At 40.3% G+C, this 69,670-nt stretch overlaps 7 protein-coding genes and 1 long non-coding RNA gene across 12 annotated transcripts; 3 read left to right on the top strand and 5 right to left on the bottom strand.

Annotated features, from left to right (window-relative positions):
• Positions 1-14,554: 14,554 nt before the first annotated feature.
• Positions 14,555-21,510, bottom strand: LOC141604778 (coatomer subunit alpha-1-like). Of its 2 annotated transcripts, XM_074423271.1 has the most exons (6): positions 21,404-21,510; positions 20,965-21,195; positions 20,633-20,872; positions 18,358-18,852; positions 17,385-18,071; positions 14,555-17,271 (listed from the first exon to the last, which is right to left on the bottom strand). In XM_074423271.1, exons 3-6 carry the CDS (start codon positions 20,838-20,840, stop codon positions 15,017-15,019), a joined length of 3,645 nt encoding a protein of 1,214 aa, XP_074279372.1. In that variant the 5' UTR covers positions 20,841-20,872; positions 20,965-21,195; positions 21,404-21,510; the 3' UTR covers positions 14,555-15,016. The 2 variants fall into 2 exon arrangements, with proteins under 2 accessions (XP_074279372.1, XP_074279371.1); XM_074423270.1 differs by lacking the exon at positions 21,404-21,510 and having other exon boundaries at positions 20,965-21,224.
• Positions 21,511-22,095: 585 nt separating this feature from the next.
• LOC141604777 (uncharacterized) lies at positions 22,096-26,256 on the bottom strand. Of its 2 annotated transcripts, XM_074423269.1 has the most exons (4): positions 26,000-26,196; positions 24,188-24,406; positions 23,109-23,201; positions 22,096-22,999 (listed from the first exon to the last, which is right to left on the bottom strand). In XM_074423269.1, exons 2-4 carry the CDS (start codon positions 24,322-24,324, stop codon positions 22,324-22,326), a joined length of 906 nt encoding a protein of 301 aa, XP_074279370.1. In that variant the 5' UTR covers positions 24,325-24,406; positions 26,000-26,196; the 3' UTR covers positions 22,096-22,323. The 2 variants fall into 2 exon arrangements, with proteins under 2 accessions (XP_074279370.1, XP_074279369.1); XM_074423268.1 differs by lacking the exon at positions 24,188-24,406 and having other exon boundaries at positions 26,000-26,256.
• Positions 26,257-27,754: 1,498 nt separating this feature from the next.
• On the top strand, positions 27,755-32,251 carry LOC141604775 (uncharacterized). 2 transcript variants are annotated; one of them, XM_074423266.1, is made up of 6 exons: positions 27,755-27,902; positions 29,127-29,537; positions 29,888-30,274; positions 30,846-31,388; positions 31,525-31,652; positions 31,908-32,251. In XM_074423266.1, exons 2-6 carry the CDS (start codon positions 29,136-29,138, stop codon positions 31,909-31,911), a joined length of 1,464 nt encoding a protein of 487 aa, XP_074279367.1. In that variant the 5' UTR covers positions 27,755-27,902; positions 29,127-29,135; the 3' UTR covers positions 31,912-32,251. The 2 variants fall into 2 exon arrangements, with proteins under 2 accessions (XP_074279367.1, XP_074279366.1); XM_074423265.1 differs by lacking the exon at positions 27,755-27,902 and adding an exon at positions 28,955-29,041.
• A 2,750-nt stretch (positions 32,252-35,001) lies between these two features.
• On the top strand, positions 35,002-38,887 carry LOC141604774 (uncharacterized). Its single transcript, XM_074423264.1, has one exon. The coding sequence runs from the start codon at positions 35,331-35,333 to the stop codon at positions 38,718-38,720; it is 3,390 nt and encodes a 1,129-aa protein (XP_074279365.1). The 5' UTR covers positions 35,002-35,330; the 3' UTR covers positions 38,721-38,887.
• Positions 38,888-40,572: 1,685 nt separating this feature from the next.
• On the bottom strand, positions 40,573-46,849 carry LOC141604772 (putative 1-acylglycerol-3-phosphate O-acyltransferase). 2 transcript variants are annotated; one of them, XM_074423263.1, is made up of 10 exons: positions 46,419-46,766; positions 45,257-45,493; positions 44,908-44,954; positions 44,619-44,737; positions 44,367-44,524; positions 44,059-44,168; positions 43,702-43,801; positions 42,863-42,986; positions 42,434-42,567; positions 40,573-41,517 (listed from the first exon to the last, which is right to left on the bottom strand). In XM_074423263.1, exons 1-9 carry the CDS (start codon positions 46,637-46,639, stop codon positions 42,442-42,444), a joined length of 1,242 nt encoding a protein of 413 aa, XP_074279364.1. In that variant the 5' UTR covers positions 46,640-46,766; the 3' UTR covers positions 40,573-41,517; positions 42,434-42,441. The 2 variants fall into 2 exon arrangements, with proteins under 2 accessions (XP_074279364.1, XP_074279363.1); XM_074423262.1 differs by lacking the exon at positions 40,573-41,517 and having other exon boundaries at positions 42,189-42,567; positions 46,419-46,849.
• Positions 46,850-47,932: 1,083 nt separating this feature from the next.
• On the top strand, positions 47,933-51,367 carry LOC141604770 (DEAD-box ATP-dependent RNA helicase 47A). Its single transcript, XM_074423261.1, has 2 exons — positions 47,933-48,065; positions 49,393-51,367. The coding sequence occupies exon 2, from the start codon at positions 49,420-49,422 to the stop codon at positions 51,100-51,102; it is 1,683 nt and encodes a 560-aa protein (XP_074279362.1). The 5' UTR covers positions 47,933-48,065; positions 49,393-49,419; the 3' UTR covers positions 51,103-51,367.
• On the bottom strand, positions 51,289-52,187 carry LOC141604771 (uncharacterized). Its single transcript, XR_012526213.1, has 2 exons — positions 51,665-52,187; positions 51,289-51,547 (listed from the first exon to the last, which is right to left on the bottom strand). It is a non-coding gene; the product is annotated as an uncharacterized LOC141604771 (long non-coding RNA).
• Positions 52,188-52,634: 447 nt separating this feature from the next.
• On the bottom strand, positions 52,635-62,795 carry LOC141604769 (lysine-specific histone demethylase 1 homolog 3). The gene is made up of 10 exons (XM_074423260.1): positions 62,523-62,795; positions 62,371-62,427; positions 60,228-62,247; positions 59,224-59,365; positions 56,463-59,117; positions 55,983-56,076; positions 55,275-55,702; positions 53,597-54,304; positions 53,382-53,456; positions 52,635-53,154 (listed from the first exon to the last, which is right to left on the bottom strand). Exons 3-10 carry the CDS (start codon positions 61,931-61,933, stop codon positions 53,089-53,091), a joined length of 5,874 nt encoding a protein of 1,957 aa, XP_074279361.1. The 5' UTR covers positions 61,934-62,247; positions 62,371-62,427; positions 62,523-62,795; the 3' UTR covers positions 52,635-53,088.
• Between the last annotated feature and the right edge of the window lie 6,875 nt (positions 62,796-69,670).

Genomic DNA, 69,670 nt, shown 5'->3' with positions numbered 1-69,670 from the left:
GTGCTCAAACTTTGCGTGGCCGCTTTATCTGAACCGAGGAACTTTCGATGTGATTTCCGGGGAATTTTGTTCCGGGACCCCGGAATCCCGAAAAACCGTGTATTATACACTTCAATTTAAGCCGTTAGGAAGGTCGTACCGGACCTTGTTTTTTTTTCTCCCTGTTTTACAATCACGCGTCCGAGCTCATTTCAGGAATCAACCTGTTCGATTTCAGCCTCAAATAACGAGCTTTAACACATTTTTCACGATAATCCGAGTTTTGGCGAATGCTGGTTTGTGGCACACCGGCACCCCCAAATGTCTTCCGTTGGTGCTCAAACTTTGTATGGCCGCTTTATCTGACCCAAGGAACTTTCTATGTGATTTCCGGAGAATTTTGTTCCGGGACCCCGGAATCCCGAAAAACCGTGTATTATACACTTCAATTTTAGCCGTTCGGGAGGTCGTACCGGACCCTATTTCTTTTTCTCCCTGTTTTTCAATCACGCGTTCGAGCTCATTTCAGGAATCAACCTATTCGATTTCAGGAATCAACCTGTTCGATTTCAGCCTCAAATAACGAGTTTTAACACATTTTTCATGATAAGCCGAGTTTCGGCGAATGTTTGTTTGTGGCACACCGGCACCCCCAAATGTCTTCCGTTGGTGCTCAAACTTTGCGTGGCCGCTTTATCTGACCCGAGGAACTTTCTATGTGATTTCTGGAAAATTTTGTTCGGACCTGATTCAGAAAAACCGTGTATTACACACTTCAATTTCAGCCGTTCGGAAGGTCGTACCGGACCCTGTTTCTTTTTCTCCCTGTTTTTCAATCACGCGTCCGAACTCATTTCAGGAATCAACATGTTCGATTTCAGCCTCAAATAACAAGTTTTAACACATTTTTCACGATAATCCGAGTTTCGGCGAATGCTGGTTTGTGGCACACCGGCACCCCCAAATTTCTTCCGTTGGTGCTCAAACTTTGCGTGACCGCTTTATCTGACCCGAGGAACTTTCGATGTGATTTCCGGGGAATTTTGTTCCGGGACCCCGGAATCCCGAAAAACCGTGTATTATACACTTCAATTTAAGCCGTTAGGAAGGTCGTACCGGACCCTGTTTTTTTTTTTCTCCCTGTTTTTCAATCACGCGTCCGAGCTCATTTCAGGAATCAACCTGTTCGATTTTAGGAATCAACCTGTTCGTTTTCAGCCTCAAATAAAAAGTTTTAACACATTTTTCACGATAATCCGAGTTTCGGCGAATGCCGGTTTGTGGCACACCGACACCCCCAAATGTCTTCCGTTGGTGCCAAACTTTGCGTGGCCGCTTTATCTGACCCGAGGAACTTTCTATGTGATTTCTGGAGAATTTTGTTCCGGGACCCCGGAATCCCGAAAAACCGTGTATTATACACTTCAATTTCAGCCGTTCGAAAGGTCGTACCGGACCCAGTTTCTTTTTCTTTCTGTTTTTAAATCACGCGTCCGAGCTCATTTCAGGAATCAACCTGTTCGATTTCAGGAATCAACCTGTTCGATTTCATCCTCAAATAACGAGCTTTAACACATTTTTCACGATAATCAGAGTTTTTCGGCGAATGCTGGTTTGTGGCACACCGACACCCCCAAATGTCTTCCGTTGGTGCTCAAACTTTGTCTGGCCGCTTTATCTGACCCGAGGAGCTTTCTATGTGATTTCCGGAGAATTTTTTTCCGGGACCCCGAAATCCCGAAAAACCGTGTATAACACTTCAATTTTAGCCGTTCGGGAGGTCGTACCGGACCCTGTTTTTTTTTCTCCCTGTTTTTCAATCACGCGTCCGAGCTCATTTCAGGAATCAACATGTTCGATTTCAGGAATCAATCTGTTCGATTTCAGCCTCAAATAACGAGTTTTAACACATTTTTCACGATAATCCGAGTTTCGGCGAATGCCGGTTTGTGGCACACCGACACCCCCAAATGTCTTCCGTTGGTGCTCAAACTTTGCATGGCCGCTTTATCTGACCCGAGGAACTTTCTATATGATTTCTGGAGAATTTTGTTCCGGGACCCCGGAATCCCGAAAAACCGTGTATTATACACTTCAATTTCAGCCGTTCGGAAGGTCGTACCGGACCCAGTTTCTTTTTCTTTCTGTTTTTAAATCACGCGTCCGAGCTCATTTCAGGAATCAACCTGTTCGATTTCAGGAATCAACCTGTTCGATTTCATCCTCAAATAACGAGCTTTAACACATTTTTCACGATAATCAGAGTTTTTCGGCGAATGCTGGTTTGTGGCACACCGGCACCCCCAAATGTCTTCCGTTGGTGCTCAAACTTTGCGTGGCCGCTTTATCTGACCCGAGGAATTTTCTATGTGCTTTCTGGAGAATATTTTTCCGGGACCCGGAATCCCGAAAAACCGTGTATTATACTCTTCAATTTCAGCCGTTCGGAAGGTCGTACCGGACCCTGTTTCTTTTTCTCCCTGTTTTTCAATCACGCGTCTGAGCTCATTTCAGGAATCAACCTGTTCGATTTCAGGAATCAACATGTTCGATTTCAGCCTCAAGTAACAAGCTTTAACACATTTTTCACGATAATTCGAGTTTCGGCGAATGCTGGTTTGTGGCACACCGACACCCCCAAATGTCTTCCGTTGGTGCTCAAACTTTGTCTGGCCGCTTTATCTGACCCGAGGAACTTTCTATGTGATTTCCGGAGAATTTTGTTCCGGGACCCCGAAATCCCGAAAAACCGTGTATTATACACTTCAATTTGCCGTTCAAGAAGATCGACGGACCAGTTTCTTTTTCTTTCTGTTTTTAAATCACGCGTCCGAGCTCATTTCAGGAATCAACCTGTTCGATTTCAGAAATCAACCTGTTCGATTTCATCCTCAAATAACGAGCTTTAACACATTTTTCACGATAATCAGAGTTTTTCGGCGAATGCTGGTTTGTGGCACACCGGCACCCCCAAATGTCTTCCGTTGGTGCTCAAACTTTGTCTGGCCGCTTTATCTGACCCGAGGAACTTTCTATGTGATTTCCGGAGAATTTTGTTCCGGGACCCCGAAATCCCAAAACCGTGTATTACACTTCAATTTCAGCCGTTCGGAAGGTCGTACCGGACCCTGTTTTTTTTTCTCCCTGTTTTTCAATCACGCGTCCGAGCTCATTTCAGGAATCAACATGTTTGATTTCAGGAATCAACCTGTTCGATTTCAGCCTTAAATAACGAGCTTTAACACATTTTTCACGACAATCCGAATTTCGGCGAATGCTGGCTTGTGGCACACCGGCACCCCCAAATGTCTTCCGTTGGTGCTCAATATTTGCGTGGCCGCTTTATCTGACCCGAGGAACTTTCTATGTGATTTCTGGAGAATTTTGTTCCGGGACCCCGGAATCACGAAAAACCGTGTATTATACACTTCAATTTCAGCCGTTCGGAAGGTCGTACCGGACCCTGTTTCTTTTTCTCCCTGTTTTTAAATCACGCGTCCAAGCTCATTTCAGGAATCAACCTGTTCGATTTCGGGAATCAACCTGTTCGATTTCATCCTCAAATAACGAGCTTTAACACATTTTTCACGATAATCAGAGTTTTTCGGCGAATGCTGGTTTGTGGCACACCGGCACCCCCAAATGTCTTCCGTTGGTGGTCAAACTTTGCGTGGCCGCTTTATCTGCCCCGATGAACTTTCTATGTGATTTCCGGATAATTTTGTTCCGGGACTCCGGAATCCCGAAAAACCGTGTATTATAAACACTTCAATTTCAGCCGTTCGGAAGGTCATACCGGACCCTGTTTCTTTTTCTCCCTGTTTTTCAATCACGCGTCCGAGCTCATTTCAGTAATAAACATGTTCGATTTCAGGAATCAACCTGTTCGATTTCAGCCTCAAATAACGAGCTTTAACACATTTTTCACGATAATCCGAGTTTTTCGGCGAATGCTGGTTTGTGGCACACCGGCACCCCCAAATTTCTTCCGTTGGTGCTCAAACTTTGAGTGGCCGCTTTATCTGACCCGAGGAACTTTCGATGTGATTTCCGGGAATTTTGTTCCGGGACCCCGGAATCCCGAAAAACCGTGTATTATACACTTCAATTTCAGCCTTTCGGAAGGTCGTACCGGACCCTGTTTTTTTTTCTCCCTGTTTTTCAATCACGCGTCCGATCTCATTTCAGGAATCAACCTGTTCGATTTCAGGAATCAACCTGTTCGATTTCATCCTCAAATAACGAGCTTTAACACATTTTTCACGATAATCAGAGTTTTTCGGCGAATGCTGGTTTGTGGCACACCGGCACCCCCAAATGTCTTCCGTTGGTGGTCAAACTTTGCGTGGCCGCTTTATCTGCCCCGAGGAACTTTCTATGTGATTTCCGGATAATTTTGTTCCGGGACCCCGGAATCCCGAAAAACCGTGTATTATATACACTTCAATTTCAGCCGTTCGGAAGGTCGTACCGGACCCTGTTTCTTTTTCTTCCTGTTTTTCAATCACGCGTCCGAGCTCATTTCAGGAATAAACATGTTCGATTTCAGGAATCAACCTGTTCGATTTCAGCCTCAAATAACGAGCTTTAACACATTTTTCACGACAATCCGAATTTCGGCGAATCGTCAAGCCAGGCACACCGGCACCCCCAAATGTCTTCCGTTGGTGCTCAATATTTGCGTGGCCGCTTTATATGACCCGAGGAACTTTCTATGTGATTTACGGAGAATTTTGTTCCGGAATCCCGAAAAACCGTGTATTATACACTTCAATTTCGTAGTTCGGAAGGTAAACTGGGACCCTGTTTCTTTTTCTCCCTGTTTTTAAATCACGCGTCCAAGCTCATTTCAGGAATCAACCTGTTCGATTTCAGGAATCAACCTGTTCGATTTCAACCTTAAATAACAAGCTTTAACACATTTTTCACGATAATCCGAGTTTTTCGGCGAATGCTGGTTTGTGGCACACCGGCGCCCCCAAATGTCCTCCGTTGGTGCTCAAACTTTGCGTGGCCGCTTTATCTGACCCGAGGAACTTTCGATGTGATTTCCGAGGAATTTTGTTCCGGGACCCCGGAATCCCGAAAAACCGTGTAATATACACTTCAATATTAGCCGTTCGGAAGGTCGTACCGGACCCTGTTTCTTTTTCTCCCTGTTTTTCAATCACGCGTCCGAGCTCATTTCATGAATCAACCTGTTCGATTTCAGCCTCAAATAACGAGCTTTAACACATTTTTCACGATAATCCGAGTTTAATGAATCTTTGGTTTCAGGCACACCAAGCACCCCCAAATGTCTTCCGTTGGTGCTCAAACTTTGCGTAGCCGCTTTATCTGACCCGAGGAACTTTCTATGTGATTTCCAGAGAATTTTGTTCCGGGACCCCGGAATCCCGAAAAACCGTGTATTATACACTTCAATTTCAGCCGTTCGGAAGGTCGTACCGGACCCTGTTTCTTTTTCTCCCTATTTTTCAATCATGCGTCCGAGCTTATTTCAGGAATCAACCTGTTCGATTTCAGCCTCAAATAACGAGCTTTAACACATTTTTCACGATAATCCGAGTTTCGGCGAATGCTGGTTGGTGGCACACCGGCACCCCCAAATGTCTTCCGTTGGTGCTCAAACTTTGCGTATCCGCTTTATCTGACCCGAGGAACTTTCTATATGATTTCCGGAGAATTTTGTTCCGGGACCCCGGAATCCCGAAAAACCGTGTATTATACACTTCAATTTCAGCCGTTCGGAAGGTCGTGCCGGACCATGTTTCTTTTTCTCCCTGTTTTTCAATCACGCGTCCGAGCTCATTTCAGGAATCAACCTGTTCGATTTCAGCCTCAAATAACGAGCTTTAACACATTTTTCACGATAATCCGAGTTTTTCGGCGAATGCTGGTTTGTGGCACACCTGCACCCCCAAATGTCTTCCGTTGGTGCTCAAACTTTGCGTGGCCGCCTTATCTGACCCGAGGAACTTTCTATGTGATTTCCGGAGAATTTTGTTCCGGGACCCCGGAATCCCGAAAAACCGTGTATAACACTTCAATTTTAGCCGTTCGGGAGGTCGTACTAGACCCTGTTTCTTTTTCTCCCTGTTTTTCAATCACGCGTCCGAGCTCATTTCAGGAATCAACCTGTTCGATTTCAGGAATCAATCTGTTCGATTTCAGCCTCAAATAACGAGTTTTAACACATTTTTCACGATAATCCGAGTTTCGGCGAATGCTGGTTTGTGGCACACCGACACCCTCAAATGTCTTCCGTTGGTGCTCAAACTTTGCGTGCCCGCTTTATCTGACCCGAGGAAATTTCTATGTGATTTCTGGAGAATTTTGTTCAGGGACCCCGGAATCCCAAAAACCGTGTTTTATACTCTTCAATTTGATCGTTCGGAAGGTCGTACCGGACCCTGTTTTTTTTCTTCCTGTTTTTCAATCACGCGTCCGAGCTCATTTCAGGAATTAACCTGTTCGATTTCAGGAATCAACCTGTTCGATTTCAGCCTCAAATAACGAGCTTTAACACATTTTTCACGATAATCCGAGTTTCGGCGAATGCTGGTTTGTGGCACACCGGCATCCCCAAATGTCTTCCGTTGGTGCTCAAACTTTGCATGACCGCTTTATCTGACCCGAGGAACTTTCTATGTGATTTCTGGAGAATTTTGTTCTGGGACCCCGGAATCCCGAAAAACCGTGTATAACACTTCAATTTTAGCCGTTCGGGAGGTCGTACCGGACCCTATTTTTTTTTCTCCCTGTTTTTCAATCACGCGTCCGAGCTCATTTCAGGAATCAACCTGTTCGATTTCAGGAATCAATCTTTTCGATTTCAGCCTCAAATAACGAGTTTTAACACATTTTTCACGATAATCCGAGTTTGGCGAATCTTTGGTTTCAGGCACACCGGCACCCCCAAATGTCTTCCGTTGGTGCTCAAACTTTGCGTGGCCGCCTTATCTGACCCGAGGAACTTTCTATGTGATTTCCGGAGAATTTTGTTCCGGGACCCCGGAATCCCGAAAAACCGTGTATAACACTTCAATTTTAGCCGTTCGGGAGGTCGTACTAGACCCTGTTTCTTTTTCTCCCTGTTTTTCAATCACGCGTCCGAGCTCATATCAGGAATCAAACTGTTCGATTTCAGGAATCAATCTGTTTGATTTCAGCCTCAAATAACGAGTTTTAACACATTTTTCACGATAATCCGAGTTTCGGCGAATGCTGGTTTGTGGCACACCGACACCCCCAAATGTCTTCCGTTGGTGCTCAAACTTTGCATGACCGCTTTATCTTACCCGAAGAACTTTCTATGTGATTTCCGGAGAATTTTATTCCGGGACCCCGGAATCCCGAAAAACCGTGTATAACACTTCAATTTTAGCCGTTCGGGAGGTCGTACCGGACCCTGTTTTTTTTTTCCTCCTTGTTTTTCAATCACGCGTCCGAGCTCATTTCAGGAATCAACCTGTTCGATTTCAGGAATCAATCTGTTCGATTTCAGCCTCAAATAACGAGTTTTAACACATTTTTCACGATAATCCGAGTTTCGGCGAATGCTGGTTTGTGGCACACCGACACCCCCAAATGTCTTCCGTTGGTGCTCAAACTTTGCGTGGCCGCTTTATCTGACGCGAGGAACTTTCTATGTGATTTCTGGAGAATTTTGTTCCGGAATCCCGAAAAACCGTGTATTATACACTTCAATTTCAGCCGTTCGGAAGGTCGTACCAGACCCTGTTTCTTTTTCTCCCTGTTTTTAAATCATGCGTCCGAGCTCATTTCAGGAATCAACCTGTTCGATTTCAGGAATCAACCTTTTCGATTTCAGCCTGAAATAACGAGTTTTAACACATTTTTCACAATAATCCGAGTTTCGGCGAATGCTGGTTTGTGGTACACCGACACCCCCATATGTCTTCCGTTGGTGCTCAAACTTTGCGTGGCTTCTTTATCTGACCCGAGGAACTTTCTATGTAATTTCCGGAGAATTTTGTTCCAGGACCCCGAAATCCCGAAAAACCGTGTATCACTTCAATATTAGCCGTTCGGAAGGTCGTACCGGACCCTGTTTCTTTTTCTCCCTTTTTTTCAATCACGCGTCCGAGCTCATTTCAGGAATCAACCTGTTCGATTTCAGCCTCAAATAACGAGCTTTAAGACATTTTTCACGATAATCCGAGTTTCGGCGAATGCTAGTTTGTGGCACACCGGCACCCCCAAATGTCTTCCTTTGGTGCTCAATATTTGCGTGGCCACTTTATCTGACCCGAGGAACTTTCTATGTAATTTCCGGAGAATTTTGTTCCGGGACCCCGAAATCCCGAAAAACCGTGTATTATACACTTCAATTGTACTGTTCGGAAGGTCGACTGAGGACCTGTTTCTTTTTCTCCCTATTTTACAATCATGCGTCCGAGCTTATTTCAGGAATCAACCTGTTCGAATTCAGCCTCAAATAACGAGCTTTAACACATTTTTCACGATAATCCGAGTTTTTCGGCGAATCTTTGGTTTTCAGGCACACCGGCACCCCCAAATTTCTTCCGTTGGTGCTCAAACTTTGAGTGGCCGCTTTATCTGACCCGAGGAACTTTCGATGTGATTTCCGGGAAATTTTGTTCCGGGACCCCGGAATCCCGAAAAACCGTGTATTATACACTTCAATTTCAGCCTTTCGGAAGGTCGTACCGGACCCTGTTTTTTTTTCTCCCTGTTTTTCAATCACGCGTCCGATCTCATTTCAGGAATCAACCTGTTCGATTTCAGGAATCAACCTGTTCGATTTCATCCTCAAATAACGAGCTTTAACACATTTTTCACGATAATCAGAGTTTTTCGGCGAATGCTGGTTTGTGGCACACCGGCACCCCCAAATGTCTTCCGTTGGTGGTCAAACTTTGCGTCTCCGCTTTATCTGCCCCGAGGAACTTTCTATGTGATTTCCGGATAATTTTGTTCGGGACGGAATCCGAAAAACCGTGTATTATATACACTTCAATTTCGGCCGTTCGGAAGGTAAATCGGACCCTGTTTCTTTTTCTTCTGTTTTTCAATCACGCGTCCGAGCTCATTTCAGGAATAAACATGTTCGATTTCAGGAATCAACTGTGCGATTTGACCTCAAATAACGAGCTTTAACACATTTTTCACGACAATCCAATTTTGCGAACGAATCAGGTGGCACACCGGCACCCCCAAATGTCTTCCGTTGGTGCTCAATATTTGCGTGGCCGCTTTATCTGACCCGAGGAACTTTCTATGTGATTTCTGGAGAATTTTGTTCCGGGACCCCGGAATCCCGAAAAACCGTGTATTATACACTTCAATTTCACTAGTTCGGAAGGTCGTAAATCGGACCTGTTTCTTTTTCTCCCTGTTTTTAAATCACGCGTCCAAGCTCATTTCAGGAATCAACCTGTTCGATTTCAGGAATCAACCTGTTCGATTTCAACCTTAAATAACAAGCTTTAACACATTTTTCACGATAATCCGAGTTTTTCGGCGAATGCTGGTTTGTGGCACACCGGCGCCCCCAAATGTCCTTCGTTCGTGCTCAAACTTTGCGTGGCCGCTTTATCTGACCCGAGGAACTTTCGATGTGATTTCCGAGGAATTTTGTTCCGGGACCCCGGAATCCCGAAAAACCGTGTATTATACACTTCAATATTAGCCGTTCGGAAGGTCGTACCGGACCCTGTTTCTTTTTCTTCCTTTTTTTCAATCACGCGTCCGAGCTCATTTCATGAATCAACCTGTTCGATTTCAGCCTCAAATAACGAGCTTTAACACATTTTTCACGATAATCCGAGTTTCGGCGAATGCTGGTTTGTGGCACACCGGCACCCCCAAATGTCTTCCGTTGGTGCTCAAACTTTGCGTGGCCGCTTTATCTGACCCGAGGAACTTTCTATGTGATTTCAGGAGAATTTTGTTCGGGAATCCCGAAAAACCGTGTATTATACACTTCAATTTCAGCCGTTCGGAAGGTCGTACCGGACCCTGTTTCTTTTTCTCCCTATTTTTCAATCATGCGTCCGAGCTTATTTCAGGAATCAACCTGTTCGATTTCAGCCTCAAATAACGAGCTTTAACACATTTTTCACGATAATCCGAGTTTCGGCGAATGCTGGTTGGTGGCACACCGGCACCCCCAAATGTCTTCCGTTGGTGCTCAAACTTTGCGTAGCCGCTTTATCTGACCCGAGGAACTTTCTATGTGATTTCCGGAGAATTTTGTTCCGGGATCCCGAAAAACCGTGTATTATACACTTCAATTTCAGCCGTTCGGAAGGTCGTGCCGGACCATGTTTCTTTTTCTCCCTGTTTTTCAATCACGCGTCCGAGCTCATTTCAGGAATCAACCTGTTCGATTTCAGCCTCAAATAACGAGCTTTAACACATTTTTCACGATAATCCGAGTTTTTCGGCGAATGCTGGTTTGTGGCACACCGGCACCCCCAAATGTCTTCCGTTGGTGCTCAAACTTTGCGTGGCCGCCTTATCTGACCCGAGGAACTTTCTATGTGATTTCCGGAGAATTTTGTTCCGGGACCCCGGAATCCCGAAAAACCGTGTATAACACTTCAATTTTAGCCGTTCGGGAGGTCGTACTAGACCCTGTTTCTTTTTCTCCCTGTTTTTCAATCACGCGTCCGAGCTCATTTCAGGAATCAACCTGTTCGATTTCAGGAATCAATCTGTTCGATTTCAGCCTCAAATAACGAGTTTTAACACATTTTTCACGATAATCCGAGTTTCGGCGAATGCTGGTTTGTGGCACACCGACACCCTCAAATGTCTTCCGTTGGTGCTCAAACTTTGCGTGCCCGCTTTATCTGACCCGAGGAAATTTCTATGTGATTTCTGGAGAATTTTGTTCCGGGACCCCGGAATCCCGAAAAACCGTGTTTTATACTCTTCAATTTCAGTCGTTCGGAAGGTCGTACCGGACCCTGTTTTTTTTCTTCCTGTTTTTCAATCACGCGTCCGAGCTCATTTCAGGAATTAACCTGTTCGATTTCAGGAATCAACCTGTTCGATTTCAGCCTCAAATAACGAGCTTTAACACATTTTTCACGATAATCCGAGTTTCGGCGAATGCTGGTTTGTGGCACACCGGCATCCCCAAATGTCTTCCGTTGGTGCTCAAACTTTGCATGACCGCTTTATCTGACCCGAGGAACTTTCTATGTGATTTCTGGAGAATTTTGTTCTGGGACCCCGGAATCCCGAAAAACCGTGTATAACACTTCAATTTTAGCCGTTCGGGAGGTCGTACCGGACCCTATTTTTTTTTCTCCCTGTTTTTCAATCACGCGTCCGAGCTCATTTCAGGAATCAACCTGTTCGATTTCAGGAATCAATCTTTTCGATTTCAGCCTCAAATAACGAGTTTTAACACATTTTTCACGATAATCCGAGTTTCGGCGAATGCTGGTTTGTGGCACACCGGCACCCCCAAATGTCTTCCGTTGGTGCTCAAACTTTGCGTGGCCGCCTTATCTGACCCGAGGAACTTTCTATGTGATTTCCGGAGAATTTTGTTCCGGGACCCCGGAATCCCGAAAAACCGTGTATAACACTTAAATTTTAGCCGTTCGGGAGGTCGTACTAGACCCTGTTTCTTTTTCTCCCTGTTTTTCAATCACGCGTCCGAGCTCATATCAGGAATCAAACTGTTCGATTTCAGGAATCAATCTGTTTGATTTCAGCCTCAAATAACGAGTTTTAACACATTTTTCACGATAATCCGAGTTTCGGCGAATGCTGGTTTGTGGCACACCGACACCCCCAAATGTCTTCCGTTGGTGCTCAAACTTTGCATGACCGCTTTATCTGACCCGAGGAACTTTCTATGTGATTTCCGGAGAATTTTATTCCGGGACCCCGGAATCCCGAAAAACCGTGTATAACACTTCAATTTTAGCCGTTCGGGAGGTCGTACCGGACCCTGTTTTTTTTTTCCTCCTTGTTTTTCAATCACGCGTCCGAGCTCATTTCAGGAATCAACCTGTTCGATTTCAGGAATCAACTGTTCGATTTCGGACCTCAAATAACGAGTTTTAACACATTTTTCACGATAATCCGAGTTTGGCGAATCTTTGGTTTGTGGCACACCGACACCCCCAAATGTCTTCCGTTGGTGCTCAAACTTTGCGTGGCCGCTTTATCTGACGCGAGGAACTTTCTATGTGATTTCTGGAGAATTTTGTTCCGGGACCCCGGAATCCCGAAAAACCGTGTATTATACACTTCAATTTCAGCCGTTCGGAAGGTCGTACCAGACCCTGTTTCTTTTTCTCCCTGTTTTTAAATCATGCGTCCGAGCTCATTTCAGGAATCAACCTGTTCGATTTCAGGAATCAACCTTTTCGATTTCAGCCTCAAATAACGAGTTTTAACACATTTTTCACAATAATCCGAGTTTCGGCGAATGCTGGTTTGTGGTACACCGACACCCCCAAATGTCTTCCGTTGGTGCTCAAACTTTGCGTGGCTGCTTTATCTGACCCGAGGAACTTTCTATGTATTTTCCGGAGAATTTTGTTCCAGGACCCCGGAATCCCGAAAAACCGTGTATCACTTCAATATTAGCCGTTCGGAAGGTCGTACCGGACCCTGTTTCTTTTTCTCCCTTTTTTTCAATCACGCGTCCGAGCTCATTTCAGGAATCAACCTGTTCGATTTCAGCCTCAAATAACGAGCTTTAACACATTTTTCACGATAATCCGAGTTTTGGCGAATCTTTGGTTTCAGGGCACACCGGCACCCCCAAATGTCTTCCGTTGGTGCTCAATCTTTGCGTGGCCGCTTTATCTGACCCGAGGAACTTGCTATGTGATTTCCGGAGAATTTTGTTCCGGGACCCCGGAATCACGAAAAACCGTGTATTACACACTTCAATTTCAGCCGTTCGGAAGGTCGTACCGGACCCTGTTTCTTTTTCTCCCTGTTTTTCAATCACTCGTCTGAGCTCATTTCAGGAATCAACCTGTTCGATTTCAATAATCAACCTGTTCGATTTCAGCCTCAAATAACGAGTTTTAACATTTTTCACGATAATCCGAGTTTCGGCGAATCTTTGGTTTTGGCACACCGGCACCCCCAAATGTCTTCCGTTGGTGCTCAAACTTTGCGTGGCCGCTTTATCGACCCGAGGAACTTTCTATGTGATTTTCGGAGAATTTTGTTAGGGATCCGGAATCCCAAAAACCGTGTATTATACACTTCAATTTGAGCCGTTCGGGAGGTCGTAACGGACCCTGTTTCTTTTTCTCCTTGTTTTTCAATCACGCGTCCGAGCTCATTTCGGGAATCAACTTTGTTCGATTTGACCTCAAATAACGAGTTTTAACACATTTTTCACGATAATCCGAGTTTCGGCGAATGCTGGTTTGTGGCATACCGGCACCCCCAAATGTCTTCCGTTGGTGCACAAACTTTGCGTGGCCGCTTTTTCTGACCCGAAGAACTTTCTATGTGATTTCCGGAGAATTTTGTTCCTGAACCCCGGAATCCCGAAAAACCGTGTATTCACTTCAATTTGTAGTTCGGAAGGTCGTAAATAGGACCTGTTTCTTTTTCTCCCTGTTTTTCAATCACGCGTCCGAGCTCATTTCAGGAATCAACCTGTTCGATTTCAGGAATCAACCTGTTCGATTTCAGCCTCAAATAACGAGCTTTAACACATTTTTCACGATAATCCGAGTTTCGGCGAATGCTGGTTTATGGCACACCGGCACCCCCAAATGTCTTCCGTTGGTGCTCAAACTTGCGTGGCCGCTTTATCTGACCCGAAGAACTTTCTATGTGATTTCCGGAGAATTTTGTTTCGGGACCCCGGAATTCCGAAAAACCGTGTATTATACTCTTCAATTTCAGCCGTTCGGAAGGTCGTACCGGACCCTGTTTCTTTTTTGTCCCTGTTTTTCAATCACGCGCCCGAGCTCATTTCAGGAATCAACCTGTTCGATACACGTTTTTCGGGATTCCAAGTTCCCGGAACAAAAATGTCCTTAAATCACACGGATTATTTTTCGGGTCAGACAAAGCGGCCTTACAAAATTTGAGGAGCAACAAATGACGTTTGAGGCTGCCGGTGTGCGATAAAACAGTCTAGGCATGCGCAAATTCTTGTTTCAAACAGCTACCTTTTGTCTGAAGTTTTAGACGGGCATATGTGACCATTTTATTTTTAAATGTAACTATAATGGTAGAGTCAGTGCTACCGCTTAAGTTACTTGTTTTTCAATAGTAGTCACATTCGGCTTTAAAATGGTTACAAAATCCCTGAAGCAAATAAGCAGAAACTACGTAGTGTTGTTTACTATCTGGTTGTCTTGTTTTCATTTTTATTCTTCTGCAATTAGTATCGTAATCAAACTTTAGAAGCAGTGGAATTGAAGGGAGTAATAGTACTCACTGAACTAAGCTCCCGAATCTCAACAAAGCCGACAAAATCTTTACTCAAGAAGGCCATGAGGTAAGCTCGAAAAACAATACTATGAATCCAAGATTCTCACTCGAAAAAAAGAGGTAAACGCAAAAAAATGAGTTGAGTCGGAGGGAGTAATGATCAAATGGGATCAGAGAAAACGAATTACTTAGGAATACAAAAAGAATTCTTTGGTACACAGCGATAAGCCGATTACAAATATAAAGGTAAAATAAGAGAGACCTACAAGTAACAATGGTATCAGGGATACAAACCCAATTAAACTGGTACGACTAGTACTCGCCTTAGTCGCCTACTCGGTACCTATTTCCCGGCTAGCAAGGAATCACTTCTCAAATCCAAATAACAGCCTATTAGTCTCTGGTAGTTTATTGCACAAAAATACAGTTGTAATGTCGAACTAGGGAACGAGATGAAGAGTGAAGATATACGAGACAATTAACAAGTATATAAAAAAAGAAGACTTAACCCAGGAAAATGACGTAATTATATTTCCTACCTCGGTTGCAGAAGCCGCGTCTAGCAAAGTCGACTCCAGTGGGTCAAGTAAAAGAAGTCCATCGATGATACCTTATTCTACCGTATCTGTGACGGGGAGCAAACCAGGCCGGATGCATCAGCACCAACAACGGCTAGATCACAAACAGCGCATATCTGGCCTTCTTGAGCTGGAACAAATCGTGAAGAACAGTAAGGACAAGAAACGTCTTTTTGGCCCCGGTAAATAGGAACATAGGTCGCTCCACAAACGACAAATGGATTCCTGAAGTCGTAATTCAACTGGGTGGAATCTTTCATGTTTCTCTCAGCAGCCTGGAGTACTTGTCGGGCTGTCTTTGCTTGCTTTTCAAAAGTGGGATTGGTGTCAAGAAGACGACGTGCAAAATTAGCAGCAGTTATGAGATTCCCGGCTTTGTAGCAGTTTGTCATGGCAGTGAGTAATGCAAGTCGCACGTGAGGCAATTGAAGGTTACAGTGAGTGAAGTATGCAGCCAGTTCCTGCTGGCGAACCGGGTCATCTTTCAGCTCTCTCCTCTTGAGCTCCATCTTCAACCCAAGAACGTACTCTTTGACGATGATGATTAATTCCTTGACTTCGTCAACCTCCCTTCGTGACTCAACCACTACCAACGGAATGCTGTGGAGTATATTGATGAATGTTCGGAGTGCGTCACTTAACTTCCCATCATTTGTTAGCTTATAGCCAGCTCTAAGTTTTTCCTCCAACTGAGAGAAGCCAAATACAAGAGCAGGTGGGCCCCTCACATTAGGGCTGGCTGACTCGTTCCAACCCCTCTCAAGCGCCAGGGAAATCACAGGTGCAGAAACGAATGCGAGCACGTAGGAATGACTTCCGGCAAATAGATCGACAAAAAGTTGCTTCATTGGGGTAAAGTTCTTGATGCCCAATTGCCTGTTAAGCAAACGCATAGCAGTATCAAAATTTCCCGCAGCAGCATGTTCAGCAGCAAGAGATGATTTGTTGGCCCATATTTGGCTGACGGGCATTCCTTGGGAAGGTGCGACAAAAACAAAAGTGCGGCCATTACTGGCCACCTTAGGAGTTTCAACCTCAGGAGGAAGGTCAAGATCCTCAAGGTCCCACCCTCCTTCGCCATCTTCAGGCACTCCCTCCTCTCCCTCCTCTTCATACAAGGCGGAAGAAATATCTCCGTTATCCACAATATCAAGGGTTTCACCCCACTCCTCTCCTGGATCTTCCTCGCCATCATCAGCTGCTTCCTGTCTTCCATATTCAAACCCGTCAAATATTCCCTTCATGACAGTCAGTAGAGGCCAGTTTGCAGCACAGCTTATGGGGCTAGGTGGCATCAAGAGGGATGGTGTTTTCCCCTTGGGCAACTCAGGTACATTATCCCCAAGTTCAGCAGCAAGACGATCGGCCACATCATCAAGCCCATGGGTTTTAGCAGTGACATAAGCAAGAGGAAGATGTCCCACGGTTTCTAGAATCTTAACACGCTCCTGGACGTCGCCCAGGTATAGAGCATTGTGGAACTGACCCATTACATTATTTTTAACCTCAGCAATTTTCAACATTTTGAACAATTTCTCTGCATTTCCAGTTATTAGATAAAGGAATGATAGCCTTTCGAAATTCTTTGTCTTTTGATATGCATACTCAACTATGTCTGTATTGCCTTGACGTAGTGCCTCAACACCCAACCTGTACCAATGATTCTTGTCGTCAATCACATTAGCTGAAGCAACAGCAACCTCAATATTACCACTCTCTAAGGCCAAGTTGAAGCGAGTCTTCTCGTCCTTGACAAAATGAAGAGCAACCTCTGGAAAACCTTTCTGCTGAAGATAAGCAATCATGGCTTGCCCACAAAGCTCTGAGCGCTTAATCATGCCCATGACCTGATCATATCTCTTTCTCAATAGGGATAGCTTAAAAAAGTATTCTGTTGCATCAATGGTGATATTACGATTCTTCCCATCTCGATCTAAACAGTAAATGTTGTTCCCCGTCACTTTTGTGATGTACAATGGCACATCAAGTGTTCTAATAATACCATTGTCCCCGTTGGGGAGGCAGTACTTCATATGATTCAGAGTTGTATAGATGAAAACACCATTATCGTCCCAAGCTCCACTCTTCACACGGATAGTTTCATGGAGTGTGCAACGGTGCTCAAGCGTCTTGGTGGCTATAATTATTGAATGCTTGCTTAACAAAGCAACGCTATCCATGTCAGTGGACCAGATGACGTATCTGACCAGAGTAGTTTGGAGTTCTCCAAGAATAAGCCTCTGCTGAAGGTCAAACACAACCACCCTATCCTCAGCTCTGCATAGTAAGCTACCTGTTAAAGGAATAACACATTAATAAGAATCCTATGAACTGCAGAATCTCAATATTGGATAGATCCCATCTTAACTGAAAAGGAGACGGGGGGAATAATACTACAGAATTTACCTGTTCCTGCATAAAATATAGCATCTGTAAGAACAGGAATGGCAACCTTCTTGACCAACTCATTCTTAAGGTTCTTCACTAACACTTGATTGCTGCTCCTCTCTAATACAGCAAACCTGTTCCGAGCAATAAAGACAGCTGAATTACCAAGACCTCTCTTTGCATCTTGCACAATGTCACCCCTACCCAATCCGTCCTTAGGCACCACATAGAGTTCATAAGATCCACCATCTATATCTGAAGCAATCAAAATAGCATTCTCTGTTGGACTATAAGAAAGAGTTCTTGGGCTTTGATTGAGTATGCTGCCACCAGGTCTTCTGATGGGGATGACTTGAGTATCCTTTTGGGTCGAGTACTCATATACACGTAAGAATCGATCTTTCACATAATACACAAGATCACCACTAACTGCAAAGGCAGGCCGTTCTCTTTCCAGCTTAAAGACAAGCATTCCACTATCATGACCAGCAGCGAAAAGATTCATCTCAGGATGAGCTGTAAGAATCCAAAAGCGATCATGCTCTCTCCTGAATGTCTGGAGACTACTTCGCTTAGTAGCGTCCCACACACGAATACTTTTGTCCTCGGAGTTTGATACAATAATATCTTGCCTCGCGTGGAATAGCACACAAGAGACATTGTTCATGTGCCCTCTCAAGGTGTCAACTTCCCAGGCTTTTGTATCTGCACGTAAATTAGGCAATGAATTCCATGTCAATCTCTAAACATCTATATTTTTTTCCTTAAACAAGTTAATAGAGTAGTATCTAAATTTAATCAACATGCAGCCACCAAGCATATCACAAGATATATCAATGTAAACTCATGCGTTTTAAAATAAAGTAGTATCTCTACAACTCAACCTATATTCACTGAGTGTTGCCTTGTATGTGAAACTTCTATTTAAAAGACTGCTACAACAAACTAAAAACAATCAAAAGAAACCAAAATCGAAAAGTTCAAATCATACCATTCATACGCCATATTTTCACCTGACGGTCATCAGCGCCAGACACAATCAAGGGAAGTGTCGGATGGAAAGAAGCCCAGTTGACTCCCCGATCATGACCCTCTAAGACATACTTAACAACAGCATCAACACCACCAAACAGATCTGTATTCATCTGACTCAGACGTAGAATGTCATCTGCTGGGGAAACCGTCTTTTTCCTCAAGGTGCTGATATCCCAAACTCGCACTGTCTGATCCAGTGAAGCAGAAACCACTAGGTCCTCCTTTGGGTGAAAGGAGGCACACATAACATAATGATTGTGACCGGTTAATACAGAGACACAAGTGCGTGACTGCCAGTTCCAAATCCTTATGGTCTGGTCATCACTAGTGCTGACAATCCAAGGATACTCATGGTGAAATTGGACAGTACGGATATAATCAAGATGTCCGAGAAGAGTAAATAGGCATCTATGCAATTTATAATTCCAAACTTTAATCTTGTAATCATCTCCTGCAAACCACCAAGTAAAATGATGTCATCACTTGTCAACTGATGAAAATAGTACAAACGAGATGCCACGAATCTTGACACAAAATGGAAAAATAGTACTTTTTCTTTGGTGGAAATCGTGGAATTAGAGAAACTACTACACAACAGCAGGATCTACTGGACGGAGGCGATTGACAAAGCATATGAAAACCTTCTTCTCCTTCCGATACATTCATACAACATAGGACCAGACGTCTGAAAGACCAAGGACAAATCTTTCGCCGTCTAGTGAAATCTAAAGCTTTAGCAGCTTACCTAACATAAGAGCAATTTGTGAGCAAAAAACAACCACAACATGCTACACTTGATCCACTAGTATATTGATGGCATCAAGCTTTCTATATCATTGGCAGAGCAACGATACACTATCCTAGCAATGGTACACTATCCAAGCTTACCGTCATCACTAAAACTCATCAATTACAACGTGGAAATCTCAAGTAAGACAATAGTTAAATCTATCAATCCAAATATTCATCAAAACTAATGTGCAACACGCCCAAATCAAACTGAAGATCATCTACATTTCTTTTCACACTAAACTAAATACAAGCGTGTGCGACAAAAACTCCTGATTTAGAATCATTGATTAAAGTACGATAAAGTGGATCCGATACAACTACATGCAATTCTAAAAGCATACACTCCTTTTCCACCAAAAAAACTGTTATGGAAAATGAACCATTTGACTCTAATATGTACATATCAGCTAACTACACTTATTGATTTGAACCAATACCGCTAGCATATATGATCAATCATCGTCACATGACCTAAATACTACGGAGTAACAAATTAAACAAAAACTACACGATAATCAATTAAAGCACAGCAATGCAGATTAACTACACGAAGCAATCAAAATACAACCACATATACGTATTCAATCATCATCACATGAACAACAACACCACAATATATTAAACCACAGCAATGCAGATCAACTATACTAATGGAACAAAAAACAACTGACAAATATATGTGTCAAGAATGAAGAAACCATCTCAACCAAAAGCTTAAGCTAATGGTTGGAGTCTTAAGATCGGTTTTATACTCTAACACGCCCCCTCACACGAATTCCTTTCGGGCTTGGAAGTGTGGATGCAATGGCTAATATTCCACTTTAGAATTGAGGGGGTGGGATTCGAACCCGTGACCTTTTGGTCACATTGGCTCTAATACCATGTCAAAAACCATTTCAACCAAAAGCTTAAGTTAATGGTTGGAGTCTCAAGATCGGTTTTATACTCTAACAATATGTTCAATCATTATCACATGAACAAAAAAACAAACAAATCAAACAACAACAACAACAACAACAGGATCACCAATTAAAGCTCAGCAATGCACATCACGACACTGATTAAACTAAATACAACTACACAAATATTCAATCATCATCACAAAATGAACAAATTAAACTACTACACTATAACAGTATAACCGATTAAACCACAGCAATGCAGATCAAATACACTAATCGAAAAAAATACACCTACACATATATATTCAATCGTCTCCACACGTCCGAAAAACGAACAAATCAAACAGCAACAACCGATTAGGCCACAACAATGCAGATCAACTACACTAATCGAACCAAAATACAACTAACACGGCTTTGATCCATCATCTTCACATGACCGAAAAGCGAACAAACTAAACAACAACAATAACGCGATAATCGATCGAATCATAGCAATGCAGATCAAACAAAAAAGCCGAAAACGACGAAAAATACCTCCAGAAACAAAAAGAGGCTGAGAATTATGAAAATGAACAGCGCGAACAGGACCGTCATGTTCATCAAATCGATCAATAAGAGTTCCCATACGATAATCCCATAATTGAATAACACCGCTATGTAAACTCGCCAAGATCCATGGCCTTTTCGGATGAAAACTCAATCCTTTCACTCTATTACTCTTCGTTTCAAATTTCGTCAACATTTTTCCGCTTTTTCTTCAATCAAATCAAATACCTGAAAAATCAACAATCAATCAATTAAGATCATAACGTAGAAATTGTTGATTAGTGTGATTAATTGAGATGATTAAGGAGTGAGATTAGTACCTTAGATCTGAGATTGATAATTGTTAATTGTAAATTACTTGATTAATTTGGGGAACTGGAGTTTAGAAAGAGAGGGGAAGAAGACAGAGATGGAGATGGAGATGGAGATGGAGAAGGAGCGCGGGGTGTTAAGGTAGCATGTTTAGATCTGATTTGCTCATTTATTTTGTTTTGTATGTGTTTTTTTTAATCTCGGATTTTCGGATTCATTTTCGTGTCTCATCTTGTGTTCTAATTCTCCATTTGACACGTACGCACTCAGGATCAAAAGTAATTGGGTATATATAATCAGAGGATTATGTGTAAGCAAACGAAGGTAGTCGGACATAAGATAGTACACGAAAATAGGACAGATGCTCCATATTCGACTTTTTGTTTAGCCATGTATTGATGAATTTATTTATTTATTTCAATTTCCGTGTCTCATCTTGTGTTCTACTAATTCTCCATTTGACATGTAAGCCCTCACGATTAAAAGCAATTGTGTATACATGATCAGAGGATTATATGTAAACAAACGAAGGTCGTCGGACATAAGATGGGACACGAATGATACAGACGATTCAGATTCGATTATTTGTTTAGCCATGTATTGATGAATTTATTTATTTCAAAGGCAGCATGAAGATAGCACAATATAATACGAGCGGTTTTAACAAGTTGTGTTTTAATTTCTAAACGAAAAATAAGGTATTTTCGATGGATAAAATGAACTAAGGTAAGACGGTTTTAAACTAGAGTCCTAATATGTACAATGAAATAAGGTAAGGCGGTTTTAAACTAGAGTCCAAATATGTAAGATGGTTTTTTATACCGTTGCGTTAATACATCTTCAATAGTAAGATTTGCTATATGAGCTGCATTGTACGTATAGTAGTTTTGTGTAGGTTGAAGTACAGTAGTGCAATCAATACTAGTTATCTATTCTGAATTCCAACGTCGTGAGACGATGTACGACTTGATGCTCCAAACCTCTGATTCCTACGAACAAGTTCAGTCAGGCCACGGACGATAATAGTTGTGCCAAAAACAAACGTTGCAATTCCTAAAAAAATAGGAGGGACTGGGAGTGCTGCCTATTTGAGCTAATTTTAGAGGTGCATTAATAAGGAACACATGTTACACATCAAATACTACAAATAAAATCACAATCCGATTCCGAAGTATCCACCCAAATAAAGTAAAACGAATAAAACTAAATCCGAGTATGTTTCTCACCAAACTGCAAATAGAATGTTTCTAGAAAGAGCGACGAAAAATAAAAATAAAAAGCAGAAAAGAGAATAATGAGGTGCAAATCTTATTCAACTCATCAAAGCTTTCACAAATCTCTTGACGGACGGACCGTCTCAATTCATCTTAGTACCTTCTTGGCGGCATACGATCCATCATTCTTCCGGAAGGACATTCATAAGACATGTGTCCACGACCACCACATGTGTGGCAGATGACCATAGCTGCACCACCCATGCACTCTCGGCTCATATGTCCTACCTGGCCACAGCTCCTGCAGACAATATCGCGATAACCACCCCCACCACCCATGGGATAGCCACCACCACCTCCTCCCCCGAAACCTCCATATCGACCTCCACCACCCATGGAATAGCGACCACCACCACCACCTCCACCTCCTCCACCAAAACCTCCATAACGAGGTCCACTGCCACCACCGCCGCCGCCCCTCTCTCCAAGAACGTCAGATTTCGGGCATTGCCTAGCTAGATGTCCAGCCACATTGCACAAGTTACAAACGGGCTCGTCTGTACATTCACGGGCCAGGTGCCCCGTTTTCCTGCAATTCTTGCACGCCTTGTCGTTTGTACACTCAGCAGCAACATGGCCCTGCTTAAAGCAATTGTTGCAGAGTCTCAAGTCGCCAGGTGGAAGCTCTGGATTGGTGCATTCTCTGGCACGATGACCAGATTTGCCACATGAATGGCATATGCCCTCATTTGGGCAACTGTTGGCCATATGGCCAGGCTCCCGACAATTCCAGCACAAGGATTTTGTGCTGCACTCGGCTGCTATGTGCCTGTAGGAAAAAGGGATACAATACTATTAAGAATGCTTTGAACTAAAAGATGACCAAGAGGATAGGTCGATAAAAACACGGTCAAGGATTATTTTAAGAAGATCATTACCCGGGAAGTCCACAATTGTTGCAGACAGCAACATTCGGGCACTCTCTAGCAAAATGACCAGGCTGCTTACAGTTGTTACAGGCATTGTTTTGGCTGCAAAACAGTCGGCAAAAATTGTTAAAGAACAATGAATCAATTATGCAGGCTCAGGTAGAATCAAACAGCAATCACAAAGTTTCTTCAAAGTTTTCGCTTTCTCCAAGCACAATTTCCGGGCAGCTTGGAAGGCCTTCAATCAGATTGGTGACCCAAATTCGAAATTATGCTTTACTTACCGCAATAATGCACGCAGACAGATGAACTTAGCTCTAAAAGTCAAATGAGTAGCCCAAAAAATAAAATAAGAGGTTGAAGCAATATATCTTACAATAGTTAATTAAACTCATAAACATCCTCAATGATCTGCCAAATGGATTTCAATAGGATGCATACTAGCATAAGTGCGGAGAAATGACACGAGTGAGAGACACCAAAAGCAAAGTATGAATCTAAAAAGAGTAACCACTCTCACCAACCATGACCAAGAAATGGTGCGACTCTATCTAGAGATCAACATTTAAAGCCTATAATGAATCCTTCGCTTCAGACTCCTAACACATCCAGGCCAGAACAGTGTAAACGAAAAAGAGTACAACAACAACAACATTACCCCAGTGCCTCAATGGCTCCCGCAAATTGCGGGGTAAGGGGAGGTCGGATGTACACAGCCTTACCCTTGTGTTAGCAACACAAAGAGGCTGTTTTTGAATGACCCAAGATGAAAATTGCATCGAGAACGGCATCGAAGGACCACTACTTCACAAGAGAAAGAAGGGCATCCACTTTAGTAAACGAAAAAGAGTCTAAACATAAAATACCAAGTAGTCATTTTACTGACTAAGGTTCGTTCAGATGTTACAACATCAAGGGTCATGGTTGGGGGTTACATAGAAGCAGCAAGTACAGCAACGCTCCAACCCTCTGTCATACCCTATACTTTCTAACATTCGGTAACTTTTGTCATCGAGTCACTTCTTACATCTTGCCGACTTATAGAAAGAATCAAAATAAATTCCAGAATATTAATAAAATCAAACAACCTGAAACCCCGACGTCCATCCCTCCTAAATGGAGCATCACGATCAGAAAAACGCTGAGATCGCATTCTATGATCTCGAGGACTCCTGCTCCTGCTTCGGCTTCTGCTTCGGCTTGGGCTCCGGCTGCGTGAGCTCATCTTCAAAACTCCCTTCTTATCCTTCTAAACCACCTGATCGTCAAACACCACCACTCAACTCCACACAGCACCCGATGCTCTCCTGCCAAAAACCATCCCCATCAATCCACATACTAACCATAAGTCCACAACCAGTTCCTATCTACATTACGCCCCTATCCAACAAAAACCAACTACAACACGTACACAGTTCAACAATCCACCACAACTTGTTATTAAAAATAAAATCTCCAAAAAAACGACCCAAAAACATTCAAACACCCAACATAAAACCATGAAGCTCAGGAGCCATCAACTCCACGTAACTCCACGTTTTGTACTAGATATCCTTCCAGATATAGATGCAGCAAAGAGCCTAAACTGATCACATCCAAGGAAGGCTAGAAGTTGTGAAGAAGGAATGACAGCACAACCAGTTCCAACTTCCAATCTACATTACGCCCCTCCCCCTATCCAACAAAAACCAACTACAACACGTAACAGTTCAACAATCCACCACAACTTGTTATTAAAGATAAAATCTCCACACAAAAAAACGACCCAAAAACATTCAAACACCTAACATAAAACCATGAAGCTCAGGAGCCATCAACTCCACATAACTCCACGTTTATACTAGATATCCTTCCAGATGTAGATGCAACACAGAGCCTAAACTCATCACATCCAAGGAAGTCTATACGTTGTCAAGAAGGAATGACAGTACAATGAAATACACCGCGATATAGTAAGACTTAGAAAAATAGAACAGACGAGCTGAACACTCCTCGTAAATTCACCAATTTTCCACGGATAGAAGTTCACCTTTCCGTCCTCCTTGTGCGTTCCCCACACAAACCACTGCATCACTACAACTTAATTTTCCACAAACACATCAGTACCAAGGCTAACAGGTTTACAGCAACCCAGACAATACTCACTCCTACGCAACTCTACTTTTCCACAACATCTATATGCAAACACAAATTCTTGTGTAAGGCAAACATATACACGAGTTAATATACAACCAGTCATTACTTAGCTATAACATCCTTCTTTTAAATTAGAAGTTAACATGGTTACTGCCATTTTTTACCACATGAATTTGCTTTACTAGCTAGGTTAGCGATATTTTGCTGTAAAACCGCCTTACAAAAGGCATACATATATTCAACACACAAAAAGGAGTTTCGGCATGACCATAGGTCCATAACAACGACATTAACAACATATGTACCATCTCTGACCACAAACTTCCAACAACAACATAGTTACAAGGTACAAATCTGAACTTCACCGTGTCACAATCAATCGACAAATAAGCTCGAAAAGTGATGGTATCAATTTATATTAAACAAACAATAAAAATTGAAACTCCAACTTTGAATATAATCATGTTTTGCGCAACTGAAGAAGAATTATTAACAACATAAACCGAACATCAAATCCCAAAACTTAAAATCAAAAAAATCAATCCTAAACCCTAGATCTAAAAATCAAATTATCCTACCACGGAATTAACAACAAACAACAATTGAAAACGAAACGTTAATAAAAATAATCAACAATAATAAAATTAATTGAACAAAAACTATAGATCTATGAAATTGAAATCGCAAACAAAGATTCAACAATAATAAATACTTTTTCAAGAAATATACAAGAATGAAGAATGATATGAGAGGAAGAACGGTACCTAATACAAGATGTGAGCTTTGTAACAATGGCGGAAAACGAGATTTGTAGAGATAGATAGCTGTAAAAAGCTTTCAATTTGTCCCCAAAAGAAGGGTAGAGGAAACAGAACAATGAACAATCGAATGTTAACTCTTTGTTCGGATAAATACAAGGGCACTTGGCCCAGATAAGAAAATCAATATTGATTGGATTGTCAATTCTTATCGGATTTGAATGACCAGGCCTAAATAATCCGACCATACCCGATCCGACACCTGAACGTAAACCCGAGATGCTGAGTATCTAGGTAGCATCAAAATAGATACGGACACGGGCAAGTGAGACGGTGTTTCGTGAAATTTAGGATACGGAACGCGTTATTGAAATTTGATAAAAATATATTTTATAGTTGTAAATGTACAATTTTATTTTTATAAAAAAGCAATTGATATAAATATTATTTTAGATTAAGTGAAAGTAAAACGTGACCTTGACTATAACGCATTTTCATTTCCCACTCAAATCGATTTTCTAATTAATTTCTTTCGACATCTCATACCTCGTGTAAAATCATTCGCCCCAATTCAACTAATTTCCCAACCAAGCTCCACCATAAAATAATAGACACTATTCACCTTAAAATCAAGGTCATTTCGTTTGAAAGTCTGTCCAAATACCATCGACACATGTCCGAGACGTGTCAACCACTATGGACACATGCCAAAATAAATGAAAAAAGTTAGACACGATATTATAGGTGTCTGATACTTTAGACACGTCCCGCAAGTGTTAGTGTCGGGCACGCTGGTTTAAAGGAGTGCCCATGCTATCTTGTAGAGTACGTATAGCTTGAAATCCAAATTGGCACGAACGGCTTTAACCCGATTGAGATGTTTATTATTGCAAACACGTTTTTCGGATTCTAAGGTTCCGGAACAAAAATGTTCGTAAATTACACGAATGATTTATCCGGTCATAAAATGTGACCTCACAAACTTTGAGCAGCAACAAAGGACATTTGAGGTTGCCGGTTTGCGATAAACTAATCACGGACTTAAATCGGATACTCGTTAAAATTGGTCAAATACTTGTTATTATTTGGTGCTGAAATTGAATATGGTAACTCTTAAAGCAACCCTAAATACGTGGTAAAAAAAACTAGGAGAACAGAAACACGACCAGGAACGGCCTCTCGAAGACTCAAATTAAAGTACATATAATACACGTTTTTGAGATTATAAGATCCCGAAACAAAAATGTCCGTAAATCACACGAATAAATTCTCGGGAAAGACAAAGCAGCCTCTTAAAATTTGAGGAGCAGCAGTGGACATTTGAGGCTTCCGATGTGCGATAAACCAGTCTTAGGCTTAAATAGGATACTCATAGAAATTGGTTTAATACTAGTTATTTGGCAACGCAGTTGAATAAGGTAACTCCTGTAGCGACTTTAATTAGACACGTGGTAAAATATACGGGGAGAAAAATAAATCGATTAAAATTTGTTCAACGCTAAATTAAACACAATAGAAATTAACAAAAGCGATCTAAAAATTACTAATCGGTCATTTTTCTAGTTGATTATTTCGGCTCATCAAATTGTCCGACAAAATCCCGTTACAAGGTGGTGTTGCTCATAACTTGGTTCAAATCCGTCAGCATCAAAATTACTTTCCACCTTAACTAAAACTTGCTCGACCCGCTGTTTGATGGGGCTAGCTTAGCCCATATAAACAAATTGGGTTTTAAATCATAAGATCTAACATCAAAAATTTGGCCCAAGCCCATCATCAATTTTCTTATCTCTGTTTGCCCTAACAACCTTAATCATTCCCTCCTCTCCCCTTCTTCGTTAGAGCAGTAGCAGACAACCAAGAGGAGATACTTCGTTCATCAATCAAACTGTAGTAGCACGTTTTTAAGGTACACCATCACTCTTCTCCCTTATACTCCTTTAGCTTGTATTCTAGATTTGTCATTCATACTATTCTTCGTTGTAACATTTGGGGTTACCCTAGCTGTTATCTCGTACTCCCTCCGTTTTGATCATTTGTTTACCTTTTACATTTTACGTTATTTGTAGGGGGTAGTTTAATCAAAAGTAAACATTTTACCTTTTACATTTTACATTTTACGTTATTTGTAGGGGGTAGTTTAATCAAAAGTAATCAAAAGTAAACATTGATATGATTATAGATTAAACCATTTGATTACAGCTTGCTATCATGTACTCCCTCAGCCTCGACACTCAACCGTTTGTTTACCTTTGATTAAAATATCTCGTATACAATTAAAAATAAGTAAACAATTGATTGAGACGGATTGAGTATGCTTTAAAAGTAAATTGACGATAATTTGTGTCCCGAAAAGATCTAAACTTGACAAATCTACAGACATGGTTAAAACATTTTGCTACAAGGATGCTGTCATGTACTTCCTTTGTATCTGATCATTTGTTTACTTTTGATGAACATATCCGAAGAATAAAAAGTACTCCGTCCATCCTGGTCATTTGTTGTCCTATTCCATTTTTTGGTTGTCTCAGTCAATTATTATCCTTTTTATTTTAGGATTGCATTTGATGAACAATTTGATCTTTCACACCCAATTTGGTCCACTTGTAATCTTACACTCCCTCTGTCCCGGTCATTTGTTGTCCTTTTCCATATTGGGGTGTCTTAGTCAATTGTTGTCCTTTCTATTTTAAGAATGAACTTGGTGAGCAATTTGATAATTCCCACTCAATTTGTTCCACTTGTCATTTAGTAATTGGTTAATTCCTCTTTCCTTGGTTTTTGTGCCAAAACCAAAGGACAACAATTGACCGGGACGGAGGGAGTAATTGACTCCCTCCTCTTTCCTTGGTTTTTGTGCCAAAACCAAAGGACAACAATTGACCGGGACGGAGGGAGTAATTGACTCCCTCCTCTTTCCTTGGTCTTTGTGCCAAAATCAAAGGACAACAATTGACCGGGACAGAGGGAGTAGTAAAGAATTGATTGAGACGGAGTGGTATGCTCTAAAGTAAATTGATGTTTGATGATAAATTGTGTTCTGAAAAGGTGTAAAGTTGACTAATTTATTGATACGATTGAAATGGTTGGATGCCCCCCACAAATGAGCCTCAAATTTTGTTGATTTTACTAGGTAGAAAAAATGGGGAAGAAGTTTATTGATAAGAAAAAGTCGGCGACATTCTGCCTACTTGCACGGGATTCTTCTGATCCCATATATTCTGAAGGACCAGAGAATGACCGGGTTTTTGTTCGGGTTGATAATAATCCTGTGTCAATTAGAGGTTTGGATGGTGATGAGTATGAGGATGATAATGAAATCGAGTTTGCTGACGCTCCTGATGATGTTGATTGTTCTGACCGGTTTAGTGGTCAATCTGGTGCTTTGCCGGATCGTGTTAGGAGAGAGATATTGGAGCTTGGATTCCCGGATGATGGTTACAATTATTTGACTCATTTGAGAGAGATTCGGAATACTGGTGCAGGGTCCGCGTATTATGAGAACCCTAAGGCAAATCTTCATGATGTTCCTGATGATGTTAAGGTGATTGTTTCTCCTAGCATTCCGTTACGTCTGAATTGGTATTTGTATCGTTATTTTATGTTGCCCACTTATTCTGTATATCTGTTTTTGTTTTCGTTTAGTTTGTTACTCTATACTTCTATTAATGATTGCCAATAAAGTCAATTCACGGTGGTGTTAATAATTTTCCGTGTGTGAATTTTAGGCACATGATCCTTAGTATTAGTCCTAAGATTTTGATGAAGTGATAGTTGAATCCTGCTTTTATGCTGTCTGCTGCGTTTTTTTCCATTGATTATGGTAGGAATTGTCGGTTTGTCACTACAGGACAATATGGTAGAAGTATTAATTTTTGCAATTGACAATTTTAGGCGTATGATGCTTCGAGAGTACGTATTCTTCAAGCAGATGAAGATATCGTTCCAAAAACAGTGTACAAAGTTGCTGAGAAATCCGTGAATGTGAGAGTTCAGAGAGCTGTTGATCCTGACATTGCCAAGTTGCTTGACGAGGCTGAATCAGAGATAGGTTCTGATATTGATGATTTGGAGGAGGACTTTGTTGTTAAAGCTAATATTCATGAAGAAACTGGAGATGTTTTCTCAGAGGAGAGCGAGGATGAGGTTCCGAAAGAAGGTGGTTCGGTTATTTCACATGGTGTTTACAATGGCGTAGCCACTAATTTCATGGAAAATGCTAATAGGGCTGTTCCTGAGAAGCCTAGAGCTCAGCGTTTGTTAGATCAGCAGTTTGACATCGTAAGTTCTCCTATACTGAGCAATTGTAGGTTCTGATATCTGTTTCTTGGAAGTGTATCTTCTCTTGTTGCACATATATGTCTGTGAAATCATCAATATCGATTACTAATTAAATTTTAGAATTGGTGCTTCTGTGTTGGAACTTTCTTACATATTAATACTTGGTTCACTTTTGAGGTATTCCGGACCCTTAAGTTTTACTTCAGTTTTCAAATTCGTTATAATCTTTATTCTCGATTTAAATTCTAAGTTTTTATAAAAGAAATCCGGACTTCGATTTTAAAACCTTTAAGTTTACCTAGCTTTCGGAATATGTTTCACTCCCCTTTTATTTTTCACTTTTGCTTTTTTTTTTTCCCGCATTTTTGAGGTGTGCGTTCACCCATGGACGGTTCTAAAGGATGATTCATGTCAGCCGACCCCAAATCATTTTGGGATTAAGGCTCTGATGTTGTTGTGCTTGAAAAGTGACTTTTTGTTCAAATTATAATCCATCCCTCTTTTGTTATGTTTGATTTATTTTCATTTCTTATTTTCTGATCTTAACTTCATTCTTTTTTTTTTTGGGCAGCTCGAACGTGAAGAATATGGGTCAGACACGGATGACGATTACGACGAATTTATAGCCGATGATATACCACTTGCAGAAAAGCTTAATAATGCCTTGAAGGATCATAAGTTAGATGATTTAGAGATTGATGAGGGCTATCAGGTTCCTACTGTAGACATTGCACGCCGGTGTGCTGAGTACGCTGAGAAATATGAGAATGAAGATGACAACGAAGTCGTAATTGTGGAGGAAAGCAGTGACGAGTCGGAGAACTTTGACTGCGAGACCATTGTCTCTACATACTCAAATCTTGATAATCACCCTGGAAGAATCAATGCGCCAGAATTTGCGAGAAAGAAAAAGCTAGCTGAGACCATTTCCGGAGCCTTGAAAATTGGATCTGGCCATATGATTTCTCTTGGGGGAAAGGATAAGCTTCCAGTGGATTACTTGCCAAATGGAAGGAAACCAACTCAAGAGAAAGTAAAACCCGTCCCCAAAACTGAGCCTCAGACGAGAAAATCTCATGGTCAGGAGTCCAAGGAAGAGAAAAAGGAAAGAAAGGTAATTTAACTTTGTACCAGCATACACGGTCTTGGTAGACAGGGTTTATCAAATCTCATTTGTGCTAACTGACACTAATGTTTGTTCTCGAAAGTTGATTTTTGACTAACCTAATACCTACTGGTGAATATATTAGGCTGCTGTTAAGGAAGAAAGGCGAGAGGCACGTCGTGTAAAGAAAGAATTGAAAGGAGTTTACCGTGGCGAAGCTTCACGTGCACAGAAAGTTGCTGCCTATTCTGGGCCATCGTCAATCCATCTTACGTAAGTTACTATCTCTAATTTTCCAGGAGTATCTCATGACGTCTCTTTTTATCTCTGACAATCTCAATAATTACTGATATACCTGATGGCGATTGTAGTCTACTAATTTGAAGGAACACCGAAACATCTCTTCTTTCAGTATAACTTGAAAAGCCCATTAAAAACTTAGTCCATGATCAAATAAGTCGCATGCTCATGAACATTCGACCATCTTAGAATAGTGTATATCTAACAGCCAGTTATTATGTTTTCCAGGTAAAACATGTCATCCTCGCTGATTGCTTTGAGGCTAGAGTTCAAGCTTCTGCGTTGATATTCGATTGAAGTAGGTGAGATCATATCAGGCAATTTTTTTTGCAATTGAAATGATCATGGTATGCTTTGGGTTGCATACGCTTACCCCCGTCTCAGTGTTGCATGACATAGAGCTATGACTCTTTCTGAGTGTATCCTGTCTGTATTTTTACGCGTGCAAGTTTTGTTAGTTAGGTAAAATAACTCGCGAGATATCTTGGTCACTGATAGTGTTTTCTTGTAGTCTTTATGTATGCTTTCGGAGAACTATATTATGATATATGAACCTGGATCGTTGATAATTATCGTACATTTTTGTTAGCTTGTTTAAGTTCAGATTATTTCTCAACATCGCTTTTTAAGTTGAATATGCATCATATAATTGGGTTCCACGAGAGGGCATTCCGATATAAGCTACGCTAAACTTCCGTCCTCTATAGAACGGATTGAGTATTTAGGGTTTTGGAATGAACTTGTTGATTTTCGAGTACTACCTTGTTATTAAGGCTGTGGATGCCAAATTAACAATACCCATAATAAGCATCTTCCTCTATGTCCTTCCCTTCGCCAATTACCTTGGTTGCAGATGAGTCGTATGGAGGCGGGGGAGTAGACGCAAGGGGTAATTAAGATGACAGAAACTCGTAGACACAAATTCACAAAATTGTTGCTCCTAACCCAGCCAGATTCGAAGAGGGAGATCTTAAAAATATGCATTTGGGTGGAGAGTGGAGACGTATGAAACAATCTCTATCGTCACTTACCAGTAGACCTAACAACATTGACCGGATCTGAATAATTCTACCCGATAACTGAACAGAAGATCCAAACTTAAGATGTTAGCCAAATTGAATCGGCTAATATCACCCGACCTGAATATCTTTTGTTGCACATTATCCATATAAATAACTTGACAATAAAAGACCTGACATAGCTTAAATTCAAAATGACCTGACCCGACGTAATCTTACCCGAGGTTAGTCAAATTGGAAATGATCCCTACTCGATTGACTTGTTTGTAATGTCTAATTCCAAGTTACCAGTCTTACCACCATTAACATAGCAGGAGGTTTTAAAGTTAGTAGGACCTAAGAGTTTTAGGTCGGAGTCCGCTTTACAAGCGGAAGCTACTGGTATTCGTGAAGTGCTGTTATGGGCTATGAATAATGATGTCCTGCATTTAGATGTTTTTTCGAACTGCCTACTAATCTTGTCCCAGATTATAGGAGCGGAGAAAAGTCATCATCAAACGCAAGGAATCCTTCTTGACATTGAATATGCTTTACCTTTCTTTCACTGTATCAGTTTTAGTTTTATTTCTAGAACTCTAAACTTGTTGGTTGATAATCTAGCTAAAAGAGCCATGAGTATGTAAGTTATTTGATTTTACGGCTGCCAATAAAAAAAATATTACTTCCTCCATTCAACTCCACTCTACCTATTTCACTTTTGTACACTATTCACAATTGTATATTCAATTTCGATTTTCTCTCGATACGTAAGTGAAAATATATTCATGTGGGATCTTATTTGATTCGTCTTTACGAGTACATTAAAAATATCTAACTTTTATAATTTTTGCAAATACGTAGCTAACGATATTTAGCTCATAAAACACGCGTTGACAAACGTGAAAAAGGAAAATGGTAGAGTGAAGTTGAATGGAGGAAGTACATGCAAATGCCTAACATTACTTATTTTGAACTAGTCTAGCATTACTTAGAGAGGAGAGAGAGAGAGAGAGAGAAAGAGTATCAATTTATCTGAATAAACAAAATAAAGACTAACACGGTCTATTTTTATAAACAAATTACTCATTTATTGTTAAGAAAGGAGTTGTCTTTTTACATCATAAATCGTCTCACAATTCGAGACTTTCTCAATTCTCATAACATGAGACCGTCTCACATAAACAACTAGTCTTGCTAAGACGGCTCTATCCAACTTGGGATAGGCTTACGACTTAGATGCTTTCAGCAGTTATCCGTTCTGCACTTGGCTACCCTGCGTTTATCGTGGGGCACGATAACTGGTACACTAGAGGTGCGTCCTTCCCGGTCCTCTCGTACTAGGGAAAGGTCCTCTCAATGCTCTAACGACTACAACAAATATGAACCGAACTGTCTCACGACGTTCTAAACCCAGCTCACGTTTCGCTTTAATGGCCGAAGAGTCCCAACACTTGGAACATACTACAAGCCCCAGGTGGCGAAGAGCCGACATCGAGTGCCAAAAAAGCTTATGACGGGTCAAATATCACCCACACGGATATCACAAATTCTAGACTAAGACGGTCTCACACTGTAAGACGGGCCATTTTTATAAGAAGTTTGGTCATTTAATGCTAATAAATGATTTGTCTTTTTATACAATAGAAACGTTTCACAATGAGACCGTCTCATACAAGAATTACTACATGAGTATGTATATAGGACAAACTTTTTACTTTTTTCAATGCATTTTACTTTTGTCATATTCACCTTATGTATTCTGCTTTTGTTTAAGAACATATTTCACCTGTCTTAAACATAAAACGGTTTATACATATACCGTCTTAAATGAGAACAGACTCATACTGTTAGAATATAAAACGAATCAAGGAACTTCAACCATCAGCTTAAGCTTTTGGTTGAGATGGTTTCTTGACATGTTATCAGAGCCTGGTGATCAAAAGATCACGGGTTCGAATCCCACCCCCTCTATTCTAAAGTGGATAATCAGAACAGGCCAGGGAATCCCGCCTGCACCCACACTTCAAGCCCAAAAAAAGAAAAAAAAGGCCTTCAAGTGAGGGGGAGTGTTAGAATATAAAACGAATCAAGGAACTTCAACCATCAGCTTAAGGAGGAAATAAGGGTATTATTGTCAATTTACAGTCCATTTATAGTATGTTACCTTTGAATTGGTACGGACACTTTAGACAAGTGTTACTTTTGGATTGGTATGGAGGGAGTATTAAAAAGGAACTGAAATTGTCTTAGGCGGGCCCGGGTCCGGGCCCAGTGACCCGGGCCCAGTTTCATGATTCCACAAGTACACTAGTGTTTACTCCTCTCCCAACATTGGGCAGAGAGAAACCCAGAAATACAACACACACAAACAGTACACCACTATTAAACAAACACACAGAAATATGAAAGAAAGAAATAAGAGAACCTTTCTGCACAACACCAAAAGCAAACGCTCCTCCCCACACACACCCAAAACCTCTAACCCCATCAATTTATGTCCTACACTCCTCCTCCATTTCTCTCCAAAAAACCGTCTCAAACTTAACACGGATAATACCGTCTTAAATCAGTATGTTCTTCCCCATTTCTCTCCTCTACTTAACCAAAACCCCATTAAACATACCACACACTCTCCCACTTCACTAACTCTATAATGTCACTAACAACGGCTACTTCTACTTCTACTTCCCCATTTACCTTTTTTACCGTCATCTTTCTCACATTAACCGCGGTAGCCTACGGTAACGAAACCGTCACGGAACTAACCTCACTGCTTTCCATCAAATCACACATAACCGATCCACTTGGCATATTAGACGGCTGGGATGCATCCACGTCATCAGCTCCGTGTGACTGGCGTGGCATCATCTGTCAATCTAACAGAGTTCATCACCTCCTTCTTGCTAACCTACACCTCTCCGGCGTACTCTCCGCCGATATCGCTAACCTGCGCATGTTGCGCAGATTAAGCCTTCATTCTAACAACTTCCATGGCGAACTTCCGCCATCTCTGACGTCATTAAAGCTTCTTCGCGCTCTTTATTTGAATAATAACTCGTTCTCCGGACCGATTCCGTCGAATATTCTCTCGCTTCCGAATCTTAATTTCGTCAATCTCGCCGGAAACTCGTTTTCCGGCGAAATCTCCGGCGGAACTTCGGTGTCGATTCGTGTGTTAGACTTGTCAGGGAATGAATTCTCCGGCGAGGTTTCGGCGAATGTGTCCGGTTCGAGTGGTGTTCGGTTTATTGATTTGTCGAATAATCGGTTTACTGGCGAAATTCCGGCGAGTTTCGGCGGGTTGAAGATGTTGCAGTATTTGTCTCTCGACTCGAACCGGATTACCGGAACAATACCGTCAGCGATACTGAATTGTACGTCACTTATGCATTTTTCTGCTGCTGATAATTTAATTTCCGGTGATATTCCGGCGACTATAGGTGCAATGCCGGAGTTGAGAGTATTGTCGCTGTCAGGGAATAAGTTGACTGGTGTGGTCCCTGTGACGGTTTTTTATAATAATGTGTCGTCGAGATTCAGTACTGTGTCGCTTCGATTTGTTTTTTTGGGAGTTAATGCTCTCACGGGACTCGCTAAGCCGCCAAATGAAAATAGCAGTAGTACTAGTTTACTGCGGAGTAATTTGGAGGTAATTGACCTTCACGAGAATCGCATTGACGGTTTATTTCCGTCTTGGTTGACGGAATTTACAACATTGAGGGTCATAAACCTTTCTAGTAATAAATTCACAGGGTATTTACCTTTACCATCTGAAATAAGTAATTTGAAGAGATTAGAAGAGTTTCGAGTAGCGAATAATCGTTTTCAAGGCGATATTCCAGGAGAAATAGCACAATGCAGATTGTTAAGAGTACTTGATTTTGAAGGAAATCAATTCACAGGGAAATTACCTGGAAATTTTACCCAATTGACTAATCTTAGGGTTTTGTCATTAGGGAAAAATCGATTTTCGGGGTCGGTTGGGGTTGGGTTTGGGAATTTGGGGAGTTTGGAAGTGTTGAATTTGAGTGAAAATGATTTAATTGGGATTATCCCAAATGAGATGCTGCAACTTACTAATCTGACCAGTTTAAACCTTAGTTATAACAATTTTTCTGGTCAAATTCCTTCAGAAATCGGATTATTGAGCAGTTTAATGGTGTTGAATTTAAGTAGCTGTAACTTTTCGGGTTTGATTCCGAGTAGTATTGGTAATTTAATGAGATTGAGTATCTTAGATTTGAGCAAGCAGAGTTTATCTGGTAGTATACCTGCTGAATTATTCGGGTTGCCTGATTTGGAGACGGTTGCATTACAAGAGAATAATTTGGAAGGTAATATTCCTGAAGGGTTTAGTAGTTTGATTAGTCTGAAGTATCTGAATTTAAGTTTCAATTCGTTTTCCGGTGATATTCCGGTAACTTATGGGTTTCTCAGGTCCTTGAATGCGCTTTCTCTGTCGGAAAATCGAGTATCAGGAAACATTCCTGCAGAGATTGGCAACTGTTCTGGATTGCAAGTGCTTGAGCTTGCATCCAACGGTTTGGTGGGTAAAATTCCGAATTCTATTTCGAAGTTGTCTCATTTGACTGAGCTTGATTTGGGTGTCAACCATTTGTCAGGTCCTATTCCGGGTTCATTGTCGAAATTGTCGAACCTTGTAATATTAGACCTTTCCTCGAACAATTTAAGCGGTCCGATCCCTGGAAACCTTACCCTAATTTCCAGCTTGAAGTACTTGAATTTGTCCTGGAATACCTTCGAGGGCCAAATCCCGGAACAATTAGGCTCTCGTTTTGACGATCCTAGGGTATTTGCGAACAATAGGAATTTATGTGGAGCGCCAATGGAAAGGGAGTGTGCAAGTGTGAGACGGAAAAAAAGACGGAAGCTGATTTTGTTCATCGGTGTAGCCCTAGCCGGGGCTTTGGTTTTATTAGTTTGTTGTTGTGGCTATGTCATAGGCCTTATGCGTTGGTGTGAGAGGGTCAAAGCGAAGACAAATGGAGGGGAGAAGAAACCAAGTCCGCCTCGTAGAAGCTCGGGAGGAGAAAGGAGTCGAAGGAGTAGCGACAATGGGGGGCCAAAACTAGTCATGTTTAATACGAAGATCAGTTTGGCTGAGGCTTTAGAGGCAACAAGGCAATTTGACGAGGAAAATGTGTTGAGTCGAGGAAAGTATGGGATGGTCTTTAAGGCCTCGTTCCTAGATGGCATGGTCCTAGCAATCCGGAGATTACCGGATGGGTTCCTAGACGACCGTGCCTTCAAGAAAGAGGCGGAAATGCTCGGGAAAATAAGGCACCGGAATTTGACTGTTTTAAGAGGGTATTATGCAGGTCCACCGGATATCAGGCTGTTGGTTTACGACTATATGCCTAATGGAAACCTCGCGACTCTACTACAAGAGGCGTCACACCATGACGGGCATGTGCTAAGTTGGCCCATGAGACATCTCATTGCACTCGGAATTGCGAAAGGCCTTTCATTCTTGCACTCACAAGAAATGATGGTTCATGGTGACATTAAGCCTCAAAATGTGTTATTTGATGCTGATTTTGAAGCTCATATTTCCGAGTTTGGATTAGATAGACTAACAATAGCTACCCCAGCTGAACCGTCGACTTCTACTCCTCCAATTATCGGTACACTTGGTTATGTTGCGCCGGAAGTGACCTTAAGTGGTCATGTTACAAGAGAAGGGGATGTCTATAGTTTTGGAATTGTTCTGTTAGAAATATTTACTGGTAAAAAACCTATTATGTTTGACCAAGATGAGGATATCGTAAAATGGGTCAAAAAACAACTCCAAATGGGTCAAGTATCGGAATTACTCGACCCGGGTTTGCTCGAACTGGACCCGGAGTCTTCAGAATGGGAGGAATTCTTGCTAGGGATCAAAGTGGGACTCCTTTGTGCTGCATCTGACCCGGGTGACCGTCCCTCGATGGCCGATGTCGTTTTCATGCTTGAGGGTTGTCGGGTTGGACCCGATATTCCGTCCTCAGCGGATCCCACCTCTCTCACTTCCCCGGCCGGGTAACCCGGAATGGAAAATAAAAGTTGACTCATCAAAACTATTTTAATCATCTAACAGTAATTTAATTACTATTTTCTCTAATGATGTGATTTGGTGGCTTCAACTTCAACTATTGTATTGATCATTTCAATTTGTACATATTCTATTCTATATGCTGGTTTTCTGCTTAATTCCTGTGACTTGATTAATTTTAGTAGTCTACATCGACTTTTTTTTCACTTTAAAAAAACAATGATTTATAATATGCTACGTTATCACGATTACGATAATCTTATTATGAGACATACTAATAAGGTGCACCGGTGGAATTAGAGGGGTATAAGCAAGGACGCTCATTCTTATTTAAAAAAAAAAAAACTTCGAAATCTTTAGCTAAATTTTTGAATTTTTTTTTCCCGAGTTTACCTCTGCCATTAGTTGTTTGCCTCCGATGATATTTTTCGCTTCCGACTACAAATTCCGGCTCTGCAACTAAATTAATGAATTACTTTTTTACAAATATTTTTCTTTTCTTGTTAATTATTAATACTCCATATTTTTCTTTTTCTTTTCTTCTTGTTACGATATTTTACGTGAGACGGTTTCATAAAAGACAAGAGAGTAGTGGGCCTAATAAAAGTAATAAAGAAAGATTCGCGCCAAAAATGAAGGTGACACGTGCGGCAAATAGGAGAGAAACAAGGATGAAAGTAGCCGTTAATAAGGAAAAGCCCGTACTTTATCGGGAAAGCAATAGACAGAAAGTCGGGGCCCTTTGCTGCTTGAAGAGACAAATGAAAACACAATTTCCGGGAACAAACCTTTTTGTGAGTAGGGTTAAAATCGTCTCGTAAAAGAAATAATGAGTAGGGTAAGGACTAAGGATGGGAGCGGGTAAAAGTTCGGTTCAATTACAAGGACTCGATCCGAACTAGTTATAAAAACTGATCCGTCCGGAATCCAAATTGAGAATTCGAATCTGACCCGAAATCTGAATTGACCCGAAGTTATTTAAGCCGACCCGAATGTTTATTATCAAAACTGACTTTTATCCCTAACATACTTGAAAAAACCTCACACGAAAATGACTGACCGACCAGGCCCAAATTATTGCAAACCCGACCAACCAGAAACCGAACCCGACCCAATTGACCCGTTTATCGGGTCTAGTTAAATCGGTAATCTACTAATCTTATGTGTTCATCGAATTGAAACCGGCTCAAAGTGCTTGTGACTTGATAGGAGTAGGGGTGTTCATTGGTCCGGGACCGGACCGGACCGGACCAAACTCTTTGGACCGAAGACCAAATAAGGGTTAAGAGGTGGACGAGGACCGGACCATATTAATATTGATCCGGTCCGGTCTGGATCACAAAAACACGTGGACCGGACCGGACCAAATGGACCAAATATTATTGTCATTGACATGTTTTACCATATAAAACTAGAACTCGAGAAGTTCGTAATGATCAAAATAAAAAACATTATTTTTATACGAGATTTAACTACATAATTACACATCTTATAATACGTGTAAACAAAGTAGAAAATAAAATCAATAATATTACAAATTTAAAAATTCTTTTATTACATAACTTCGGTCCATGGTCCGGTCCGCGGTCCATTCGGGTTGGTCCAGGACCGGACCGAAGACCAAAGTAAAGTAAATAGGTGGACTGTGGACCGAACCAAACAAAATTCGGTCCGGTCTGGTCCGGACTAAATGGTCCGGTCCGGTCTGGTCTTTGATCCGGACCACTGAGTGAACAGTCCTAGATAGGACTCCACTTATTGGATGATTCGATACTGCTTTATAGTTTTAACAATATTCAAAGTAAGATTCTATAGCTTTAATTATACTAAATAAATGTAACGCTTTTTAGTTTAATAATAATATTCAAAGTAAGATCATATACTAATATTGCTTGGATAGTTGGATTATAACTATACTAAATAAAAATGCATCTAAGATAGCATCATCATGGAGTTGTTCGGCGAATCTTAAAATATACCAAGATAATACTGCATGTCTGCATGCTTAAGAACCTGACCCTACAGTGATCCGAATCGGATTCACCTTCACCTCATTACCTGTGACCAACCAGACGACGACACAACATGACTTTAATCCCAAACCTAATATCCACCTTGTAAAACCCGACCATTGTTTAACCCGAGTGCCTGACCCACGGTCAACCTGAGTGACTTGATTAGTTAATGTCTATCTTGAGTAGAACCGTCTCTGGCTTAGTCGTAAACTTTGAATCGTCTCCAGCATAGTGGATTAAAGGTGCACCTCCAGTCTCCAGTTTATCATAATCTACTGCCTAAAACATACATGCTCAGCATGCATGCATATGTTGGCTATACAGCAAGATTTGTCTATACATTTTCATTTACTTACTAAAAGAGTATTTTATAACTTCGAAATAATGAATAGCAAAAATAAAAGCATTCAATAAATTGACGACCGGACTTCTGTCTTTCGTGAATTACGAGTCCTTTCCCAATATCCCATGATTTTCACATTTTTCACTTACAAAACTACTACAAAGCATACTATAATGGAAAAAGTGACCATTTTATGCTAAAAAATGACCATTTTAAAAAAAGTGATCGCTCGTTCACTTTTTCTTCGTCGCACAACACAACGGATAGTACTCACGTGGCCGAATACCAAGTAAGAATCCAAAAACTGGAGTTATGCAACAGAGAGAAAGCAGAGAAGCAGGCATAATAAAGAGCAGAAGCATACTTTGCATGAGCAAGTAGAGCATCACTGCATCAGCATCATAATAATGTCACTGACAATTTCTCACGTCTGTTGAAAATGTAATAATAAGTGTCCAAGCACAATAATGCATGCATGTCATCATATATAGGGTGGAAAATAGCAGTATTTCCCTAGCTATACATTTATTGATGCAGTAAATACTAAACTCTGTTGCAAAATCGCATATAATGCGACAATTATCGTGTAAAAACGTCTTAGAGTGTGAGACGGTCCTTTTATAAGGTATTACACACTTTTTCGTTGACAGAAAAAGATGAGTATTACCAATAAAATGACCGTCTTACATGTACATGGTCTTATTATACTGTTGCGTGTCTCGACATCAACCTAACCCAAGTAATTGAAGCTTGTCCAAATAGACAACTTTTTCCGATAAGAATGGGGTGGTGTTTGAGACCGCTATATGCGTACAACTCTATTACTAATCCTACTATAAACAAACAGTACAACATTCAACGGTTATGTAGTTTGGTAGTGTACACAACTACATGCACATACCCGTCTCAGATACAGAGGACCCTAATCACTGCCGACTTAATTTTGCACAACTACTAGTAACAAGGGCATGAGTCTGTTGCAGGTGTTGAGTAAAAGATGATTTCGACAAGAGATGTATCGATTACAGAGGAAGAATCAAGTACTATTAACATTAATATTCACAGTTAAATTTAGCCATACCATAGATCCAAAAGAATTGGTGCGAAATCTTGCAAAAGAAGCTACATCTAAATACCTTTCCAACAGCAGAAGTAATAAAAAGGGCAAACTAAACGAGATTATTATAGTTGCCCTGAGTTTATTGGTGCATATGCATGACGGAACTGTGACAAATAAACATTTACTCCATACAAATAAATGATTGAATTCTAACCCAACAGCTCCCCAGCTAGAAAATAAACATTACTCCATACAAATATCTACGCAGGCGATAGTTAAAACATACAGGTTTCATCATGCAGACGTGAGGCCTTCCGGGAAGGGTTCACTGTCAGGGTTCGGTGAAAGAAACTTCCGACAAGCATAGAGTACTGCTGCATGGAATCCATTTGGATTGTCTATGAACACAAAATGCCCTCCCTGCAATTTAAAGTACTCAAATTCAGATCTTCCTGTTTCTGGACTGTAAATCAACAGATCGCACTCATACTTCGATGTCACACACATAAGCGGATACATTTTTACCTACCCAGGATACGGTAAAACAATTACATTTGTTCATTTTACCCATTCTTATTCTGGAATCATTGAACACTTATTTATTTATATGATAATGACATAGAAAACTGAAAACATCAGTAGTACCCCATTAACAACATTCTCTGGATCTGCGATTACAAACGCACAAAGAGATAGATCGAATAGAGAGAGAAACCTGAGGAACTCTTATGATTTCACATGGGACTTTCATACTTTTACGGGCTTCTTGAGCGCCTTGGTAACTCATCCAGTCCTCATAACCATAAATAAATGTGGTAGGAACTTTCCATTCTGATGCACTGCATTTATAGAAAAGTGACGTGAGCATGGAGTACCATTCAGTTGTTTCAACTAGTAGAAATCAGTAAAGCAAGCTACAATTACAATTGAGTTATCGGTATATCATTGGAAGTAAGAGCATTCTCGAGGTTAAGATATAGTGATAGTTATGATCATCATTAGCCATTGGAGAACCAGAGTCCTAAGAATTGAAGTAACTAGCACACAGCATAACCGCATGACAATTGCAAGGTGAATTTCTTCAGCGCATATACACATTAGTTCTTGAATTTGTACAAGTTATAAAAGCTTCAATTGATAAACGTTTGTCACCGAGTAGACAAGAAACCCAACTTAAATGTTATATGTTGAATAATAATACAGAGTAATTCTGTCATGTTGATACTTTTCATTGCTTATGGTGTAATGGAACCCAAGAAAGTCATGCACAGCCTAATAATGTCTATCTAGCGCAAAAAAAGCGCTGAAGACACAATGACTCCCACCTTCTTATTCTTCTGTAATAGTTTTCATCGTTTTCCACATACTAAGAATAATGTTTTACTAGGTTGTCAATGACTTGAATTTTTATGTGGCTCTTGTCCGGGTGGAACAGAATGGATTGCCTTACTAAAACCCATTCCAAGGGCCAAAAATTCATGCGTGCAACAAATGAAAACAATCGTGAGTATTGGAGGGAGGGGATGGAGAGGAACGTCACTGAAAACAACAAACCTGTTGACAAGTGGTTTCCTTGCAAATGCTCCAAAAGAGAATATGTATTTTAAGCACAGCTCTCCACTACCTTTCGCTGCTAATGTATGGTACACGTAATCTGTATAACAAACAAAAAAGTTAAGAGTTTGACTCATCAGTCGTAAATTTGTAGCCATAAAAGCGCTTGTTTGGATAGAAATTCAGATAGGGAGGGGGAGGAGAGGGAAAGGGGAATGGAGAACTAAAGTTTTCCTTCCCTCCCCTTTATTTCCTCAGCCAATTTACTACCCACATAAGGGAGATGTTCTTCTCCCATCCATCCAATCCTCTCCATCTAAACAAAGAGTCGGTCAATGAAAAATGTATGAAGTTTACCAGTCAATAGCTTTGACTCCTCTTCACTTAGCATATCGCCAGTTGCATATGAACCAAACCGGGCACTAGTGTATTTACGCACCAAATTTGGACCAAAAGGCCCTAACCCTCTGCAAAATAACGAAAATCAGGATTCCGAAAACTAAATAGAATAACATAAGCTTACAATCTACTTTACAGAGTGAATGATGCATTGAAAGCAGTCCTTACATGAATAACACACCATCAATCTTCTCAAAACATCGCTTAAATGCTTGTGGATGATGAACAATAAGAAAAGGAAAAAGGAGAAAGGAGAAAAAAAATACCTCACAACCTTCATAGGGGTGAAGTTAGACTCCCAGAGATGATTCAAGACAGCTCCTTTCCATGTTTCTCTGAACTTTGTGAGCCGCTCTGACATTTCTGTTTCTGCTGAAAATCCTGCTGATCCAACTAAAATCAAGTGCTGGACTCGCTCAGGATGCTACAGGAACATAGTTATGCATTGACTTATTAGACACAAAATCCAGTAACATTCCTCAACTAAATTTCAATCTGAAGATGTGAAAACAGCCAACCTTGAGAGCATATTTAGAAGCAACGTAACCCCCAAATGAATGCCCAAGAAGAATGAAACTATTGAGGTTCTTGGCTTTACGCCATTCCTCCAAAGAATCGATAAACCATGCTTCAGTTTCTGCATTGTGGTAAGGAAACAAAACGCATTAAAGAAGTGCCACAAAGTTTCAAGAAGCCAAATATGTATCAAGTCCATCTTAACATTCAATGAATTTGACCACGAAGACGACAGCTACATACAGCGTGTGAGAAAATAGAGTTGAATATGACAAGAAAATGATTACTAACCTTCTGTACTTTTGCATGTAAAATCAGGCCTGCTAGATCCACCCCAACTACAAGGCAAGAGAGAAAAGTTTTAAGCACGGCGGAATTAAAAATCATGCCATCCATCTTCATCTTTAAAAGCCATCTTGCGACAAGTAATCCGTCGAACTTTATTCTCCCCTACTATATAGGACGAGAGCGGATATACTAGAGAGTAATTCCATTGATACATATACTTATGGTTAATAACTTAAGATATCCTTTCAATATAATTTTCTGACGAATTTCTACTAAGTTAGAAGCTAGAAGTCTAGAACTAAGCACACGCAAATTGGAAAAAAAAATTACGTTGAACAAAAGGCTTGCTTACCCAAGTTGATCAATAGCAATAACCCTAAATCGACGAGCCAATGCATCAAAATTCCGAAAGAAGAAGCCTTGAGAGGCACCATATCCATGAACCATAACCATGGTAGGGGCATCATCTTTGCTGTCAAATGTAACCGTGTTTATAAACCTAGGCTCATTGCTTGTAGACCGAAACCACCTCACCTTCGAACCAGGTGGTCCCGAACCTATATTCACTTGCTCTACCACACACGGCGTTCTGTATAAAACAAAACCAAATCATCCCCTTATTATTACACTCAACCACATCACAATGTACAATCAACTTTCAATTTTTACCAAACTTAGGTATTTCTAATAACAATCACGAAATTTTACGGCTCAATTCAGCTTTCTGAGTAGTTTTTTCGATTCCATCACATATTACAAAGTTCAATACACTCAATCACATTGTTTCGGTTCTTATCAAACTTAGCCATTCCTATGAACTAACACAAATTCTCATTGAAGACGGACCCTATCCGTCTTCAGCTTGTGATGGATAGTGGTTGTCTTCAGCTTATAAGAGGACCCGTCTTCAGCTTCTGACGGATAGTGGCTGTCTTCGATGAGACGGACTGACTAACTAATCACGAAAATTCGCGACAAAATTCAGCTTTCTATGTAATCATTTTGATTCCATCACAATTTACACTCAACTGATCATCAAAATCCGCAATAAATTTCAGCTATTTACAACTAAAATTCAGCTCTTCAATCATAAAACTGCATAAAAATGATTAAAAATCAAAACTTTTCTAATAAACAAAAAAAACCAACTGATCTAGCAATTACACAGCTAACGCTACACTGTTCATCAATCAAAATTGGTAAAAAATAAAATTTCCTAATTTAAAAATTCACAGAACCCTAATTTACCAAAAAAATCAAACACATCAATTAAAATAGAATCCAAAATTAAACTTAATCTAATTAATTACCAAATTAGACAATTGAAGGTACAACAATAACCGAATTACGCAACAGCATCAATAAACAACGAGTTAATTCTCATATAAGACCGTCTTATACAAACATTTCGTAATACGGATCCACAATTCGACAAGTTCGTTTTACAAACGTCTTGTGTAAAACCGTCTTACATGAATAAAAAATAATAAAATAATGGAAGAGAGAATATATACTTGACGATAGAAAGAAGGCGTTTTTCCGACGCGATGATGTGATCGGTGGAGGTAGGAATCCAACGGAGGAGAGAAGGCCACGTCCACTTTCTCGTAACTGTTGACGAAGACGGTGTCGTCTCGGTTGTAGACGACATCGTTTCAGTGGTTGTAGCGGCTACGGCTTCCGTCATTACTCTAGTTCGGGTTTGTGATCGTGTCGCTCGTATTATCCTGCTCATGCGCCAGAAATATTAATTAATGCTTAGTCGATCGCGTTTTTAAGAGTATTTGTGACGAGGGGATTATCGATATTGTAAATTAAAGAATTGAATTGAAGGGATAAATAAATTGGTGGTGTTAGGGAAGAAATGAGAAAAATGTGTTGGGTATGGTTTATATATTCTTTGTGTTTGTTGACTATTTTGTTTTTGATTTGTTGACTGTTTGTTTGATGGGAGGATTCGGTTGAGGTTCCTTTCGTTGGAGGGAATGAGTGATGTAATCTGTGACATACGTATTGGCGGGCTGTTGATAGTATCTTTGATCGAAGAGTGGACCTTTATGCAAGCATGTGATTCTTCTAGTAAATTAATTACAAAATGTTGTCATTTTTTAAGAGAATGTAAACAGTAAATCTACAAAATGTTATTACTAGAGTTGTCACTTTTTACCATGAAAATAATGGGAAAAAATCATGGTAACATGTTATCAGAAAAATACAAATATTTTACTGTCAAATGATAACATGTTTTCCGTCTTATTTCAGACCAAAAACAATGGTCTGAAGCAAGATGCACTGTAATTTATATCCGTCACAAGCTTGTGACGGGTCAAATATCACTCACATGATAGATAAAGCAAAAGTAAAAGTGGCTAGATAATCACAAAAAACTTGTCTTTATCTTTCCAAGTGAGTTTTATTTGACCCGTCACAAGCTTGTGACGGATATTGCCGTCACAAATGAGAATTTGTGAATTTGTATTCGATCGAACTTGACATATGTTACTATATTCCATAGCGAGTATGAATTTATATTAATGAAATAATTTTTTCATTTTAAAAAAATATAGAATAATTTAATTAAATGATACTAAATTTTATTAGCAACCTCCTCTAATTTAATTGTGTCATACCGAGTTTTATTAAAATGATAAAATTTATACAAGGATATTATGAGATTGTGATTTGTGATAGAGTTGTAGTACTATTTGATATACAGTAATTATTGTGTAAGACGGACTTACACTATAAAACAGATTATTTATATTAAAAAAAAACTATTTTATTAATAACTATAAATGATTAACAATAAATAAATAAATGAAATTTTATAGAAAAAGACTATGTAAGAGTGTAAGACTGGCTTATTTTAGAATTTGTGTTTATTTTATACTCCCTGAGAAGCTCATCTTAAGCAGTAAAACGATCTTACTCAATAATTATCGAAAATTGAAACACTAGCATACTACTCTGTTATGGCCCAACTCACCACATAAAACAACCCAAATCCAACCTTCTTAGTCCAATACTCCAATGTAACTAAACACAAGCCCAACAAAACTTGGCTGTTTTCTGTTCTTCTGGTTTACTGATTGTTTTATTGCTGGTGAAAGTGTGGCGCGTTTTAGAGGGTTCCATTTACAAGGATAAGAACTTCATCAAAGGTATGTCTTCCAAAATTAATACGAGTATTATTCATTTTAATTTAATTTCTATGTTTGATAATTAGTTTTCTTTTTGCCCAGCTGATTTGATTTTTAATTTTGTAATTTGATTTTATAGAATTTGTTGGATTGTTTATGAAAAGTAATGGGTTAGATACAATAAGCTTAATTGTCTAATTTAATTAAAAATAATGTTTTTTTCGTATATCCGACCCTCTTATCCTGCAATTTTCCGGAACTCGGGAGGCACTGGGTAATATTGTTGTTGTTACACAATATAATTTGAGTACCGTTGAGTTTCAGTGTTTGTGGTAGTTTTTTTCATTAGGGTTTTAGAAAAGATGATAACTTTATTGATAATATGTATTTGGGTGGGAGCTGAAGTTGTTAATTGGTGTTAAGCTGACTAAATTTGTGGGTTTTGTGGGGGTAATTATAGGGAGTCGATAACATCACTCGAAAATATATTACTCTCTCTGTCCGGTCATTTGTTGTCCTTTTCCATATCAGGGTGTCTCAATCATTTGTTGTCCTTTCTATTTTAAGAATGAACTTGATGAGCAATTTGATCATTTAGTAATTCGCCCCTTTCTCTTTCCTTGGTCTTTGTGCCAAAACCAAAGGACAACAACTGACCGGAACGGAGGGAGTAGTATGCAATTCGTTTATGTATATGAAAAAGTGCAAATATTTAACTAATGCTCTCACAGAACGAATGGCAGAGTATATTTCAGAGTGGCGGTGTCATTAGTCATTACCCTAGTATAATCCCTTAAAAGACTGGTGACTAATTGGAAGTGGGTTTAGAGGGGAAGGATGGGAACTGGGAAGACGAGCCTTAATCGAAGCAAATGACCTGTACCACTGTGAACTGTTGTACTCAAGCTTCACATTGCACAAACTTGAACACTGGAGATGGTTACTTGGCTACAGAATCGAGTAGGCAGTGCTACTTTGGTGGTTTTAGACTTTTAATTGATCTTCAATTTTCTTGTGGTTTAGCGCAACCCTATAAATCCGCCCTTCTTGTAGTGAAGTCTGATAACATTGCTGCTGAAGATATAATATGTTGGATAATATCGATATGATTCTTCACAGGGTTTAGTACTTGTGAATTATTCTGAAACGTTAATTAGGATTGATGCTTCAGTTTTTGGAGGTGTGCGTTCATCCATGGACGGTTCTAAAGGATGATTCATGTCAGCCGACCCCAAATCATTTTGGGATTAAGGCTCTGATGTTGTTGTTGTTGTTGTTGTTGTTGATGCTTCAGTTTTTGGTTTTTACTCGTAATTGTTGTGGTTTTTACAGACTGAGTGTTTTGTAGGTATATGATCTTGCACTAGCTAGGAAGATGCCAGCAATAGTGTCATCACGCTTGCTTTTCCTTGTGGGTGAGTCCGTACCATTTGGCAGATTATTGCGTGTTTCTCGGACTGCTTGTTTCCAAAGGGACGTGCGTTTTTTTAGTAAGTTGAGACGTCACAGCGGGCCTCTCACTTTAGCCAGTCTTGGGTTCCGTAGTGAAGTTGATGAGGTGAAGGAAAGTATAGTAAGTAAAGGTAGCCAGCGGGATTCTCTTATAGAAACCGCACCCAAGCTGACTTCTCCGGCCGAAAATGAACTCGAGCAATTGAATTCTCAATTTCAAGAGGCTAAAATCAAGCCGAAAATGGTTAAAGTCAAGGAAGCTAGGAAATCCCTTGAAATAGAAGCAGCCCCGTTTGCTGCTGAGTCGTTTCCCGAGCTTGGGCTTCCACCCTTGCTATTAAAGAGACTTGAACAAGAGGGTTTCACAAAGCCAACCGATGTCCAATCGAGTGCTGTTCCGACGATTATAAAAGGACATGATGCTGTGATTCAGTCATACACTGGTTCCGGAAAAACCCTTGCGTATCTATTACCAATACTCTCAGAAGTGGGCCCTTTGAAGAGGGAATCTACTGGTGTTGAGGATTCTGGCAAAAGGAAGGAAGTGGAAGCGGTTATTGTTGCTCCTTCAAGGGAACTCGGTATGCAGATTGTTCGGGAGGTTGAGAAACTATTGGGTCCTGATAAGAGATTGGTTCAGCAACTCGTAGGGGGTGCTAATAGAGCGAGGCAGGAGGAAGCGCTTAAGAAAAACAAGCCTGTCATTGTTGTTGGGACACCCGGAAGGATTTCCGAGATTAGTGCATCTGGGAAGCTTCATACTCATGGTTGTCGGTTTTTGGTCTTAGATGAAGTAGACGAACTTCTTGCGTTCAACTTTCGTGAAGACATGCATCGGATTCTAGAACATGTTGGGCGAAAATCGGGGGCAGGCTCGCCAAGTGTGCGTCAGACCGTCATGGTGTCGGCCACTGTGCCGTTTTCAGTAGTGAGAGCCGCTCAGAGCTGGTGTCGGGACCCTCTACTGGTCCGCGCTAAAAATGTAGGCCCACTTGAATCTGTCCCCACACCTACTCGGGTGAATTTACCAGGAATGGACCCAAGCTCTCCGCCTGAGACACAGGCACCGTCACAAGCTGCGTCCGAGAGCATGCCACCACTATTAAAACACTATTATTGCACTGCTCACTTGCAGCACAAGGTGGATACATTGAGAAGATGTGTTCATGCCTTGGACGCGAGGTGTGTCATCGCATTTATGAACCAAAATAAACAGCTAAAGGATACGGTTCACAAGCTTGAGGCTCGTGGGATGACAGCGGCTGAACTCCATGGGGATCTTAATAAGCTTCAACGGTCCACCGTGTTGAAGAAATTCAAAAGCGGAGATATACGAGTACTAGTCACCAATGAGTTGGCCGCAAGAGGATTAGATGTCACCGAATGTGACCTTGTGGTCAATCTCGGCCTACCGACTGACTCAATCCACTATGCACACCGGGCAGGGAGAACAGGGCGACTTGGAAGGAAAGGCGTGGTGGTGACCGTATGTGAAGAGCGTGAAGTTTTTGTCGTGAGAAAGCTACAAAAGCAACTTGGAATTGATATTCAGGCTTGTGATTTTCTTGAAGGTAAACTTCTTGTAAAGAAAGAGGAGCATGCTTAATGTACTAGCCGTCAACACGGTAATCAAAGCCAATTGTCGAGATACCATTTGGCAGAGATCGTCAGATTATTTGTGGTTTGGTAAAATACCGGTGTGTAATTCATGCAAGATCAATACGAATCAAATTGCTATAGCTGTAGCTTGCAGTCTCGAGACTTGTATTGATTGACTAGTACTATAATAGTATAATGTAAGGACCGTAGTGATTTATTTCATCTCCATAAAGAATTTTGAATTTTTGCTCAATCGAAGAGACGGGTTTAACAGAGTTGTATTTGCAAAATTTTACATCATTTGGGGTATGGCGAGTTATACAGGCATTAAACCTAAAATAATAAAATATCAAGAGAAAAGCGGGCAGATTGAAGCTCTTCCTTCATCGGATACGAAAAGCCTTGATAATCCTTCTGCAGCCGTGTCTCCCGAGTCCCGATTGATGATTAACCTGAAGATCATTTTCAAGATCAAAACACCAGTAAAATCAATATAAAAAGTTGTATAACCAAAACCTGAAAAAGGCATGCACAAAAGAGTTAGAAGTAAATGGGAGCGAAGCATATGCCTGATGAATGACGGAATGCAAACAGCGAAAACAGGCAGCTAGCTGCACACAACTGAGACAAGACCTGGGGCATAAGAATGTTCAGCGATTACATGACAACATCCATTCAACTGAACCAAAGACGTCTTGAGTTAGTGCTTGAGGAGGTCGCAGTTCAAAATTCCGTCCCTTTCGTTTATACTCCCTCCGTCCCGGTCAATTGTTGTCCTTTGGTTTTGGCACAAAGACCAAGAAAAGAGGAAGGGGCTAATTACTAAATGACAAGTGGAACAAATTGATTGTGAATGATCAAATTGTTCATTAAGTTCATTCTTAAAATAGAAAGGACAACAACTCACTGAGACACCCTAATATGGAAAAGGACAACAAATGACCGGGACAGAGGGAGTATTGTATTAGCTCTTGATCCTCCTCTTACACCAAAAAAAAGAGGAAAAAAACATCCATTCCAGCTAAATAAAAGCCAAAAGACACTAATGTAACCAAGCGACTAAGTCGATAAAAAGAATACTTACAACTGTCACCTTACCTCGACTACTCACCATTTGCCATCCTCTCGATTTGCATCTTTCTGAAACCACACAGACAGATTAGAGTACAGGTAACAAGACAATAAAACGTTTACATTAAGTTGAATACAGAGACTGAACACCATCGCATTGTCGTACCAGCTACATTCTGTTTCCAACGCTTTTCTGGCATACATTTACCTGCATTCACAGTTCAATAAAAACACAGCATTGTCCTGCAATTGAAGATGAGAGAAAATAATACATTGCCACACCAGCTAGCTTCTGTTTACAAGGCTTTTCTGGCATACATCTACCTGCATTCACAGTTCAATAAAAATAAAATACAAAAAGAGACAATGTTAAGCGCTGCTTACGCGCTCCCATAGCTGCTGCATCCGCAAGTAAGTGCGCGTGACATCAACATGCTCTATCAACATATGAAACTAAAAGAGGAAGACTTTTGTTTGCATAAGTCACCAAAACTAATTTCCCGCAAAAAAAGAAAACATGATTGTTCTGTATGCTCCACATTTGATGTATATTCCTAATCTATACAATATCCAAAGACAAAAACGGATGTTTTCATCGATGAAAAATCTGTGCAAAAGAAAACTCAAAGGTGTTTCTTTTCACCTTAGAGAGTACACTTTGGTGCAGAAGAATAAAATGCCCTCTAAATCTAACATTGTCTTCAAAAGGAACTGTCATCTATAAAAAAGAAGGTTGCAAGGCTTGTGGCACACAATTGGCATGGGCTCTATCAAACCTCAAAAGACGTCTCTTGCACATATCCTTCTCAAATTTGACATTACAACCAACTATGCCGGCGCATATACAATTGCAGTGTACAATCCGACAACCCAATCACTGAATGCCATGTGTGCTGCTGGCTTACGCTTGTGCTCACGGCCTTCAAGGCTTTGGAACTGGCTTCATTGACATGTGCCTCTCGATCAGCTTGTCCACAAACGCACGGATCTGTAACAATAAATAGATTTAATAATTTAAACAGCAAGACAAGCAGTCAATATAAATTAGTCGGCTAACAGGACATTTAGATTGAATAATCTAAACATAATTCATATGCCATCAAAAACGATCATGCAGTCAGTAGCCCGCAAATTTTAGGACGAAAACAGAAATTAGGGATAGTGGTATATATGACATTGGATTACCATCAAATGGAAATGGAAACAAAGTCTCACCTTGTTCTTACGCTTGTAATCAAGAAACTCAGAGACGGACATTGCTTTCTCTGCATCTGTTGTCTGCTCCATTACCTGGCAAATTAAGAAATCAAGCGACAACAATGTATCAAGAGGCATATATATATATATATATATATATATATATTAACATGAGGCAGAGTAATTTTTCTTTTAATGAAAAAATTAAATATATAAATTTATATTCCGCTAACCTTGGTGGCACTCTTTTTCATTATAGACTTGTATCCATCTTTATCAATCTTTCTGGCTTTGTATAGGGGCATAAGCAGTGAAGCAACGTAATCCACAACACCCTGTTTAATATGTTCAGTACTTTTTGGCTGGTTGACCGCCAATTCGTTATTAACTGTAACCTGAGAAATAGAACTCTCATTAGGAAGTCCCTCGTGCTTCTTTGCAACAAGTCTCGACATTGTGCTTGAATCTTCCTCGTCTTGAATATGCATGGATGATTGAAATTCAAACTCGGCCTCTGCAGCTTGGCACTGCCACCTCTCAATGGCATGGTAATCTTTTAATACATCACTACCCGAGGATTCAACCCATGCCTTAGTAAAAGCAGTGTTGTCCCCGCCTACACTTTCTCCAGAATGCTCTCTCCAGTTCAACTGGCATGCCACATCATTCGAATTGCTACGCTGCGAAAGGTTATCCACCGGCAATCTAGAATTCTCGAGATTAGCACATGTCTCAGAGAAGTCAACTGACCAATCCCTAACTCTACAGTTTCTTGAATCTATTTCTGAAATACAGTCCTGTCTTCCTAAAACCCCACCAGACCACCTTTTTCGCTCTGCCTCATCCATTTGTGCATATTGCTCTCGTCTAGCATACTTCTGGAATGATGGTATTTTTGGCAACTGCATCATGCTACTCCTTGCTTCGGATGATGTATAAGCCTACCAGAATGCACAAATTACGAGTCAGATATTTTGAGGGCAACCACAACCAGCAATTCTTTTTACAACAAGATGCTGCGCATAAGAACACAGCACCAAACACAAGTACACCCTGATTTTGTCCCACTAAAACAAAGTAGAACCGAAAAAAGGACAATCCATATAAACGATCAAAGAAACATGTCGGCAAATAACAGCAGTTACACAAACTTCAAGCAGTGGTGATTCTAGGATTTGGTTGATAGGGGTGCATAAAATCCTTTTATATGAAAAATCTAGTCAGAGCAAAAAAAGATCTTCTCTAATTGGGCAAATTATATATTTAAAACAACACAAATTCTTATTTAAAACGGAAGTATCTGTCTTAACCTTAAGACGGGTCAAGTATGTCAAATAAAACAAAAGTAAAATGCGTAGGGAAGAAAAAGATATATGTCTTATTCATACAAGTGGGATACTACTTGACCAGGTTGATACTACTTGACCAGGTTTTAACCTTAAGACGGATATTATTCGTCTTAAAAGAGACTAATTGAACAAACAAATGTAAATAACATTGAATGAAAATTGCTCTGTACAAGAATTGGACTCATGACCTTCAATTAAAAAATAATACCCACAAGGCCCAAACCACAAGACCAACTTGATTATTGTGCTTCTTTATTGCACAAAACTTTATACATTTCTGGAAAAAGAGGAGTTCAGATGCACCCACAGAACCCTCCTTGAAGACGCCACTGACTTCAAGGGATCAGCAATTCAATATCCAAGTTTCCATAAAGGACCACATAAAGTATGTAACATAAGTTTTCGTCTTTCTCTTAGCTGTAAATTTCATGCTTCTGACTTGCTTAAGTCACTACGTAATAATAATCTACTCGATACTAAGAGCATCATCCTTCCGATATCCATTGGAAGTTCTAATTAAAGCTGTAAATTAAGAACAAAATATCAAAAGACAAAAGCGCACCTTTATGGCAGCAAGCGCGGCAGCATGGGCAGCCTCAGCTGCGGCAATAGCAGCCTGTTCTTCTTCAGACAACGGTACATCTACAGGCTCCTCTGACTTACTCTCTAGTCCCGCTTTTGAGGCATTTGATATGGATGAATGAGTCTCCAGCTTCACTTGTTTTCCTGTCAGCTTCTTATGACTTAGATTGACATTATTCCCAGTAGCACAATGCTGCGCACGTTTAGGGGGCTTTCTGGAACTCTGATCTTTTGCTTTTGCTTTTGAAGAATCTGCATTTGTCATGTGTCTCAACAGCTTCAAGCCACCATTAGTGGCCTTCTCCTTGCGGAAAACTTCAATCCACATGGTAACCAGCTGACTTGCTATGCTACGTATATCGCGGCTAGTGTGGACACATACTTTCTCTTTGACGGTTTTACCAATACCTATATTATAATCAAGAGTTGCAATATTCAGAAAGGAGATCGAATAACCCATCTTACATTAGATGCATATAGATTGCCCTTAAACCACTCCTTGCAAGAAAACCTCACTGAAGCTGTCCTTTCTTTTAGTTCCATACATATAAAAAAGAGTACTTCATTTCATAAATCACAGCTATTACAAAATTGCTCTCAACTGGACGCATGTAAATATTTAGATGCCACAGAATGTGCCCCCATGCTCTCTCCAAGACAAGAGGTAAAGAAAAATGGAGGTGTATACCTGACAAGCGAACAGCTACCAAGTCAGTGGAGACCAGCACAAGTATACGAACACAATGACGTAACAGCTGAGTTCCATCCTTCCCCAAAGAGTCCTGTTTTTGTGCAAAATAGAGGGGAACAAACATTACAGTATCCGGAAAAATCCCAAAATCTCTAAAGAAGGTTTCTATGACATAAATAACATCGCCCCAGTGCAGTGCTGCGGGCGAGATAAGGAGGCAATGCATGCAACATCACTCATTGAGTTGAAAACACAAAGAGAGGCTATTTTTGGAAGACCCGTAATGAAATTGCTACTTCACAAACAAAGAAGCATAGACACATTAGTGAGACACTTTGCCACATGACATTATATCTCAAAGCCAAAGAATAGGGAGTACTTGGCTCAACTAGGAAAGGACAAACTTTTATGACAAAAATACATGAGAATGTCCTGTATCTATGTTCGAAGACAATTGCTTAGTTGCCTGAAACTCACCAGTATCCAGGAATTCAGTATGCTGAGCCCTTCTTTTGATCCGGCAAAAGCTTTCAGAGATTCCACAGGGAGACTCAACAACTCTTTAGCCAGACGCAATTTTCCTGCTGATGTTTTAGCAGAGAAGAACAAATCCTGTAGTAAACTTTCTCTTGTAAAGCCGGGATCAGTGATGCCAATTGCATCAAGCCTTCTAGCAATGTCCTTGGCTTCATTTCTTTGACTGGTTGATTGGACCCGGTCAGCATCAACAGCTTCTGCTTCTGCTGTGTAATCATTACCAGTTGTCAGGATGTCAATTATACGGACCGCCTCTCGAAGCCCACTCATCATTGCACCACCTACTGTATCCGGATGCTCCTTACACGTTGCTTCCCCGGCAAAAAACAAACATTTCTCAACAGGTCTACCTATTATGTCATAATCCTCCCCAGAAGCTCCAACAGCAACATAAGAGTATGCGCCATAACTAAAAGGGTCTCTTCCCCAATCCGTCACTACTGATGCAACTGGATCTGGAACAGCTTTATCTCCAAAAAGTCTACGTAGAACGGTCAAGGCATGATTCACATGGTCAGAAGGGCTTGCATTTTGTCCATCCACAGCAGCTTTACCAACCACTAAGGCTATAAGAACAGGAGCTCCAACTGTTTTCTTCACATTCCAAAACATGAAGCAGCGGCCCCTTGAGTCAGAGTGCTCAGCAGTAGCTCCAAAGTAATCCACAGAATCATCCCAAAAAATGTCTGGGAACTCCATCACTACTTTATTGAGAACACCAAAACCCAGCCGTTGGATGGCTGAATGTTTCCACTGTGGCAATGGTGGCGAGAACTTAATAGAGTCTGCCTTTAAGCACCCAAGTGGCACGGTAATCAAAACAGCATCTCCAAAGAACTCCTCGCCATTAAATGTGGATACTTTTACCTTATAGGAACCATTTTCCGCACTTCCTAAGTCTGTTGGGCCGTAAGAAATGTCAGAGACCACCTGGTTCAAATGAACAGGAAGTCCTTGTGCAATAGATTCCACAACAGCACTATAACCCCCTTTGATCATACAATGAGCTCCTCCAAATCCTCCATAGACATCATCCTGGTTCCAATGAGGAAGAGATACGTCTTTGAGCAATGCAGCACAGCCATACTCTAAGTGAGCAAAATGCCAATCCATAATTCTCCTCTCAATATGACTCAGTGTTCCATCCTTAGCACCATTTTCAGCTGGAGCAAGGCTGCTTGCCAATGGTTCCAGTAATTCAGATTTTACATTGTTTTGATAAAGGACTTTGCGGCGAATTTTGAGACCGAATTCTAACCCATCTTCGAGAGACATTTTTGTAGCGCTTTCCCCTTTCTGAGCAACAACCACCATCATATCATCCAGTAAACTATTGAACTCTGCTTCCAAAGATTCATCAACATCTGCTGGTACCTTCTGACCAGTTACAACATCATAAAGTGGGCAATCACTGTTTAGTATAGTCAAATCAAGACCCAACTGAGCACAAATTAAGGACGAAGGATCAGGTCGCCTTTCACTAGCCACATCGGCTTCAACGCCTGTGATAATACTTGCTCCAAGATCCACGGGTACTGAGAGAGATGAGCGATCTGTATGAACTCGGCCACCAATCCTACCCCTTGCCTCAAGCACAGTGACAGGATAACCTTGCCTCTGCAAATGCCGTGCTGCAGTCAAACCCGCAGGGCCTGCTCCCACTACTATGATCCTTTTCTGGTTTTTAAAATCACATTTTGTAGAGGAATTGGCCGCCAAATGCCCGAGCATCATTGGTTGACTCACACCTTCACCATGCTCAAGCTTCCTTCCAAGCAAATCGGCTGAAGAGTCTAGTCTAGCAACTCTTTCAGATAGTTTTTTATCAAGTTCCATGCCAAATTCACCGACAACCTGGCAATCAAGCTGTTTATCATCAGATGCATGAACTACTTTCTCTTCAGCATTTTCAGCAGCTTCATGAAAATGAATTTCAACTGCAGAAGCAATATCATCCGTTGCCTTAGGTAGAGTGTCAGCAGCTTCTTTGAAATGATTTTCATTAGGAGAAGCTATAGCATCCTTTGCCTTCAATAGAGTATCAGCTTCTTCGAAATGATTTTCATTAGCAGAAGCAGTAGCATCCGTTGCCTCAGGCAGAGTATCAGCAGCTTCTTTGAAACGATTTTCATTAGCAAAAGTAATGCCATCTGTTGCCTTAGGAAGAGTATCAGCAGCTTCTTTGAAATGATTCTCATTAGCGGAAGCAACATCATCCTTTGCCTTAGGTAGAGTATCAGCAGCTTCTTTGAAACGATTTTCATTAGCGGAAGTAACGTCATCTTTTGCCTCAGGTAAAGTATCGGTAGCTTCTTTGAAATGATTAGCAGAACCAATATCATCCTTTTCCTTAGGTAGGGTATCCGCAGCTTCTTTGAAACGATTTTCATTCACAGAAGTAACGTCACCTTTTGCCTTAGCAGGAATATCAGGGGCTTTTACCTGACCAAGAATAAAGGAAACACCATCTGCTGAGTCAGTAATAGACGCTCCAGAACTCCCCTCAAACTTCTTTTCTCCTAGTAGTTTATAGCTCCTTCTAGAGCTGGGCTCTGCCATATCTTTGTTAGCAGCAATCCCAATATTAATATAGCCCTGGTTCAAAAATCCATGACAAGATATAAGCAAAGAAAGAACAAAAAAAATGATGACATAAACGGGTAAAAAGGCTACAGAGCACCAATCGTAGAATTCCACTCACACTTTGATCCAAGAATGAATAGATATCCCTCATCAAGGAAGCACGGAAGGGTTCCTTTTCAGACGGTGTCATGGTGATTCCACAATCCACAAGAGGCAGAATACGGGTTACATCCTTGCTCCAAAGACTTAAGATCTTGTTCCTACATCACATCAAGCCAAAAACCTATAGTCAACGACATAGGTCTGCCACAAGCAGTTTGTTTTTGGAATCTTCCAGCCAAGTCCAAGAAACATAGTTCTCCAGTAGTAAGCATGTATCAAGGACACACCACAAATCTTGCCTTCTAGATGAAGGTAGGATCGTAACACGGTTTAGCAACTAATAGAACCCATAGGCAAACTATATCCTACAGAAATACACCTAAATATGTTTTTTGGATACATAATCCTTGGCTGAAATACATGAAATAGTTATAAAAATCCTGACAAACAAGGGTTCACTTGAAAACAAATATGCACCAAAACCAAAATATGTTTTTGGATTTATAATCCTTATCTGTTACCTTTCCCAATGCTTTGCATCACTTTTTTCCTCAATTTCTGTACCTTTACATCGCTCTCACCCAAAAGGTTTCCCGTTTCCCTCATTTTTCTGTCATTTACTTTTCCTTCATCTCACATTTATTTTTCACGTATCACGCTTTACTTTTTTATTGTGGTTTCCCTTCTCTCCAGTTTTCCATAGTTTTACCACCTCACGTTCACAGTTTCATACAAAGATTCAAGTAAGCCGACCACAAATCATTTTAAGACTATGCCCTCGTGGTGAAAGAGGATAAACAATTGACTTTAGATTGGACACTCTTTGTATGCTAAAGCCTAGAAGGTTTAGGTTATTGATTAGGAAAGCGTTTAATGTAACTTAAATAACTAGACCCACAGCTGGAGTAACTTCCTATTTCCAATTAAAAAAAAAGGCATTCTGAACTTACGTCGCACTCACACAAAAGAAAAGTTCATGTGAACACAAACATACAGAGGTTAAATGCCACACAAACTAACCTGCATTCCAGGTACTGTTGCAGTCCACCTTTCCGTCTCAACACCTCCTTGAACTTAATGTTCTCAACAGGATTTAATGAACGGGATTTTAGACCGACTGCTACAGCAGCAGCGCCACCACTTTCAAAGTGCGGATCTATGTCTGAAGAGTAAACCTTGTCTTTTGACTGACCACTCAGGCTTTTGTCAACAGCATGATAAGAGTAGGGCATACGACGATCATGCATTAACACCGCCCAATCAATGTCTCCTTCATATGCCATATCACCATCCTTGCGCTTTTTAACTTTACGGACAGCACGATCACCACATTGGCTATCGTTCTCGATGGAATCACCATTTTCCTTTGGTGCAACAGATGGAGAGAATGACCCATTGGGTTTGTCATTGAAATCAGGTAGCAAAGGAACACCATCTCCGAGATCTTGATCACCAGTTCTTGCAGTGTTTGACACCTGACCAATACAGCTTTCATTGACAACAGCCTCACGCTTAACAAGCTTAGTGAGCTGCTCCCCCAATTCGGATGTAGGGGTATAACAGGGAATGCCAATCTCAGAGCTGCGAGCATCAGAAGATAAAGATTCCTTGACGGCGCTAGGGAGATTAACATCTTTGAAATTAGACGCACATGGGTCACACATTTCTACAGTAGATTCCATAAGAGGTTTGTCATTCATCTCATACTCCCCACAAATTTCACTTTTGTTAAGTTCTGGTATCTTATCAGCACAAGCAGTTCGACTAACAGGTATTGAATGGTCTAAAACAGTTTCAAAACAGTTAACAGAACTATTATCATTAGGTCTCATACTCGCATCAATAGTCACGGAGTTAGTGCTCTTAGAACTCCCCACTGGTACGTTGCCAGACCCTTCATCCCATGAAGCGTCCATTTGGTTTCCTGCTGACTTTTTCTGAGGAGTAATGGATCTCACTTGGCAGCTACTAGGCAGACAACCTTCTGATCTATGACTCTCGCTTTGTAATTTTTCATCTGAAAGACGGTCTTTTCGAGATGCAGGCTGAAAATCTACCAACATATTATTTGAGCTGGGGCAGGGACTGTTCTCTGAGAGTTGCACATCCTTCTTCAACTTTGATCCAGACGCAGCACGCGGTTTTTTGTGGACACCAGACTGCGCTTTCTTCAAGAATGAAGATAGAGAATCGACCAAATGTTCAGCTGCATTAGAAGGATCTTCTTTTCCCTCTCCCTGATCATCAACAAGATCTCTTCGAATCTTAGCAGGAGATGTAGATGCGGACCCTTTAACTTTCCCATCACATTTCTTTTCTGACTTTTTACTAATTTTTACATCTGACCTCACATCAGAAGCTTCATCACCAACGTCATCCACCAAACTCGCGCCCTCTTGTATCCGATTCAAACTCACATCCGAGAGTTCATCAAACTTTGACTCCATTCTCCCTAAACTCCCACACCCTCTATCTTTCTTTGGCCCCTTCAACTTCTTCTTAAAGCTAGCTAAGGTATCCTCCATTCCCCCAAAGTCCTTGCTTATCCTCTCCTTAACCACAACTTTCTTATCCTTCTCGCCATCTACCTCCAACTTAACTTTCTTAGAACTCCTCCTCTTCAACTTCAACAATGAACCAATCGGCTCATCGTCATCCGAATCTAATATCATCTCACCATGTTTTGGCCTCTTTTTAAAAACCACCTTCTTATCTTCAACATCCATATTCTCTACCAATCACAAAAACACCCAAATTCTCAAAATTCAAACTTCTCCCTCTTTTATAACCCTAACCCTAACCCTAGAATTGGACAAATAACATGCAATTATCCTCTACTTCTCCAATCATACCACCAAAAAGTCACACTCACAACTCAGCTATCATGTCATTCAAACCCTAATCAATTCAACAACATTCAATCATACAAATTAAAATTAGTCAAATTCAACCCAAACCCACAATTCCAATCCAAAAACCCAAATCTTCAATACTAACAAGAAAACTAAAACTGCCCTTTTGCCTGAAATCCCCTTTTCTCCTGTACACACGACAATGCAACAGCAAAAACAACAAATTCAAAAACTAGGGTTTTTATGTTCTTCAGTTATTAAATACCAACAAAAATGGTTAATTCCAAAAAATTCAAAGATCAGAAAAATACCTGAGAAACAGATGTTTGACAAAGAAGTTGAAGCTAGTTTTTTCCCCAAATTAAATCCTGAAAAATTCAGGAGATTAAAGAGGTGGGTATCTTTGGTTAAATAGAGCAAAAATAATTAAGAAATAAGAAAAATTATATGATACGAGTAGTACCTAAAGTGAGCAAATTAAGAAGAATATATAAGTTGATTTTGTAGGGGAAGAATGTAACGCATGTGTGTGTTCAGTTGTAGGGGAAAAGGGAAAAAAGAAGGGCATTTGTTGTGTATTGAGCAAAATTGGGAGATGTGTTTAATGTAATAAGGTGGATAATGACCCTTGCTAATGACTTTTTTAGGATTAGGATTGGGATTTTACTATGATTTTGGGCATGAGATTGTGTTTTTTTGGTGTGATTAGGGATTAGTTACTCAATTTCTTGATTTTGGCATGTTGATGGCGGTCGCGGTCGCGGCGGTGGTAATAAGCTGGTGTGAGAAAGGGTGATTGTGTATGTTTGGGGGAAGTTGATGGATATTTCGTAATTTGATTTTGGTTGTGGAATGGTGTTTGAGGTATCAGAATAATCGGAAATGGTGTACGTGTAATAATTACAATTTCCAAAGAAAAGGGGGTTAGTTACCGTTAATTCAATTTGTTGATTTGGCAGGGTGGTGGTGGTAAGTTGGTGTGGGTGAGGGTGATTGTGTAGATTTGGGAAGTATGATGGGTGAATTTGTGATTTGATTTTGGTCGTGGAAATGGTGATTGAGGTGGCGAATAAATGGAAATGGTGTACGTGTAATAATTACAGTTTTCGAAGAAAAGGGATTAGTTATTCAATTTGTTGATTTTACATGGTTGTGGTGGTGGTGGTGGGTTGGTGTGGGCGGGGGTGATTGTGTGGGTTTGGAGAAGTTTGATGAGTGATTTTGTGATTTGATTCTGGTCGTGAAAATGGTGTTTAAGGTGTCAGAATAATTGGAAATGGTGTACGTGTAATAATTACAGTCTCCAGAGAAAAGGGGGTTAGTTACAGTTTATTCAATTTGTTGATTTGGCAGGGTGGTGGTGGTAAGTTGGTGTGGGTGAGGGTGATTGTGTAGATTTGGGAAGTTTGATGGGTGATTTTGTGATTTGATTTTGGTCGTGAAAACGGTGATTGAGGTGTCGAATAATTGGAAACGGTGTACGTGTAATAATTACAGTTTTCGAAGAAAAGGGGATTAGTTATTCAATTTGTTGATTTCACATGGTGATGGTGGTGTAGGTGATGGTGATTATGTTGGTTTTGAGAAGTTTGATGGTTGATTTTGTGATTTGATTATGGTCGTGAAAATGGGGGTTAAGGTGTCGAAATTCGAAATATTTAAAAATGGTGTACGGTGTAATAATTACAATTTCCAGAGAAAAGGGGATTAGTTACTCAATTTGTTGACTTGTCATGGTGGTGGAGGTGGTGGTGGGAAGTTGGTGTGGGTGTGGGTGATTGTGTAGTTTTGGGGAAAGTTTGATGGGTGATTTTGCGATTGATTTTGATCGTGCAGATAGTGTTTTAGGTACTGGAATATTTGGAAATCGTGTACGTGTAATAATTACAGTTTACAAAGAAAGAGGAATAACAATGATGGTCATGATTGAGATAATGATGGTGATTTGATGAGGGTGATTATTATTAATTAATTTGGTTCGGAAAAGTTTGATGGGTGATTTTGTGATTTGTTTTAGGCGGGTATGAGTGGAAATGGGGTTGGAGGTGTTGGAAATGGGGTCGGGATATCTATAAATGGTATTTGTATAATTATTGCATTTTTCAGAGACAGGGGAACAACGTCGATGGTTATGGATGAGATGATGGTGGTGATATGGTAAAGGTGATTGTTGTTGGTTGATTTGGCTAGGGGTTAATTAGTTTTATGGGTGAGTATCTTGTGATTTGTCTTTGGTGGGTTAGAGTGGAAATGGTATGGAAATCGTGTTGGGATATATGAGAATGATACCTTTATAATTACTACAGTTTTGTAGAAAGAGGAACAACGCTAATGGACATTCTTATGGATGAGATAATCGTGTTGATTTGGTGACGGTGAATCGGTGATTGTTGATTATTTTGGTTGTGGGAAAGTTTGATGGATGATTTCGTGATTTGTGGGGATTGAAGTGAAAATGGGTGTTTAAGGTGTCGGAAATGGTGTTGAAATATATAAGAATGGAGTATGTGTAGTTATTACAATTCATAGAGAAAGAGGAACAAGAACGATGGTTATGGATGAGATTATGGTTGTCTGATAATATCGTGCGCTTTAAATGAAAGGTGAAATAATTGGAAATGGTGTCTGTATAATTGTTATGTGTAGAATGCGATTCTTGGGTAAAGAGGAAGATGACGATTGTGATGGATGAGACAATTCACGAGGTTCAAATGCGGTGGGATGTTATTATTTCCATGGCGATTAGCCATATTAGATGGATTTAATATTAGCGCTCATTATTTGACATAAGAAGGTAGTGGCCCCAATGTAAAAATGGGAAACAACAAAACACTTAAATACATATTTAATGATGACTTTGTAAATATGATTTGTTGTTGGTGGTAAGTTGAATGGGAATGGTATTAGAGTAGCTAAATTGTGCTGAAAAAGTTAGAATGACATGTGTGATAGCTATGCATAAAATGTAACATCGGAAAAAAGATCGCCGATTGCGATGATTATGGATGAGATAATGATGGTGGAAAAATTATCCTTTAAGATTTTGATTTAGTTGAACTTCATTCTCACAATGTATAACTATATCAGATGAATGTGATTATGGCGCAAACGTGTTACTGATGATGTTTTACTTATTGAAATGGTGTCACCCTAATTGAAAATGACGTATGCTCATGATTGTTTGGCTTAAAACGTTATACGAGGAGAAAGATTGGCGATGAGGGCCAGACGGTTATGGATGAGCCAATGAATTTTTAGAAGCAATTAATTATAGGGAATTTTTAATGCGATTGGATTTTGCGTTCATTTTCAAAATTCTAATAGAGATCTCATAACGGGGTGAGTATCAAAAGACAGGCGCATATATCGCCGTATCGGTAATATAAAAAGGAAATGTCACGTGGAATGTTAAAATATACGGTCAATGTAATTGTGAACAAAAAGGATATACAATTCATCCATGTATATTGTAAGATTGTTTCAAAAGACAAGTAGTGATGCATATTATCCCATTGTTCGTGGTCACTTGGTGTGTGTTATATACTTATATGCCTCGATTGCTTGTCGACCTTGAATCTCAAAAGTTAGATAACAAGGTTAATTCAAATGGTACGATTTCGATCAATAGTTGTTTAAAATAATAAGACAATTTTATATATACGTAAGCTAGATGTCTTGTAGAATAAACGTTACTACATTCCGTAAACTACTCTATTAACAAAAAGTAAGAATCTATTGTTACAAGTCTTACAATTTACAACCCGTCAGTTTTATAATCGACAATGTTTAGAAAATTAAGTACAACAAGAGCCGAAGATGGCCAACCCTAAAAACTGAAATTCGACAAGTTATAATTTAAAGCAATTATTTTACTAAGAAATCGAAACTAATCTCTTTAACTAATTAAGCTAAACCTAGTTGAGTTGCCAGTACGAATGTCAACACTTGATCAAGATCCAATTATAGCATATTGATTTAACCAGAATCAAATATATATACATTTTCTTTTTTCATATGTGATCTTATATTCCAATAAAACTAATCTAATCTAGACTTCGGGTTTGTCACCCGTTAAAAAAAGGTGGTTGACTTGGTGTACATGATTTACAAGTTATCACGTATATTCGGAGTTTCCCTAGTAACCAGTGCGCATCAACAGCGATTGCAAGTTCCTCGTTATCAAAAGAAAATTCCAAATCCCATTATATGATTTGGATCCGACATACCATATATACTGCCACATGGATGATCAAATGACCCAAGCCCATAGACTCGACCCGGCCTAACCTGAATTTTTTTAAGGGTTTGGGCCTTTTATAGGTCCATATCAATTGACATCCCTGGTTGGTAGTAACGGCCAACATGATTTGGGGCTTTTGGTGTACTCAATACCCAATCAACTTGTACATTTTAATCCGCCAAAAGCCCAAAACTGCAATCACTCACAACATGCTCGCATGAATTACACGGCTAGTGTCACACGACTCACACCATCGACATCGAGCATACGAGTACTTCATTTTGTAACTCGTTAGTTTGTCATTTACAATGTTAATTTCATTAGCAACCGTTTATTGTAAGGGTGTAACTAGTCAGGGTTAGCAGAAGCACTCGCAAAAAATGAAATTTTCGAGACTTTTAGTTAAATTTTTAAACTATTTTCAAGTTTTGCTTATGACATAATTCGTTTGCCTTGCTGAAATATTTCAGCTTGTTAACTATAAATCTTGCTTTGCCGCTGTGTGATACCTACAGGCTACAGGTGGGCGAAAGTGTGGGCCAGTTTGGGCGTTTGGCCCACCTCATGGGCCGAAAAAACATTCCCCCCGGCCCCTCCCAGTCGGATTAGGTTTGGGCCATCCCTCTAGCCCGGCCCGACCAACTCATGAAAATGCACTCGTCCACCTCATCAAAAAGTTAAAAAAAAGTCCAAAAGCTAAATGTTGACATCCAACGTCTCATTTATATATACTGAAAAGGTCCTTAGCGTAGTGGTTATGATGAAGGTATAGAGGATAATAAGTCACAGGTTCGAATCCCCACCCTCGATATTATTCAATAGTTTTATAACTAGAAAAAATAATCGAAAACATTAACTAGAACTTTCAAATTTTCCAGTGCTCGGGCAACACCTGATACCAGAGCGACGGATCATACCGCTATGGGATGTAGGAAGTCGAAACTGAAGTGCTGTCCGAGTACCTAAACTCTAATTCTGCTCGCGTTCTAGTTCAATCCTCGAAATATGTGGTTTTAGCCCTTTAGGGTGTGTTTGGATAGCAAAAATGGAGGGAAAGGAAGGGGAGGGGGAAGGAGGGAAGGGAAAGGGAGAGAAGGGAAGGGGAGGGGGAATGGAGTGTGAGTGTTTGGATACAATTTCCCTCCAAATTTTGCCTATTGTGGAGAGATTTTGATTAGTCTTGGAAGAGGGAAATTGGATCCCTCCAAATATCTCCTCCTCCATTTCCCTCCACCCTCATTTGCTATCCAAATGAGGGATTTTAAATCCCCTAGTCCCCCTCCCTTTCTTTTCCCTCCAAATCCCTCAATCCAAACACACCCTTAGACTTTTAGAGCAGGTTACCCTTGGTCACAATCAGTCAACCAGAACAAACACATACTATTTTCGCATACTGTCAATAGGTTAAAAAACATGCTGTAGGCTGTTGCAGTGAAGGAAGCTGAATCCGCTATTCAGGCAGCTTGCTAATCTACATCGTTCTTTACTTCTTTGTATTCAGAACCCAGTTTGCTGCTGTTACTATTCGTGACAGTGCATTTAGATTCCCATAGCAATTGTGCGCCTGGTTTAAAATATCGACAGTGGTACTGAAACGCGATTGACCTTAATATATATATCGGTTTTTAGATGATAGTTTTCTCTTTGCACCTGGTTGAAAACAACAGGCACACTAGTGATTCATTTCGCGTTATCCAGAGTACGGATGTACCCCTATCGAAAAGGAAGGGCTCTGGCAATACTCGGGTATTGCAGGTTTTTCGTGCTGTCAATCTCCAGAATTGCACTACTGGTTTAGAAAATTGAGTACATCTTGTTATTACTATTTGTTGGGACTGCCACCTCTACCACTCCGTCACACTATTATACACAAACTAAAGCATTGAGATTAAACTAAAAATGTGTTCATTGACATAGTGCCTAAGATTATAATTACTGGTTTCTGATTGTTTATACAGTTCTACGCCAGCTACTTATTCGAGGCAGGGCTAGGATTTCCTGTTAGAGGGGGGGGCAAAAGTTTCAGTGAGGGCGAACAAGTAATTTATTAAAGGTAAATTTTTAAAAAATTCGAAAATTGAACTAAAAATTTCGAATTTTTCTATTTTCAGTATAGGCGAGCGTCCCTGCTAGCCCCCTTGCTCCACCGGTGCTTATTTCTCAAAAGCAAGATCACAAAGAAATTAAACAAACACAAGTCAAGAGTAGCAAACTCATCTTGTGAGTCAGAGTTTGTCACCTAGATTGAAAAAATGTCGGATTTTGTGATTTACAAGCTATCATATATTATACGTGTACGTATGATTCTAAGTTAGAGTTCGATCTTGATACATTTTATTCACAAAATTTTAACTAATTAAAAACTTGTAAATTTAATTTTGATTTGCACAAATTTAGGTGTCATTAAGAGAGGGTTAAATTATTTGGAGTACTTCCTTAAATACAGCTTGACTTGTAGTCCTACAACATCTAATGCCGTTTATTGGTGTTATACCACTTGCACAGTTGCACCTCTTGCAGGTCAATTTTACCACTTTGGTAAATTCATTGCTAGATTATCGACATTACGTCTTTACGATCCTCTTTATTTATCAAAGATTATCACTTCTTTCTTTCTTCGAGAATTGGTGGAAAAAATACCTTATTTAAAACTCGATTTTTGAGAACGTGAAACTCACGTTAAGAGTTAAAACCCTTAATTCGTATAGGAAAACTTTAACTCTTATTAAATTGAACTTAACTTATAAAAGTATAACACGATTTGAACTTAGATTTGAACGGTTTGTAATTACTTCAATCAAAATGTATAAAATGTATTACCAATTTAATTATATAAAATCACACAAATTTGCATTGTTAACACATGATTTATAAGTTATATAGTAAATCTTAAAACGGTTTGTAAACGAGAATTTGTGTAAGTTACACCACAAATCTTACTTAATTTGTTCGTAAACAATTTTGTCTGAAACAAATAAGACGGGGTTTTATAACCATTTTATGGTCAAATGTAATGGCAAGTCCGACTGTGTTACAACTTATTGTAACTTGTTTTTCAAAACTGGTCACATTTAACTGTATAAGATGATCTTAAAACCCCCTTCTTATTGTTTCAGATCAAAATGATCGGTCTGTATATTCCGAGTTCCGACCCTACCCAGCTACCCTAGCAAGTAGCAAGTGCCAGCTAGGAGAATTGTGCAATGTCAAGTTATACTCCTGTGTAATTACGATATCAATTGGTCTCCCTTGTGACGGGTTACCATTTGTGACGGATATTTTGTGAGATAAAATGGTAACAAAATGGGTTAGTGGAGAAAGGGGACCACATGAATAGTGTTGCAGAGAGAGAAAAAGTGGGTACATTGTGA

The sequence above is a fragment of the Silene latifolia genome, chromosome 10 (genome assembly GCF_048544455.1).
Source record: "Silene latifolia isolate original U9 population chromosome 10, ASM4854445v1, whole genome shotgun sequence".
Lineage (NCBI taxonomy): Eukaryota > Viridiplantae > Streptophyta > Magnoliopsida > Caryophyllales > Caryophyllaceae > Silene > Silene latifolia.
The sequence above is the reverse complement of the archived record's forward strand: the minus strand, read 5'-3'. Positions and strand labels throughout refer to the sequence as shown.

What these genes read in the sequence shown, in the direction of transcription:
- LOC141604778 (XM_074423271.1), bottom strand. Translation starts at nt 20,840, where the DNA reads ATGTTGACGAAATTTGAAACGAAGAGTAATAGAGTGAAAGGATTGAGT. An exon ending in GAAAATATGGCGTATGAATG is followed by an intron (nt 18,072 to 18,357) that starts GTATGATTTGAA and finishes ATTTACGTGCAG; the next exon opens with ATACAAAAGCCTGGGAAGTT. An exon ending in TATATTTTATGCAGGAACAG is followed by an intron (nt 17,272 to 17,384) that starts GTAAATTCTGTA and finishes TTCCTTTAACAG; the next exon opens with GTAGCTTACTATGCAGAGCT.
- LOC141604777 (XM_074423268.1), bottom strand. Translation starts at nt 26,241, where the DNA reads ATGGTCGGATTATTTAGGCCTGGTCATTCAAATCCGATAAGAATTGAC. An exon ending in AAGCTCACATCTTGTATTAG is followed by an intron (nt 23,202 to 25,999) that starts GTACCGTTCTTC and finishes ACTGTTTTGCAG; the next exon opens with CCAAAACAATGCCTGTAACA. An exon ending in AACAATTGTGGACTTCCCGG is followed by an intron (nt 23,000 to 23,108) that starts GTAATGATCTTC and finishes TTTTTCCTACAG; the next exon opens with GCACATAGCAGCCGAGTGCA.
- LOC141604775 (XM_074423265.1), top strand. Translation starts at nt 29,012, where the DNA reads ATGTTTGATGATAAATTGTGTTCTGAAAAG. An exon ending in TAGATCAGCAGTTTGACATC is followed by an intron (nt 30,275 to 30,845) that starts GTAAGTTCTCCT and finishes TTTTTTGGGCAG; the next exon opens with CTCGAACGTGAAGAATATGG. An exon ending in AAGAGAAAAAGGAAAGAAAG is followed by an intron (nt 31,389 to 31,524) that starts GTAATTTAACTT and finishes TGAATATATTAG; the next exon opens with GCTGCTGTTAAGGAAGAAAG.
- LOC141604774 (XM_074423264.1), top strand. Translation starts at nt 35,331, where the DNA reads ATGTCACTAACAACGGCTACTTCTACTTCTACTTCCCCATTTACCTTT.
- LOC141604772 (XM_074423262.1), bottom strand. Translation starts at nt 46,639, where the DNA reads ATGAGCAGGATAATACGAGCGACACGATCACAAACCCGAACTAGAGTA. An exon ending in TACATGCAAAAGTACAGAAG is followed by an intron (nt 44,738 to 44,907) that starts GTTAGTAATCAT and finishes ACCACAATGCAG; the next exon opens with AAACTGAAGCATGGTTTATC. An exon ending in ACCCCTATGAAGGTTGTGAG is followed by an intron (nt 44,169 to 44,366) that starts GTATTTTTTTTC and finishes GTTATTTTGCAG; the next exon opens with AGGGTTAGGGCCTTTTGGTC.
- LOC141604770 (XM_074423261.1), top strand. Translation starts at nt 49,420, where the DNA reads ATGCCAGCAATAGTGTCATCACGCTTGCTTTTCCTTGTGGGTGAGTCC.
- LOC141604769 (XM_074423260.1), bottom strand. Translation starts at nt 61,933, where the DNA reads ATGGATGTTGAAGATAAGAAGGTGGTTTTTAAAAAGAGGCCAAAACAT. An exon ending in TGAAAAAGAGTGCCACCAAG is followed by an intron (nt 53,457 to 53,596) that starts GTTAGCGGAATA and finishes TTAATTTGCCAG; the next exon opens with GTAATGGAGCAGACAACAGA. An exon ending in ATTACAAGCGTAAGAACAAG is followed by an intron (nt 53,155 to 53,381) that starts GTGAGACTTTGT and finishes TTATTGTTACAG; the next exon opens with ATCCGTGCGTTTGTGGACAA.